The sequence below is a fragment of the Dipteris shenzhenensis genome, chromosome 33 (assembly GCF_047967505.1).
Source record: "Dipteris shenzhenensis isolate YYH24624 ecotype China chromosome 33, Dip_SZ_1.0, whole genome shotgun sequence".
NCBI classification, from domain to species: Eukaryota; Viridiplantae; Streptophyta; class Polypodiopsida; order Gleicheniales; family Dipteridaceae; genus Dipteris; species Dipteris shenzhenensis.
Window position 1 is genome coordinate 9715157 of NC_141628.1, and position 72089 is coordinate 9787245.

The 72089-nt window shown below is 42.1% G+C and overlaps 3 protein-coding genes across 3 annotated transcripts; all 3 read left to right on the forward strand.

The window, feature by feature from the left end:
• Window positions 1–8604: 8604 nt before the first annotated feature.
• On the forward strand, window positions 8605–9235 carry LOC147879656 (pentatricopeptide repeat-containing protein At5g04780, mitochondrial-like). Its single transcript, XM_087371424.1, has 2 exons — window positions 8605–8650; window positions 8898–9235. Exons 1-2 carry the CDS (start codon window positions 8605–8607, stop codon window positions 9233–9235), a joined length of 384 nt encoding a protein of 127 aa, XP_087227550.1.
• Window positions 9236–9315: 80 nt separating this feature from the next.
• On the forward strand, window positions 9316–40024 carry LOC147879657 (uncharacterized). The gene is made up of 5 exons (XM_087371425.1): window positions 9316–9524; window positions 33321–34332; window positions 34422–36015; window positions 36241–38614; window positions 38770–40024. Exons 1-5 carry the CDS (start codon window positions 9316–9318, stop codon window positions 39593–39595), a joined length of 6015 nt encoding a protein of 2004 aa, XP_087227551.1. The 3' UTR covers window positions 39596–40024.
• A 20505-nt stretch (window positions 40025–60529) lies between these two features.
• Window positions 60530–64174, forward strand: LOC147879658 (pentatricopeptide repeat-containing protein At5g27110-like). The gene is made up of 2 exons (XM_087372034.1): window positions 60530–61062; window positions 61215–64174. Exons 1-2 carry the CDS (start codon window positions 60876–60878, stop codon window positions 63791–63793), a joined length of 2766 nt encoding a protein of 921 aa, XP_087228160.1. The 5' UTR covers window positions 60530–60875; the 3' UTR covers window positions 63794–64174.
• The last annotated feature ends 7915 nt before the right edge of the window (window positions 64175–72089 follow it).

Here is a 72089-nt window from a genome sequence, read left to right on the forward strand (position 1 = left end):
AGTCCGTGTGGCTGTGGCAGATCCTGCGACTCCCTGCAGTGATCGAGATCGTGACAGATGCCGACAGCATCACCCAGAGCATGATAGTCACCGGACAGCCAGGTCAGTGCCTGAGGTGCCACGGCTTTGGGCACTTGGCGGTTGCTTGTCCACGTTTCGCCAGCTCGTCTCGACCCCCCCCGTCCCCTCCGCCCCCGCCCCCCCCGGACAGCCACGTCAGGAGGAGCCGAGGCAGCCGGAGTCCGGTCCAGAGTTAGTGGGCGGTTGGACCGAGGTTAGAAGGAAAAGAGGAAAGAACAAGAAGATTTCAGATAAAGGCAAGGAGGCAGAGGTTACCATTCCTGCAGCAGCACCCCAGAGACCTGACAGGCAGCCGCCCCAGGGACCTGGGAGAGCTTCTTCTTCGACGGCAGCCCGCCCTTCACAGCCTCAGATCCCCCTCTCTCCCGCTCCCCCGTCCCTTTCCACTCAATCCCAGCCCCTTCCCCAGTTTCCCCCCCCTTCGTTCGACCCGCAGCTTCAGCCCCCGTCTCTTCTTCCTCAGTCTCCTCCTCCTCCCTCTCAGCCCCAGTTCCAGTTGCATCCCCATCTCCCCCCCCGTCCCCCTCGACTCTCCTACAGAGTTAGCTGCACCGTCGGCTTCCCAACCGAGGCTTATGCATGAGCTTATGCGGAAATAGAGAATGAGAGAAGCTTATGCTTCTCTCATTCTCTATTTCCGCATAAGCTCCTTCTCTTTTTCCACATGAGCATAAGCATGAGCTTATGCTTAAGTTTCCGCATGAGCATAAGCATGAGCTTATGCTTATGCTTATGCTCATGCTCGTGCTTATGCTCATGCATGAGCAAGGAACAGGCCAACAAGACGAAGATGATTCGGATTCGGATGAGTAGTGGTAGTGGCATTTTGTATATCAGCTCGTTTGAGCAATTTTGTATCGCCCTTTCGACAGGGTAATTTTGTTACAAACACTGTTGTATATGTCCGACATGTATATGCATTTGTTACTCATCATTTCACAAGAACAATTTTGTATCACCCTACAAGCAAGGGAAATTTTGTTATAAAAAACTTTCTTTTGTAATTACAAAAAAAAAAAAGGATTAGTGGGGCTAAATAGGGCCAAAAGGAAGCCCTGTTTAGCCCCACTAACCCTTTTTTTTTACTTCTGTTAATCGTCGCTATATAGCGACGTTTACCAGTGTCGCTATATAGCGACGATTAATAGTGTCGCTATATAGCGACACTTGCATCGTCGCTATATAGTGACGATTGCCAGTGTCGCTATATAGCAACGGTTTATAGTGACGCTCCTTTTCCGATGCTTTTAGTGACTTTTATAGCGACGTTTGAGCCCGTGAAAAAAAAAATTTTAATGTAAAAAGCATCGGTATTTCCGTCAAAAAATGGCCTATGCCTTGTAGTGTGACCTTCTGCACACAATGACCTTCTATGAGGAGCTTGGTCATGGTCCAATAGCGCTTGCATGTAATGCCTCCACTTCATCTATAAGCAAACAATACATACAGGTTGCACTACAGCATCTAAAGCACTCTAGTGACCTCCAACGACAAGTTTGAGATAGGCAAGGGACTACATCAATGGACGGGAATCTTCACCCTATTACAAGTGTTACCACAAGGGTTACTACATCACCTTCACCCTATCATAAGGGTTACCACACAACAAGGTGTGGTGTGAGGGTTGACACATGTCAACACCTATCTACCACATGGCAGACCTTATCTGCCATGTCACTTAGGGTTACCTAACCATGGGTAGACCTAACTGCACCCCAACCACATCATTCCAGTGCCACATCAGCACTACCACATCATTAGTGCCCAGTCCACCTTAGTAGTGCCATGTGGGAGTCTCTTGCAAGCACACAATCACTCTACAAGCACACTGTTCATTGCATGTGAATCCTCTTGCCACCTCAAGTCTACTTCTCTACATGCACACCTCTCCACAGGCACTGTTCCTACATGTGACCCTGAGTGCCACATCATCACTGCACATTTCACTCTTGTTTTCCCCTCCACCTAGTTCAAGCCATATCTCTTGATCTAGAAAGAATTTGAGGGTGCTCCAAAAAGAAAAATCGTTCAGTTTTTTGTGCTCTACACACTCGTTACATCATGCACACATTTAGGTGCAAGTATCACTCACTTGTAATCCTCATCAACAAATGCTCTTCATGCATGCACATCAGTCTCTACATCGATAAATCTGACCCAGCACATAAAAAGAACCAAAGAAAAGAAATTATTTGCTATTCTTTCATTGATAAATGATTGGTATAGATCTAGATCAGAGTAGACTAGATCACCATAGAGGAGATGCTTTGAATTTCTCCAAGTTGGGCAGTCCCCGCTCCTCTTCCTCCACCCCCTCCGCTAGTCGCCTCCGTGGAGTCCGAGTCGCCTACCCCTCAGCCTCCTCCCCCTCCCCCCCCGCTGGCAGGACACCTGGAGTCTACACCACCACTGGAGCAGGCTTCCCTGTCCGCTAGCCCCTCAGTGGCAGACTCTGATGGGTCTCAGCTTCAGGAGAGAGCGCTTCCTCGAGACTTTTACAGATCTGGCCCCTGGGACTACTTGGATGTGGCCGACCTTGGGACCTTCCCGGCTTGTCTCGACATCAGTATCTTCCTGCTCCGCAAAGGGGCGGATGGGAAGATTGCCGCCTTGGCCCCTAGGGATGGCCCTAGCTTCGCTTTCACGTTCCTCAGCGATGGCACCGAGACCTGGACAGACGACTCGGTTTGGGAGGCTCTCAGAGAGCAGACACACGTCCAGGTTCGCTCCTGGATAGGCCCGTCCGGTGGGTAGCTTCTCGAGACTCAGTGGTCCGAGGGCGATGTGCGCCTGCGGTGGCGTTGCGCCGCCAAACGCTTCCGACTGATTGTGATCCTCAGACCTCCCCTGTCATGGCCCCTCCCCCAGGATGTCAGAGCTTGGTCCCCTCAGAAACTCCGAACCTTCTATGGGATGACCACTTTAGAGATCTCGAGCTGGCTCGAGAAAGCATTTGCTCATGGCACCAAAGGCCTCTCGCCTTTGCTGAAGGTGTTGAAGAACGGGCAGGACGACCCCGTCTCCCCCTCCAAACCTTCTCATAAGCGGCAGCGCCTCCATTCCGATATGTCTGCTTCTTCATCGACTTCGACCGCAAGCAGACAGTTGTTCGCAGCCTCCCATCCCTCTCCATGAGCCTACACCTCGTATCCTGGAATGTGAACGGGTTTCACTCTTCTGGCACCCGTGGTCCCAGGAAGCTCATTTTGCGACAGGAACTTCAGCCTGCAGTGATTGGTCGTTTGGATGTACTTCTGCTCCAGGAGCACAAGCTTTCTGCGGCTCATTCCCGTAGCTGCGGGAAGGTTCTCCCTGGACATTCCTACACTTATTGGGAGCCCTCGATCGGCGCACGGGGGAGGAGTGGGGGTGTCTGTACCTCCGTGTGCGAGCAGTTAGCCCAGGGAGTTTTCGGTCATGGCACGTTGATCCCAGGCCGGGCCCTTTGGGTAGGCCTGGATTTGGAGGGATCCAAAATAGGAATCCTCAACATTTATGCTCCCACAGACCTCCGATGCAGAGCCACCTTCTGGAGGACACTTACAGGGATTCTTCCAGACATGGATTCCTGGATTGTTGGAGGTGACTTCAACAATCTGGAGACCTTGGAGGACCAGCAGGACAGAGGTCCGGAGTTCACAGGTATGGCTCAGGCAGAGCAGTCAGCTTGGGACTCTTTCATCTTCGCGACAGGAGGGAGGGACAGTTGGAGAGACCCGTCCTTTCGGCGTTGGCACGGGAGCTTGGACTTCTCATGGGGCTTCCGCAGGGAAGGAGGCAGACTCTTGGAGAGGCTTGATAGATTTTATGTCAGTGATTGGGCCATCAGCAGAGGCGGTCAGGCGGGTATAGTTTCAGGGACGACACTTTTCGACCATGCGCCTGTGCTCCTATCATTAGATTCGGCAGCCCAGACCCTTCCCCCTCGGTCATGCAGGATTCCCGACTCCATTTTCTCGAGGGTGGACGTGCGCAGCAGCATTTGCAGTCTTTGGGACAGAGACTGGGGCGAGTGCGTGGATCTGGTTGACTCGGTTGCGCAGGCTTTGCAGGAGTCCAGCCAGATCTGCCAGCTCGCAGCCCTACAGGTTCGACAGGATTGGTGGGGCAGAGAGAGAGCTCTTCGGAGGGACCTCGCCTCCATTCAGCGACTCCAGCAGGCTTCCCCGGGCTCGGAGGAGCTTTGGATCCAGGTCCTTCGAGCCAGAGCCCTTCTGGAGGAGACACTCCAGCGTCGCTCAGAGTTTTCCTATCACGCCTCTCTCTCCTTCTGGGCCCGGAATGGTGACCGGATGTGCAGGGAGTTCTTCAGGACGCATGGCCAGAGAGCTGCAGGTGATCAGCTTCGGAGTCTCAGAACAGCGGATGGTCACATCGTTACGGATCCGGGGGAGGTCCTGGGGTTGGCCACTGACTTCTACAGGACCCTCTTCCAGCAGGAGCCGCTTGCCCCTCGTGCTAGTCGTGCCCGTGAGGAGGTGTGGAGGCACATTCCATCCCTGGTCCAGCCTAGCATGCAGGCGACGTTGGCATCGTTCACCATGGATGAGATGTTGGAGGCCTTGATGGCCATCGACGGACAGAAATGCCCAGGTGAGGATGGGCTATCCCGGGCATTCTTCACCTCCTTCTGGGACCAGATCCATCAGCCCCTCCTTGCAGCTCTGCAGGGGATTTTCAGCAGCGGTCAGATGCCAGAGAGCCTTTCCTCGGGACTGATTTGCCTCATCCCGAAGGGAGGAGATAGACAGGAGATTCGCCAGTGGCGTTCGATCACTCTCCTTACCACTGCCTACAAAATCCTCGCCAAGATGATCAGCGCCAGAGTTCGGCCTCTACTCCCAGACCTCATCCATGACACTCAGACAGGCTTTGTCCAGGATCGCAGTACCCTGGATAATGTCTTCACCTTTTCAGAGGCGGCGGAGTGGGCTCAGCACAGCAGATCACACCTTGCCATTCTACTTCTCGACTTCGAGAAGGCCTACGATCGAGTGGACTGGTCCTTTTTGGAGGGGACTCTGGAGCGGCTAGGTTTCCCGGCAGGTTGGATTCAGGGTATCTCAGCTTTGTACAGGACAGCGTCTAGCAGGGTCATCATTGGAGGCAGGATGGGTGAGCGCTTTAGCTTGGAGAGATCAGTGCGTCAGGGCTGCCCCCTTGCTTCTTACCTGTTTCTCTTCTTCGCCGAGGCCATGACTTACTACCTTCGGGCGAGGTCCACAGGGATCAGGGGTGTTCGCCTTCCACTCCGGGAGGCCACGGAGCTTTTGGACTCGGAGTACACAGATGATACAGCCCTTTATGTCCAGGACGATGAGAGGATGCTAGAGAGGGTGCGGATGGCCCTGGAGGTCTTCTGCTCGGCCGTTGGTGCAAAAATCAACTGGAACAAATCAGTTGGTTTTCTCACAGACCCTGGGGCGTGTTCTCAGTGGGGGCGATTTCTGGGTTTCAGATGGATTCCACGGGGACAGATAGCTAGATACCTTGGCTTTCAGGTTGGCCTAGACATCACGTCAGCTCAGCAGTTTCTCCCGGTGCTAGACTCCATCCGACGGAAGCTGGCTTTCTGGAGCACTGCTAAGCTCTCTCTTGCAGGTCGTGCCCTGGTAGTTAACCAGGTTCTCCTAGCCACGGCTTGGTATGTGGCTTCCTGCTGGTGCTTCTCGAGATCCAGCGTGGCACAGCTCAGGAGGTTGGTTCGGAACTTCCTTTGGTCCGGGGAGGATGGTCTTAGAGATACTAGAGCCAGGGTTGCTTGGCAGACAGTCATTCTTCCGCAGGCTGAGGGTGGCCTGGGGGTCATCGATCCAGAGCTTCAGAGTCAGGCCTTGTTAGGCAAGCTTGTCATCCGCGGTTTAACCCCGGGGGGGCAGACGTGGAAGATGTTACTTTAGCAGGGAGTCGGTTCTTGTGTCCCGCGCCGAGGTGGAGAGTGGCTACCGTCCCTCAGGTGGATCTTCACTTCCGCCCCGCTCACTCAGCCCCGTTCCCCACTCGTTCGTTGCCTCCTCATGGTTTGGAGGCGGCTCCGCCTCAGTCTCATTCAGTCCCCTCCCAGCTGTCAGGAGGAGATCGATCGCCAGCCGCTTATCTGGAACGGTCAGGTCAGAGATGCCGAGGGCCTTCAGTTGGGGGAGAGATCACATATCAGGTGGGACGGTTGGATGAGGGGGCCAGCCCGGTCCCTTCGAGTTTGGAGGGATACGTACAGACATCTGGAGACGGCTAATCTTGCAGATGCAGCTGGAGGTGCACGTGGAGCCCAGGCGAGACGCACGGAGATCGACGGCGCGACCCCAGCTGTTTGGTTGGTTCCACCTGAGCCTCAGGTCCTCATGCCTGGTGACGCCCGCTGGCTAGGACAGTTCACCCCCCGTGGCATCCCACTGGTGATCGCAGGACGTATGGATGACTCCTCTATCTCCTTCTTCGCGGTTTCTGGGGATGGACGACTCAGGAGAGAGGATGCGCTCATCGACCCCCTACTCCCATGGCAGAGGGTTCGGGTCGTAGGCCTTTTGGGGAAGGTCTGGCGTACCGACCCTAGCATCGAGTAGGACCAGATGCAGCTTTGGCGTCTTTGGCTCTGGGAGGGGCGGGCCTTGTCAGAGCTTGATTGGGACCCAGGAGAGTGGTGGTGGTCAGAGATTGTGACAGGACAGGGGCCGACTTCCTTCTTCGCCTACAGCACGACTCTGGGCAGGCGAGTTCTTGGGAGGATGCAGAGCCGCCCCCCCACCCAGCGACCCAGCTGGTACGCACAGGGTATTTTCAGGTTCTTTTTGCAGGCATTCTGGAAGGCCTTGTGGGAGATCTGGCGGCCGCGGAAGATCTCATACTTCCTGTGGCTTCTTGCCCACAAAGGTCTTCCAGTGGGGAGCTGGTTGAGGCAGATAGGCCAGGACGGATGCTGCCAGATTTGCCATGCGGATGAGGAGTCACCAAAACACTGCCTGTGGAGCTGCACTCGCGCCCAGGAAGTGTGGAGGTGGACTTTCGGGATTCTTACTCGCGCAGCACCAGAGCTAGGATTGATCACTTGGGGCGCGTTCTGTTGTGCAGCACCGCACCTGGTCTTCATCACTTATTCGACGCATGCCAGCAGGACCCCACTTTCCTTATCACACAGGGGACGTGGGGGCCGCTCGAGGGTATCCTGCAGCACCTAGCAGAGGCTGATACAGGAGTTCGGGAGAGGCAGCTAGTCTGGGAGATTATTAGCAGCATTACAGGGTGGCACATCTGGACCTCGCGCTGCGCGCAGATCCTCGGTGGCACCTCCTTATCGACTGCCCAGATCATGGCGGAGATTTGGAGTGAGATTATTCATACCCTCAGAGGCCAGTGGGACCAGATTCAGGGAGACTCCCGGGCCGGTCAGGAGAAGCGGAGACGCTTCCTCCGGGCTTGGGACACACAGGGCCTCTTCTTCGAGCAGACTACGCAGGGCCTTCGGTGGCACTACTCACCACCCCGATGGCTGTTCATTCACACTCGTCTTATCCCTCCGTGAGAGTATGATTTATTCTGCTACCTTTTAGGGCTGTGTCCGATTTGTGAACGCAGCCCATCAGCTATAAGCTGACCTCTTGTATCTTGTTCTCGAAGTAATATAATTAGCACTGTTTTTTCGGCAAAAAAAAAAAGAGAAGGTGGAAGGCCTTGTGGGAGAGCTGGCGGCCACGGAAGATCTCCTACTTCCTTTGGCTTCTCGCCCACAAAGGTCTTCCAGTGGGGAGCTGGTTGCGGCAGATAGGTCAGGATGGACGTTGTCAGATCTGTCATGAGGACGAGGAGTCACCAAAACACTGCCTATGGAGCTGCACTCGCGCCCAGGAAGTGTGGAGGTGGACCTTCGGTATCCTTACTCGCGCAGCACCGGAGTTAGGTTTGATCACTTGGGGCGCGTTCTGCTGGTGCAGCACCGCACTTGGTTTTCATCACTTGTTCGAGGCATGTCCGCAGGACCCCACGTTCCTTATCACACAGGGGACGTGGGGGCCGCTCGAGAGCATTCCGCCGCACCTGGCAGAGGCTGGCACAGGATCTCAGGAGAGGCAGCCAGTCTGGGAGATTATTAGCAGCATCGCAGGATGGCACATTTGGACCTCGCGTTGCGCGCAGATCCTCGGTGGCACCTCCCTTTCGACTGCCCAGATCATGACTGACATCTGGAGTGAGATCATCAGCATGAACAGTGGGTGATATCAGCAATACAGGTCTTCATCAATAGTGCAGGTTGGCAGCCAATTCGAAGTTTCCATAGGGCCTGCACGATAGATGGCAGTTCATAGCAGACAGCCGACTGCCACGTGGCAAGTTGGGGCTGCTCCAGATCAGTTGAGGGAGCCTGACTATATAAAGGTCACTTACCTCCTGATTTCATCATCGATTTCAGCATTCTTTAGCTTAGCATTAGCCCCTTCAGCCATCAGCAGATCCACGTGGACCAACAGTGCTTTGATCATTAGTTAGGGAGAAGGAGAAAAGGAGAAGCATGTCTCTCTCCATCTCCTCATGGAGCTTCTTGAGGTACAGGCTGACATGATTACCTATTGGAATGGTCTGATTGCTTCTACAGTGAAGACCTAGCCATGCAGAGAGAAGGTTACACAAGGATTTCTACAAACACCATGATGTTGAATCTTTTCTCTCTCCCTTGTACATAGGACCCATTCAAGAAGGCAGGCTGCTACATGTCCAGATCACATAAATTGGATTTGAATCTGATGTTGTAGTGAACGAGTCAACACCAAGAAGGAGAGAGGAACATCCAGGCATTGAAGTGAATCCTGGCTTGTGTGCTTCAGTATTGTGCTCGTGTAAGGATGCAAAGGCCTTGTCAAAAGGTAAGCGTGTTCATAGACAAATTATTGAGAGTGGCCTCAAGCGAAATACTGTTTTGGAATCCCTGTTCATACGAATGTATGGCGAATGTGGGGCCCTAGAGGATGAACTGGTGGTGTTTATCACCCTGGATGAGCGTCGTGTTTCGTTGTGGAACTTCATCATTAGAGCACATGCCCGAAAAGAGAACAGTAAGGAGGCCCTTCGACTTCTCAAAAATATCCAAGTACAAGGAATGATGCCAGACACGTTTACATTCGCTTATACTCTTACTGCATTTGCCATTCAAGCAGCTTTATAAGATGGCGAATGGTGGCTGCATGCTCACATCCAGGAGGTTGGGTTCAAGGTTTATGTTTTTGTGGGTACTCCCTTCTCAGTATGTATGCCAAGTGTGGTAGCTCAGATCATGCACTGCAAATGTTGGAAAAAATGCCAGAGCGAAATGTAGTTTCATGGAATGTCATGGTGGCAGTACATGCTCGGAATGGCAAACCCAACCAGGCTCTTGAAGTTTTTGATGAGATGCAGCAAAATGGAGTAATGCCAAGCAGGCATTATCATAGCCATGCAACTCTAGCTGAAGGCAGGTAGGTCCATGAATGCATTCTAAAGAGCGAATTTGACCCAGATATTGTGGTGGGAAATGCTTTGATCCATATGAATGGGAAATGCGAAGTCCTTGAGGATGCACAGAGGAATTTTGAGAGAGAAAAAAACGGGATGTGGCGTCCTGGATTGCTATGATTTTAGTTTAAGCCTTCCATGAGAAGGGCCGGGAGGCTGTCCAACTGTATTTTCATATGCAAATTAAAGCGGTAAATTCATATAAGGTGACTCTTGTTGCAGTTCTAGAGGCATGTGCAAGCGAGGCTTTGTTACTTGAAGGCAAGTGGTTGCATTTGTAGATCTCAAAGAGTGGCATCCTGCGAGATATTCTCATGGGAAATGCTCTTGTCAGTATGTATGGGGAAAATGTGTCTGTTTAGACTATGCAAATGAGGTTTTTGACAAAATGCCCAAGCAAGATGTAGGTTTATGGACTGCTCTGATAGCAGCCTATGATCAGCATGGGCTAGGAGAGGAGGCTTTTTAACTATTGAGTAGAATGCATCAAGAAGGAATAAATCCAAACAAGGTGACCTTTGTTTGTGTTGTCAATGCATGCACGGGCTGTGGAGCATTAGCTGAAGGTCAATGAGTGCATGCCTAATATGTTGATTTGGCGGCTGCTCTTATGAATATGTATGGAAAGTGTGGCAGCCTCCAACAATGCTTCTGCTCCTACATCTCCTCCAGATTTGGCTAGAACTGTGCTGGAAATGACCAGATCTAATGCATGTAGATGACTCCTAGAGGAAGTGCTGCATTGTTGTTGGAGACTGAGGGAAGGGCAGTTCTGAGGGTGGAGGAGGAAGAGGAGAACTGCAGCAGCGGATCACAGAGTTGAATGTATCAAATGTAAGGATTGGAGCTGCTTTCGGTCACAGAAGATCATGCAAATGCAACAAATGAAGGGTGTCACGTAGATGTAATACCACTGGGTATCATGAATGTTCAACACTGCAGGGCATCATGTTGATGCAACAAATGGTCATTCTTGTCATAGTTCTTTAGTGGCATTGCTAAATCAATTTCATTCTTTGCAAGGAAGGATCTCTTCTTGTGGTGAACCAGTTGCTCCAGTTACATGGTAGTATAGGGTAGTTTCTTGCGTTATAGGATAGTGTCAGTTACCTTAGTGCCAACATTACAACCTTTAGGAGTGCTTAATAGCTTTTACAATGACCTAGCCATGCAGAGAGAAGCTTACATATCGGATTCCTGCAAGCTATGCTGGATAGTTAACTCACTGCCCCAACTATAAACAACTTTGCAACTATTTGGTCAGTTGAGGTAAAAGGCTTCAAGCAAAAAAATATGACCATCTCTGTTATCAGTATTTATAGTCATATAAGTCTGATTGTTTTTAGGAGACGATAATTTGCCTCAACCTTGGGTAGTTGTCGTGATGATGTAGTTCTACTTAAGGCTATTTGTGATGCTTTTATCTCATGTTTGTTCATGGCATTGCATCAATCTATGGTATCATTATTTAGTTGTAATTGCTTCTTTTTTTTGCAATATGCTAAATCTAACTTTTGGAAAACAAAACATGTGGTTATTTAAAAAATGCAAACTGCTATTTAATTATATAATACAAAAATCAGTTGTCTCATTTCTAGAATTCAAAATCAAGAATATTTTTTTTCAATTCCGATCTTTGTAAAATATCTTCAACTTTACGATATTAGTATTTATAAATACAGAGTGCTATCTAGTTATACAATACAATAATTAGTTGTCTTATTTCTAAAATTTAAATTAAAGATTACATTTTTGAATTCTTATCTTTGTAAAATGTCTTCAAATTATTTTACAGCTCTATTCAATTGGTAATTTGCAAGTCGTTCATTGGTCTACGATCTGGGACAATAAAAATACAATAGGTACTTCTACGTTAGCATTTAACTAAATTCACAAACATGAAAACATAAATTAGGAGAAAAGAAAAAGCAACTTCTTATATTAGCATTCAAATTTCAAAAATTCCTCATGGTAATTAATCAATAAAGTTCTTGAACAATAGAACATTTCTTACTTCATTATGAAGATGCTATTTTATGTATTTAATAATAAACTAGATTTTAACATTATGACCTAAATAAAAAGTGTTATGTACTAAATGCAAAGTGTTATATGCCGAATTTAAGTTGCTACATGCTATTTGCAGAATGCTACTTGCTAAATGTAAACTGATATAAACCCAAGGAAGGGCACGTTCCTTAGTCTTATTGTTTTTAGAGAGGAAGTGTACCAACTCTCCTCCCACACTATACATGTGGTTATGTGGTAAATACAAAGTACTATGTGCAAAAGGCAAAGTGCTATGTGTGAAATTTAAATTGCTAAGTGCTACTTTGTGTTAAGTGCAAGTTGGAAAATACTATGTACTAAATGAAAAGTGCTATATGCCAAATTCAAATTGCTACATGCTAGATGCAAAATGCTATATGCTAAATACAAACTGATATGAACCTAAGGAAAGGCACGTTCCTTGATCTTATAAATTTTGGAGAGGAAGTGTGTCGACTCTCCTCCCACACTACATGTGTGGTTATGTACTAAATGCAAAGTACTATGTGTAAAAATGCAAAGTGTTATGTGCAAATTTCAAATTACTAAGTGCTAAACTAAAGCTGCTTTATAAAGTGCAAGTATCCAAGAAAGGGCACGTTTCTTGGTCTTATAATTTTTGTAGAGGAAACGTGTCAATGCAAAGAGCTAATTACCATGTGCTATATTTGAATTGCTATATGCTACATTCAAATTGCTATATTCTATTTTCAAACATAAAGTAGAGGTGTTATAAATTCTATGCGTGAAATATATAGTGTTAAATTCATATTGCTATGATTTATATGAAAAATGCTATGTGCTAAATGCAAACTGATATGAATCCAAAGAACGGGACATTCCTTGGTCTTATAATTTAAGAGAGAAAGTGTGCTAGTTCCTCCCACACAAACGTATGCCTGTATGCAAAATGGAAAATTATATGTGCCACATCCAAAGTCTTATGCGCTAAATTTAAATTCCTATGTATTAAATTTAAATTTATATGTCTTAAATGCGATTCGAATGAACCTTAGAAAGTGCACCTTCCTTCATCTTATAACTTTTGGAAAGTGACTCTACTTCAAAAACACCAGCACATGCTAAAAGCCTAGAGAAAGCCTATGGAATTATTGCATAAGGTTTGGGAGATGATTATCTGCAACATCGTTCTGATTTGGAATCTCCTTATGAGGCTTGTTGGCATAAGTTAGATGTGCTATTTGGTGCTAGCTCTCATAACTCTAAATTGACTTTGAAGATTAAGTTCTTTGAACTTAAGATGAATGGAGACTTTGTTGCAGCTCATATCAACACTATGAGGAGTCTTATGACATAATTGGGCTTAGTCAACTCTACAGTCACACTGAAGATGATGCAATGGCTGCACTCTTGAAGAGTATGCCCCAAGATTTTAACCGTGTTGTACAAGAAGAAGAGAGAAAGAAGACTTCAAGAAAGGTAGAAGATCAAACTCAAGCACTTACAGTGAAGTTCTCATCAAAAGGCAAGCACAAAGCATGCAAGCATTGTATTTGAAGAATCTTCCCCAACCAACACTAGAGAGCATCATCAGTGCTCTATAAGAAGAAGAGAGAAAGAAAACTTTAAGAAAGGCAGAAGATCAAACTCAAGCACTTACAGTGAAGTTCTCATCAAAAGGCAAGCACAAAGCATGCAAGCATTGTGGAAAGACCAATCATCTTGAAAAAGATTGCTATAGGATCAATCCATGCACTTATTGTGGCAAAAACAATCACTTTGAAAAGTTTTGCAATGAGAAGAAGAAGGATAAAGCAAATATGGTTGAAGAAAGGAAGAAAGAACTCCATCAACAAATGAAGCGACAAATTTTGTGGTGGATAAAGATAAATGTTGGACCTTCTAAAGTCTAGCATCTTTGAACTTTTTTCATCACTTGGTCATGTAGTCAATTTTGAGGTTCTTTGCCTGGATTAGTACTCCAAAAAGAATGTTATGGTTATGTGTTTTAGTTCTTATAGTCTTTGTAAATCACCTCTAGTCACCATATGATGTAGGCCATGTGATATGTCTTTGCCTCCATGGCACCTCTTGCAGACATGAGAAATTGAGTCCACATAAAGGCATAAGATTAATCCTTGTACATGCAAGAAAGATAACCATTTGGGGGGGTTTATTCCATTTTCTAAACCTTGGCCCTTGGGCACCCTTGCTAGAATGAGATCCTAACCATAGATTTATCCTTGACCACCATGAGATGGCTTGTGAAACTATGTGACTAGATGTATCCTTGACATAGCATGAGGCAAACCATTGAGGGGGGGTATGTTGGGACATTTGTGATTGAGGGCTTGCTCTAAGGTGCATGTGTGCATCTAGTAGCAATCACATGTTTGTGTGTGTGTGTGTATTGAAGCACACATTTGGACGCTTTCCTTCCATGTCTTTGTTCGGCACCTCTGACACAACTATTAGTGTAGTCTTAATGCAAGAAAGGATGAAGAACTGGTTCCATCTAGTGTACTACACAAGTTGCCAACTATCAAAGCTGGAGAAGAACTACTCGATGATAGAGAAAGAAGCGCTCGGAAGGAATGACTCCATCAACAAGTTCTAGCACTACCTACTCAAAAACCCCTTCATCTTCCACGTGGACCATTTGGAATTGTTGTTTCTCATTGGCAAGCCTAAGTTTATAGGTAAGATTTCTTGATGGATGTTGCTATTGCAAGAAACTAACTTTATTGTTGTTCATAATCTAGGAAGTTTGCACGTGGTGGCTGATTACTTGTCTCGATTGGTGGAGTGTATTGAGATCCACAATCTCTTCATTAACACTTTTCTAGATGCGAACCTATTTGAGGCAACGATCAAGGGACGTGTGCTAGCCAATGTGTCAAATAGAGCATAATTGTTGGTGTAGGACTAGGGAGACCTGCAAGACAACATCCCATGTTCATACCAATGTGGTATGATGACATGTACCAGTTTCTGCATACCAATGTGCCAAGCCGTCACCTGTCCCAAGACAAGCGTAAGCGACTTGCTCTATGGAGCCAGAATTTGAAATCATCCACCTTGCACCAAATTGGCCGGGACAACATGCTTTATAGATGTGTTTCCCCGCATGAACAACAATCGGTCCTATGGTGGGAAGCACAACAAGGTCTAACCGGAGGCTATTTTGTTAGAGATACCACTGGTCACAAAATCCTCCAGGCCGACCTGTGGTGGCCCATAATTATAGGTGACGCCTTCGCCTATGCAAAGTAGTGTGGTGCCTACCACAGATTGGGACATCCCACTATCAAGGACCGCATGCCACACAACCTAGTCCCTTTGGAGCCATTCTAGAAGTGAGGCCTTGTCTTTGTTGGCATGTTCAAGCCCACTCCCCACCCATTTGATAATCTCTACATCTTTATGGAGACAAACTACTGCACCAAGTGGGTTGAGGTGAGGCCTTTGAAAGAAAATTCAGCTACATCGACCGCCAAATTTCTCTATGAGTAGATTATCACACGATTTGGCTATCCGATTGAGATCATCAACGAGCAAGGAGTGAACGTGGCACATGATTATCCACAAGCTTTCCACCATTTACTATGCCCATTAAATGGCCATACAAAATTTTCAAACAAGATCATGACAACAATCATGAAGAAAATCATAAATGAGAATCGCACAGATTGGGACCAAAAGATACATTTGGTCCTATGGGACAGCCTATAAGGTAGCAACAAGACTTATCCCTTTCAATATGGTCTTTGGAATTCATGCAATGGTGCCCATGGAGCACTTGGTTCCAAGCCTTCCGATCACAGCCATGAAATGACTAAGCTTGGATGAGTCGCTCACATACCGCATGGAACAGTTGCGACAACTCGATGAGACTAGATTCATTGCTACCCATACTGTCGATACAATGCAATGTCACTAGAAGAAATGGGTCGACCACCATGCGAAGTGGTGGGAAGTGATGGGAGAGAAGAGATGCATCATGACAAGACTTGAGAACACAAGAAGAATCCAAAAGTGTGTTCTATTGATTGTGAGAGAGAAGCCTCTCATTTATAGAGTGGGAGAGAGGGTGGCCTAGATCATAGGCACCTCTCCTACATCAAAGGTAATCAGCCCTACATCATAGGGACTTACTAAATCATTGGCATCTCCTGAAGAGGGCACCTTCTACTGCATCATCACCTATGTCATGGTCCTAGATAGCACTAGCTGAATGATCGAGACTTTGGCCAGCATCAACTTGAGGAATCAAAAAGCCTGGTTGCAATTCTGTGTTTATATGGGCGGTTTGGTGTTGAGGATTGCATTGAGAGGAGTAGCCACACCTGCAAGGTATCGAAGCATGTAGCTATGCCACTGCACTTGGCCAAGGAATTGGGCTAACTGCTTGCTCATCGCGAGTCGTTCTGCCTAGCAGATGCACTCAATCTTATTCGGATCCAAGGGGATGTCATCCTTCAATATGATGTGGCCAAGCAGATGTCCATGATTAATCATGAAGGCACACTTTGCTGGATTGAGGGATAGCTGTGCAGCATGGCATTTGGTAAGGAACATTTGGAGGTGGCTGATATGTAGGCTCTAGTCCCCGAAGACACTGGAATTGTCCAAGAATATCTCATGAAAGAATTGAGTTACCAAACACTTCTTAGACCAAGCATTGGAATGCCACTGGTGCATTCTTGAGGTCAAATGTCATGATGTTGGACACAAAGACGCCCCATTCGGTGATAAATGCCATCTTTTCCTAGTCTTCTTTGACCATCTAGACCTAATTGTATTTGTTCAACTCGTCGAGGAATGAATACATCTCGTGGTCAGCAACAACAGCATCCAACATGGAATCCACAGAAGGGAGAGGGAAAGAATCGGTTGCGATTGTGGCATTGAGCTTGCAGTAATCTATAAACAGCCACGACTTGCTATTCTTTTTTAGGACGATTATGATTGGGGAGATCCAGGTTGCACGATCAATTGGCTAGATGAATCCCACTTGCAAGAGTTTATCAATCTCCTCTTTCACCCGCTTCCTAGAGCTATGTGGTAGGGCACATGGTGATTCATTTCCATCCATTAGACTATGCTAATGTGAACCCCAACCTTGATTACTAATCTCGAATGGCTACCTTCATGCATGATTTGAGGGTAGTGTAGGAACATGTTGTGGTGACCCTTTTGCTATCCTTCCAATGTTTCATTAAGTTTTTCATTTGCTTCTCTTTTTCTTTCCACCACTTTGGTTGTCACAAATCTTTCTGAGCTATGTGGTGGACACATAGTGATTGATTTCCCTCCATTAGATTATGCCAGTGTGAACCTTGACCCTAATTACTCATCTTTGATGGTTACCTTCATGCATGATGGGGGGGTAGTGTAGGAACATGTTGCCGTGAACCCTTTGCTACCCTTCCAGTGGTTCATTAAGTTTTGCATTTGCTTCTCTTTTTTTTTCTACCACTTTGGTTGGCGCAAGATTTGTGCTAATGTTAAGGTCTAAAATAGTCTTACAAGCTCTTAATTTTCTTCCAATTCTCGCTTTGCTTCGTCTATTGGATGCAATGCCCTTTTGTGCAAGCATGCATACGTTGGTTTATCTTTCATGTATAATATTTTTCTTTGTAACTTTGAAATCTTCTCATATAAAGCTACATTTTGCATCTAAGCATTTGACATTGAGTATTTCTATAATACTCTCACCCATGTGAGCATTTAGTGCTCCATTATTTCCTTTCAATTCTTTATTCTCTTTCTAAAGACTATCATTCTCTCTTTCATTGTTGTGATGTATGGATGATATGTAATGTTTATTCTAAGCCTTCAACATCCTTGCATATCTTTCAAAAAAAAAAGAATTGATATCAGGAACCTTATCTCATGAGCTTGTAACCTTCAATATCTTAACTATCCCTTTGTCACCCTCACACTAAACTTTACAAAATTGGTTTAAACCATGGAATTGTGGAGCTTCTAAAGAGATTGGGTCTAAGGATATATATTCCCATCAGAGAATAGTTCCATATGGTTTCTCCCTTCATTTTGAAGACTTTTGAAATCACTTTCAAATGCTATTCTTCCCTCTTTGAAAAATTGCTAGTCTCACCCTCACTAATTCTTCATAAGAGTGGTCAAACCATGGAATTATGGAGCTTGTGAAGAGATTCGATCTAAAGGATACAGGGGTGTTCTGTCCCTTTACTTGGGATATCCTTCTCTTGTTCTAAATAGTGACTTGGGCTATGACTTTGGGAGCGCTCTCTACAGTTGTAGTAGTAGGAAGCTCTTGTTCTAATTCCCCAGGCTCAGAATTGCTCATGTTAGTGCCTTTCTGATTTACCTTCTTGACTCGTGGCACACAGCCCCCTACCATGCACACATAGTGCCAATTAGGCACACATAGTGCTAGCCAAGCACACATAGTGCCAGCTAGGCACACTTACCTCTCCACAGGCACTACATGTGACCACTCCTACCACCTAAGCATAGGGCTCCATAGGCATAGTCCCTGCTAGACACAGTCACTGCATGTGACCCCCTGACTGCCACATCATCATTGAGCACATTTACACTCCTTCTCCCCTCCATCTAGCCTCTTGATCCAGGAAGAATTTGAGGGCGCTCCAAAAAGAAAAATCGATTGATTTTTTATGCTCTACGCACTCGTCACATCATGCGCACATTTTGGTGCAATTATGACTCACTTTTGGGCCTCGTCGACAAATCCACTTCCTACATGCACATCAGCTGCTGTCCTTTCATCGATCGACGATTAGTATAAATCTAGATCAGAGTAGACTAGATCGCCATAGAGCGGACGCTTTGAATTTCCCCAAGTTGCCAATCTAAGCCCCGCCCAAATTTCCCAACTAGTTCCTACTCGAAGTCAGTCCCTATGCTCACATACGGTTTCACATCATCACATTACCTGAAACTTGACGTTCATCAGTTCAATGAGTAGACTTCAGAGTTTCCAGAGGCATTGCCGATTGATTAGGGGCAAATAGCACATGATTTGATTTCACACACACGTGCCATCATTGTAAAGCCTATTGGCTATTTCACGGCATTGTGCACATCATTTCAGCCTTGTAAAGCCTCTTGGCTATTCCCGACAACATTTGCTGCAAGCCTTGTAACAGATCAGATTATATATATTGCAGTTCTACCTTCACCGATAGTTCAAATTTCACTTGCCACAGTCAGTGTTTTGCAGTTGATTCAGACAGTGATTTTCACAACACTTTGAGTACATTTCTTGCACCATGTCTACGACTAGCAACCTCAATCTAGAGGCACTTGCTAAGCTAGACAACTCAAATTACGGCACATGGAAATACCGAATGGAGACCATTCTTGTACTTTAGGGTCTACACCTAAACCATTATACAATCCAACCAGCAGTAGCTCTACTCCACCTATTCTCAATAGCACCAGCAGCAGCGGGATCTACACCAGGATCTCCAGCTACACAAACAGTTTCTGCACCTGTAGCAAATCCTGCCATTGCTTGAGGACAGGCAGAATGGGATAAGAAAGATAAGTACGCATATCATCTGATCAAGTAGAATGTCCAAGATGTCAAGCTCAACATCAACAAGACATCAAAAAAAGCATGGGATATGTTCGTAGCTCTCTACAAGTCCAAGAACACTTCCAAGATTCTCACATTGAGAAACCAAATCAACTAGAGTTTCCACAACAGCAACGAAACCGGTCATGCTTACGTACTTAGAATCAAAGACTACATTAATCAACTTGCAGCACAGCAGGAGAGACTATGAATCTAGCAGATATGGTTCAAGGCATCCTAAATGGACTAGGAGAGGAATACGAGAATCTAGTCCAGAGTATTGCCATTCAACGACAAATTCTAACACTGGAAGAACTTCAGTCATTCTTACTTGGAAGAACTCAGGACTAAGGCCATTCATGCATGCAAAGGTCATTCTAATGATCAGTCATTCACAGCTTCAGATAGAAGGAGAGGCAGAGGCAGATGATTCTAGAAAAGTGGTCATCATCAAGCAACAAAATCATCATCAAAGTCAGAATTAGTGTTAGCATCATCCTCAGCAACATCAGAATCAGCAAAGAGGAAATCATTCCAACCAAGGAAGATTCCAAGGACAAGGGAATGCATCCACCAACATGTCAAACATCTAGTGCAACTATTGTCATAAGTTTGGACACTATGAAAGAGATTGCCACAAGAAGCAGTATGACCAAGGCGATCAATCCAATAGCAATCAAGGGAATTTTCGTAGCAGAGGAAATCATCGTGGTGGACATTCTAGTCACAGTCATTTTGCAAATGAACATGGGAATATGTTTCTTGCAAATGAGGAAATGCATAATACTGATACAGTGTACCTAGACAATGATTGCAATCCAAAAGAGGATTTCAGCTATCAAGTCGACCAAGCAGATCAAGATCCTTGGTACATTGACAGTGGTGCATCATCTCACATGACAAATCATTAGGAATGGTTCACAAAGATGAAACCATTAGAAGGTCAGAAAAACGTCATCTACATAGCAGATAATACATTGAATCTAGTTCAAGGGTTAGGCATTATCCCTATGAACAATTTTACTAGTACGAAAGGATTGGTGAAAGATAAACTATATGTTCCGAAGAACCTCTTGTCAGTAGGTCAAATGACAGAACACAACTACAGTACTAGATATGCATGCTATGTCAGCTCAACCTCAACAGATGCCACTATCTGCACAATGGCACAAGAGATATGGTCATGTCAATTTCAAAAGCTTGTTAGATCTCAGGAATCAAAATATGGCACGGTTCTTGATATAACTAGCAACACTCAGTAGATGGAATGTGTACTAGCTCGATGTCAAGAATGCATTTCTCAATGGTTATCGAGATGAGGAAGTCTACATGCAACAACCAGCAGGTTATGTTGAACCTGGAAAGGAGAATAAGGTTTGCCATATAAAGAAGAGTCTCTAATAATGGCTTAAAGCAAGTACCCAGAAGTTGGTACAGAAGAATTAACAAGGATTTTGATGATCTGGGATACATGAAATCCAATGCAGATCATACTCTCTACTACAAAGTTCAAGGGGAAGACATTACTCTTGCTTGGATTATGATTTTTTGTCTGGCCAGAAATGCTTCTTATTTGGTTTACACCTAGATAAAGTGTATGATAGGATTTGGTGGGATTTTATTCTGGGGCTTTCCTGGATAGGTTTGGATTTGGTGAGCAGCTCTGTAGAATGGTGGCTTCTTTGTTTGGGAATGGATTAGCAACCCTTTGTTGAATGGGGGGATGGTAGGGTGCTTTGAGCTAAGACGATCTGTTCGACATGGGTGCTCCTTAGCTCCACTCTTATTTGCAATTGGGTTGGTTCCTCTACAACATACACTTAAGCAAACACTAGCTGAGGGTAAGTTGGAAGGGGTAGCACTACCGTCTGGTAAGCAACTCAATTCACAAAATGTTTGTTGATGATCTTATGATGTTTAGCAAGGAGAATCGAGAATGTGTTTGAAACTCTGAGAAAGATAATGTCTATTTTTTGTATTGCATTAGGATCAGTATGCAATTGGTAAAAGTCTTTTGCATTGAGGTTCTTGCTAGATTCGCTGTCAGATTGGGGAGGTATGATGCCCTGCAATGGGTGCCTTGTGGGGAGGTAATTCAGTATTTGGGAGTGCCTTTGGGGATGGGTCTTGCTCTGCAATAAAGATTTAATTGGTTCAAGGATCGGATAAGGTCGAGGCACAGGGGCTAGTATGGGCTAACTTTAGGTTGGAATGCCAAGGCTCTACTGTTTTTGATCAAGCATATCCTATCGGCGGCTACAACAACATAATACAACATAGTGTACAGGTAGCTATATCATGTGCAATCCTCTCTCTCTCTCTCCCTCTCTCACTTCCGCTATGGCACTTTTGTCATTCTTAGTGGATGGAGGTGCATAGATGCTTTAGGGAATTCCTTTGCTTTGAAAAAGTGGGTAGGAGCTGAATGCATTACGTTTCATCAAATGCCTTGAAGTCTCGAAAGAAATAGGGTGGATTGGGCATGCTAGATATTGCTATGAAGAATATATCCCTTATTATGAAGTGGATTCCTAAATTGTTTGATAGTGAATCACCATGGGTGGAGTTGGCACATTGGTTTATTGAGCAGTCTAGATGTGGGAAAGTGGGAGTATGGGGGGGGGCTGATGTGGTATGAAAGGTTGTTTTTAGATTTCCCTTTGCAAGTGAGAGGGTCAGATCTAGTGGGGGCTTGGCATTTTGTGAGTTTTTATTAAAAAATTTCTATAGCTCGTGGCATGCCATTAAAGATCGTATGGTGTAGAACTCTTACAACCACCTTGATCTCTAGCTACAAGGATTGATTTGACTCAACGATAATGCTTTTTTGAAATGGGAAAATGTAAGCAGAACTATGCATTTAGCATTAAGAGAAATTTAAAATAATGTTATATGCAAACTTGTATTCTTACATGTAGAGGACCCAATACAAACAGACACATCTTCCAAAAAACTAGAAATTACTGATGTTCAAATATTTGACCTATGGATGACCATCGTTACTCTACTCCATTGTTACAAATTCCTTGGAACAAAACAAAACTTGAAGTATGTTTCCAAAGGGGTATAAATTCCTTGGAACAAAACAAAACTTTTGATACATGCACAATTTGACCTCTTTGACACCGAAAATGGGCTCAGAAGGCCCAAAAACCTTTAAAACGAGTGCAAACATGGGTACCTTTAGATGAGACCCCAAAATGCCATTTGGGAAAAACGTTTTTGGCACCCGGTCTTTATAGCTCACTGGCGAGCTATTGTTTCAAGATATTTATGCTTGGCTCAATGAATGCACAAATGCAATGATGCTTGGCTAATGCTTGCTTGCTTGTCTTTGTAGCTTAATAGTGAGCTATTGATTCAAGGTATTTATGATGAGATCTTGTCCTCTAATCGAACTAGCTCCATGGTTTCCACTGAGTGTTTCCTATGTTTAACAAATATATTGCCTAGTTTATTATGATTTATACTTGCATGGTGAGATGTGAGAATTATAACTAGCCACTAGCTATAAATTTCACACATAAAAATACTTGGAAAACTCACAAACTCGCAAGAAAATTCTCACAAAATGTCAAAACCCGATCTAGTGTTAGGACTATGGAAGGTGGTTATTTCAGGGTTATTTCCAATTGCTAGTGGAAATCTTTGGGAGTTCTTCATGGGGATGCTAGCGTCAATGAGTGTATCTGGTGGATTAGGGCTCTACGTATGGAAGGAAAATCAAGTGCTTTTTTGATTTGGCTTGTGCTCATAGTACTTGCAAAAAAGGGTTGGTGTATTGAGCTTAGATATGGAATCCACTGAAGGGGAATTGGTTACCAATGGGAGATATAAGCTACCTATTTTTTTTTTTTGTGCGTGAGATGACTTTGATGCAACACGATTTTAAGGAATTTTCCAAAGATGTGGCAAATGAAAACATGATGCACAATATTTTAAGATGTGCAAATATTTATTTTATTTATTTATTTATACATACATACTTATATGTAGTATTTATACCTTTAAATGAAAACATGATGATTGATTACATTTGATGAATTTAATCCAATTAATTTTGGTCACATTATGAATAAAGGCACTGCTAGGGCTTATTGGGATTTGATTAGAAATTTATTAAAAAGCATACACACATTGAGGTTTAAATATAGTCAGTCCCTATCCCAAGGGGGGGGGAGAGAGAGAGAGAGAGAGAGAGAGAGAGAGAGAGAGAGAGAGAGAGAGAGAGGCGAGGGGTGTGTGTGTGTGTGTGTGTGTGAGAGAGAGAGAGAGAGAGAGAGAAGCGGGTTGCAATGCTACAAAAAATATTTTCCCCAACTAAACGCTTTTAATTGAGATTTACTTCAAAAATTTATTAAAACTTCACAAGATTTGGGTTTTATTTTGAAAATTTCTCAAAACTTCTCAAGGTTTGAGATCTGTGAAGAAAACCTTAAATTTTATTCCTATAATTTTTATTTTATTTTTAAAAGAGGCTGAATATCAAAAGGGGTTGGTCAGACCCATCAGAAAGAGATTAAGATTACAAAATTTGGCTATACCAGAAGAGGGGCCACACACCCACAACCTATGCTAGAAGCAACTAGACCCTCAAATGGATGCCACAAGTAAGAGGTTCCCAGTGACTATTGGGTCCTTGGAGGTTAAGATCCACCCCAAGTCCCTTAACATACCCTTCACTTGAAATAAGATAGTGACCTCGTGGTCGACAATTACATCACCTTTGAAAGCCACAGAGTTCCTCACATCTCACATTGCCATCATCACTGCAGCCCTTATGTACGGCCAAGACGTGATAACTAATGAGGGTAATCTTGCAGTTTCACCAAGAACAGCTAACCTTTGGAGGCTAGATAAAATTTGCTCATTAGACCTGATTCATGAATCTCGTGCTCAACTTTCCTCCACACTTCATGTGCCTTCTGGCATTGCCACAACAGGTGTCTTATGTTTTCCATAGCCCTATTGCACATTGAGTAGAAGGGGGAAACCAAGAGATGTTTTGCTAGTTTGGCCTGAACTGGAACCCATGATGTAGAACCTTCTAGAGCGAAAATTGGCCCTTCCCAAATATATAGCTCTCCAGATGGTTCCTAGGCATTTACGCCACCATGCCTCACCTCTTCTCAGTATCCATTTGCTATTCAGGTCCTGGAAGAGAGGGGTTTCCTACAAAAATCGGCAATAGACACATCTCAACATGATTTTTGTGAGGCGGGTTTTCCCATGAGCCATTGATCCTCCCTCTAGGAATTGGAAGTTACTATATTTGAGGGCGACTCCTTAAGATTCCTTTCTAGCATTGGCTGTATCATATCTCTCTCCCCTATGCTTAGTTTCACCCGCTTCTCAATTTGGTCAACAGATAGCCACCAACAGGCTGACTTTGCATCCCAGATGTCTTCCCACACTCTGAAGCCTTTCCTAAACAAATTCTACACCCTTTCCACTCAAGGCATGCTATTCCTTCTTCCCAAGCCGCTGCTAGGCCTACAGCCAAATCTAATCCATACATTGAAACAGGGAAGGAAGAAAAGAGGCGATAAAAACCAAGACATCCCATCCCACCTCCCTACTCTTCTACCTTTAGCTTTCTCCAGAAAGACCTTGATGATCTCATGGGGATAAGCCATGAAAAAATCGAGGAAGCCACTTGTAGATCAAGGCGCAATTGCGGATTCTTATATCCGGTAGTCCTGGTCCCCCCTGTTCTTTAGGAAACATCAGCGGATTCCAAGGGATATAGTGCATCTTCCTTAGGCTCTCTATTTCCTCCAAGAGAAAGATTCTAAACAACATTTCAATGTTCAACCAGTTATATTTAGAGTTCCATACTGTTGCCACATACATCATTGATGCTAAAAGGATGTGCTGAATTAGTAGAGCCCTTGCATTCCAGCCCAACTCACTCGATGCTCTAAGCTTATCATTGATTCTATTTGCAAACTAGTGACGGTGATATCAAGTCCTAGTGGGGCCCCGAGGTATCTTACGATTTTGCCTGTTGGAACCACCTGTACCTATATCTCTTTGAACCAATCCAAGGGAGGACCATAGTCACTTTTGAGGGCAAAGGTCTTTGCCCAGCTACATTTCGACCCTGACACTTGGTAAAAGCTCTTGAGAATAGACATCAGACTCACCACACTGTCCTTTTACTTGACTAAAAATGAGACTATGTCCTCTGCAAAAATTTGTGTGCTTACCTGACCGTCCAATGGGAGTTGACCCCTCGGATCTTCCCTTCAACAATTGTCATTTTGAGAGTGAAAATAAGAGGAATAGTACATAGTGAGAATAGCCAGAGGACAGCCTTGCTTTACCGACCTCTTGAGGTCAAATTTTATTCCTAAAAATTAAAGGCAACATATGATCCCAACTTTGAGACCGAGTGGAGCGGGTTTCTAACCCATCCGTCATGGATGGGTCATGCTACTAGTCATTACAATATTTTTTTTTTGGCACATGTTTCATTACAATAACCTTTTGGCCTAATGAATTATTATTGACCTTGTTTTTGCTTTATGGTGAAGTTTACGCTCGAAAAAAGCTAGCTTGCATTTCCAAAAGGTTTCAGATCAAAACTGAGAAATCAGTAGATATAGTAGGTGATCAAAAGTGAGTGAGGTTTGAGTTTTAATTTGAGAATTTCTAAAGGTTTGAGATCTATGAAGAAAACCTTAAATTTGATCTCGAGAAAGTAAAGGCAACCTATGATCCCAACTTTGACACCTAACGGAGTGGGTTTCTAACCTGTCGTGTACGGGTCATTCTACTAGTCATTACAATAACCTTTTTTGGGCACATGTTTCATTACAATAACCTTTTGGCCTAATGAATTATTATTGACCTTGTTTTTGGCCCTCCAAGGGTCCTAAGGATGTGACTGCCTCATACTGAGGACTTACCTGATGAATAACTGCATGATCACTGGTGAACTCCTATTGAGTATCTGCATTTGATGTGACGGTAGATGGAGTCGAATCCATGCATGAAGATTATCATAAGAATAAGTCTGTGCTGATGTTGATGGGACTGCCTCGTGCCATCAAATGTGCCTCATGCTGAGGGCTTAGCGAAAAATGTTCATGATAAAAAACTGTGGGCTGATCCATGCTAACATGTGGTACATTTGTGTCCGATCTCTCAAGACCAACGAGGCTCGAGTCTACAAACTTGCATGCAGCCCTGTGGCAATGAATGGTCGAAGAAGGTTCTCTTTCCACTCACGGATCTCATCCAGAGTCATGACTGGTATATCATCAACTGTGTGATGTGGATAACTCCATGCTTGAGGCTATCTGGTGCTCTGTGCTAGAGGCTTACCCGTGTACCGAGATGAGAGTGTCTACCCATGAGAACATTGTAAAATCACCTCCAAATTCTACCTGGATCAAAAGTTATGGCTCCTGGAAGAATGGCCAAACTTTGATCACAAGAGGGTGGTCAAAATGATGATGTGGATGGATGGTGATGTGGCAATTGTCTGGCCTTGCCACCGGGAGATGAAATATTCTAAGCTAGAAGAATGCTATGTACACAAGTGTCTATACAATTCAATATGGGATAGACAATTTGGATTTAAGCTCGTGTTTCCTACTCTCGGTGCCAAGGAAGCAACCTAGATCAGAAATTGATCACTAGATCTGCTTGTTTTCATTCGTGAACACACAACAGCAACACTCTTGACATCAGTTCACATGAAAAAGATGATTAAGCTGAGTGGATATAACATGGTGTTAATGCTTCTTCTCATCGGGACTTTATAGCCATTGAGAATCCAGGTTAAGGTTGGTACGTTTTGCTCCACGGACCATGGTCCATAGCTACCAGTGTTTTTGTTCAGAATCGTTTCGTAACTTTGTCATTGCAGCATGTACTTTAAATAAGAGGAAAATTTTACTTTCATTATGGCATCTTAGTCGTTCAAGCAATTCAAAGCGCAACCTGAAGCACATAGGATATTGCTTGCTAATAGTAGGTTGATAGGCAATTTCTTGTATACTTGAAATGGCTGGGAAGCTGTTAAGCATGAGGCAACGAGGTAGAAAGAAGAGAGGCTAGAGAGACTGCCCAACAAAAGCTAAACGGAGAGTAGGAGCACGAAGAAGAGAGGCGGGAGAGATTGCACAGCAAAAGCTAAACAGAGTCGGATTCTAATTGGGTCTAGAATCTGTAGTTCCACTTGAAATTTGCAAATTTTTGATACCAAAAAGACTCGCAACGATGAGGTGATGAGCAACTTGTTGGGAGATGGCAATCAAAAATCATGCAGAGGCAGGATGCCTATTTCGACAGCTTCAAAATTTGCCACAGATGAAGCAAAAGAGTTGAGGTACTCCGCCGAGGTGGTGTTTACGATCACCTGCTACATATTTTTTGAGAATCGGAACTAGCATGATCGGGGAAACAATGACAGATTTCTACCTACAATACCAAAAAAACACGAGCGAGAAATGAGTCAGACCTTATTGGATGGCGAGTGATTGATGCACCTGCTACCCCACACAAGCAATCTGGAGCGAACCTTCAAAGCTGTATTGCCTCCAGCCCATGAACCTTCAAAGTTGAGTAAAGCCCACTAAGAGTTACCCCATGAGCGGAGAGTTCGAATTAATTTATACCCATGTTGGAGGGGCCTAAAAATCACATCTTATCTTACTATATATTAAGGAGAGTGGGAGGCAAGAAGTTGCCACATGTCGTGTGGAGAGGGAATGGAGGGGAAGCTCTAAGAGTGCCATGTGTCACTTAGTTAGAGCGAGTTGAGAGTGTGAGAGAGGCAGGGGCAGGGTCTTGCCATGTGGCAAAAGGAATGGATGGAGTAGAGGCTTGAAGGAGATGGATCTCCTTCAATGCCACGCATGTGATACAGTTGCCTCTCCATGCTTAGAGCCCTCTCCCTGGGGGGGTTCACCTCACAAAATTTTAGTATACCACGTGCATTCAAAAGGAGAGGTATTTTAATGGAACTTTTGGAAAAAATTTAACAAATTTACAATAACAGGAGGGGTTCTTTTAATTCCACTTTAGACAAAAATCCATAAGTTCATAAGTAAAGAGTGGTATCTTTATTGGAGGAAAAAAATTAGTTAAGGGGGTTTTAAAATACCCTTTGAATGCACGTGATACCTAAGGAAGGAGTAGCCTAGAGGTGTTAATGAACACCACATGAGGGATGTGAGGGAGTAGCCTAGATTGCACACAGAGGTGGGAAGGGGGAAGTTTGGCTCAACCGAAGTATCTAGAAGAGGGAAAGGAAGCTGTTCGGGCTATAGATGGTGCTGCTGCTTTTGTTGAAGCTGAGAAGGAAGTGGAGGAGATGATGTTGGGAGCATCAGGAGAGCCAGTACTGAGGGAAGAGGGGTTGAGGAAAGGAAATTGAGAAGCATTTGGAGGGGGAGCACCAGGAGCGGGCTCAGGACGGAAGAGGGTGCTGCTACTTGCCTTCTCATCGTTGGATTCACCACCTCCTCTGAGCTACCACTATTAGGAGTTGAGCATCAGATAGGCAAGGCAAGAAGGAAGCATGGGAGCTCCCAAGGACTCTGTGAAAGCGAGCGTGGCGAGATCTACTGACCTTCTTGGAACATGATCGTATTGGCAGCCATCATCATAAGGTGTTTGGCATTGGAGTTCAGTGAGCATGGTCCAATCCTGATCGACGACTGTCTTTTCCCATGCACCAGATTTCGTGCTTTAGCGATCCCTGCAACACTTAGATTCATGTTTTATGTGTTATCCTATAGGAGATATTTGGGGTTGGAATCAAAACTGCAGCAGTGACAAGTGAATGGGATCTTATGGAGCTGCTGAGGCAACCAACTATGATGAACAAAGTGGAACAAGAGTTAGACGTTGTGGTGGGTCGAGAACACATTCTCAAGGAGGTTGATTTGGGCAATCTGCCATATCTATGAGCGGTGATCTAGGAGATGTTGAGGCTCCATTCACTGATGCCATTGCTACACCACAACTCAATGGAAGCAACCACAGTGGTAGGTTATAAGATCCCAACGAAGACGAGAGTTTTGGTGAATGTGTGGCCAATAGGGAGGGAAGAGGGGGCGTGGGAGAGGGCGGAGGAGTTTTGGCCAAAATGAAGCACAACATGGTAAGACTTACATGCTACCTGAAAGGCAATTACACAAACATGGAGGGGAGTTGGGAATAAAAGGCAGGGTGCTGAAGCAGCATACGAAGCAACAAATGAGAGAAGATGAAATATTTGATAAGTGCAAGAAGGCTGGAAGGGTGAAGTTTGGCATTTATTGTGGGTAGGGGAGAACAAGGATTTGGAGAGAAAAGTAGGGAGCAAGTTGGGCAAGGGGCATGGTAAAAAATCCGATTGGGAATTCATTGTTGATTGTGCATTTTGTGAAAAAGGAGTTAGGAGCAACTACCCAACCTACAAGGCCTACAGAAAAGGGGTCTTGGGAGGGGAGAGCTTTCTAGCAATGGGGATCATGTGGAGAAGCAGGCAGGTAGATGGATGATAATGAGGCCACAAATACACTTAGGCAATAGCTTTTACTGCTCTAGCTACTTCTCCTTTTCACATATCATCCATGCCTGCCTTGCTTTGCTAAATTGGACCTCACTCCCTGGAACAACTTCAACTTCAAAAAAGCACCCTAGGTACACAAGCCACTAAGTCTCGGATTGAAAAGCATGGCAAAATGATTAGAGATCGTCATCGCCTCCATCATCTAACATGAGAACTTTGAAGCAATCAAGAGGATATTCAAAGCCCAAAGCACCAAGGATAGTCGCTTGGTTTACTTGAGTGGGTTGGTAGTCGAAGGGGGAGTCTTTTATGTCAAGAAAAGATAATCCACGATAGCTATTAACTTCAGTTGACATCAAGATGATATGGATAATGGAAAAGCACAAGAAGCTAGAGGAGGTGATCAATACAAAGTTGTTGTAGCTTGCATCAAAGACCTTAGAGATCAGTGCTTTATTTGGCTCTAGATTAATCATATGAGAATAGGGTGAGTTGTCTGTCCATGAAGAAGGTTGTCGAGAAGCTGGAGGATATCATCACATTGGAAGCTATAGGAGAGGACTCCTATGTCTCAAAGAATAGCCACATGCATATGTTGGTAGGCCTTTGAAGGTTAGACTAAAGTAGTTGGTTGATGGCCATGGCGCAAGGTAAATCTTGCATGTTACCTGCTCCGTTGGCCAATGAAGCTTGAGTTGCATGAAGATTTTGAGATGCCTTGCTGGCACTCAAGACATACATTGTGCCTCTTAAGTGCGACTATGTTTAGGCACTAATTGTTCCTCTTAGACAATTCTTTCGAATGATTCTATTGTGTAACAACCTAATTATATTTACACTTTGATTTTGTTTATGGTGAAAGGAATCTACCCTTGCTGTGTGAAAGGAGTTGACCCTTGACTTGACTTGCATTACAATAGTTTCATATAATAATTGTTCAAAATCATGCCCTTACTTTCTCCCTCAGGGGGTGCACTACTAATAAATTGTAGGTATCACATGCGTTCAAGGGGTATTTAAAAAACCCCTCAACTAAATTTCTTTCCTCAATAAAACCACCCCTCTTTACTTATGAACTAACGGATTTTTGTCTTAAATTTAATTTAAAAACCTCTCCTGTTATTGTAATCTTGTTAATTTTTTTCCAAATGTGGCAGTAAAATACCCCTCCTTTTGAATGCACATGGTACACTAAAATTTTTGGAGGTGAATGCCCTGAGCTTTCTCCATGGATGAGCACGTGCAATGTCCTAAGCAAGATTTGCTAGGGTTTTGTGTCACTGGTGGACATCATATAGAACACAATAACAAATTTGTGATGGGCAACAAGGGAGAGATCTGGAATATGGTAGATTTTGCCAAGTACAGGATGAAGAGCCAATGGAGATGGGATTGACAATCTTTATAGGCCTCCTCTATTTTTCAATAGGTCTTACATGTGTCATATCTCCTATTTAAGAAACTAAAATCTTTCTCTCTTGGTATTACACGTTTTTTAGGTAAGTATACTAGAGCCTACAGCAATGTCTTATTGATCAGCAAGGTATGGCATTATTTCTCCAACACGAATGGATGGAAGAGACAATACCTAGATGAATGGCTTCTCTAAGAGTGTATCAGCAAGGTTTGACCCTCAACCTCGACCCCTTTCCTATTATCTTCTACAAGATCCTTGAGGTGATGTTAAGCACCACGAATTGCCAAAGAAGTATCCAATCAGAGAATTGCCAACCAAAAGGATTGGAGACGATAAGTTTGTACCAGATGAAAGAGCATATGTAAGTACGGAAATGAGGATCATGCGCTACATCAAGGAAAAATACAATCATCAACTCAACCACACCCACACCCTATGAAAAGAGATGTTGACAATGTCAAATTGTTTTGTTTTATATTTTTCCGATTGCCTTGCAGCATGATTTGCAAACACAAATTACCAATAAAGTCCATTGTTCCCCAGTTCCATGTAATGAAGAAGGAGGGACAATGAACTTTGCCAAGTACAACTTGAAGAGACAATGGAGATGGGATTGACAAGATTTTTATAGGCCTCCTCTATCTTTTAACAAATCTCACGTGTCATGACACCTATTGAAGAATCCATAATCTTTATTTCTTCGTCTTGCAAGTTTTCCATAGACTCTTATGGCTTTGTCCTTACAACAATGTCATGTTGATCAACAAGATATGGGTCTACACCCATAGGACCTATCCAATGACATTATTTAAGTGTGTGTTAGTCTTATGTGTTGAAGTCTTTGATAAAAATGGATGGAAGAGACACTACCTGCATGAATGGCTCCTCCACAAGTGTTCTCTCGTCCCCCCCCCTCTCTCTCTTTCTCTCTCTATTAACTTTTGTTGGACTTTCCCTTTGTGATTGTCTTTGGCCTCATTGTGGCTTTCTTTACAACTGGTAATTTAATTTTAATCATCCCCTCGATGAGTTAAAAATTTTCCTTGCAAGTTGTCCTTTAATTTCAAGGAATAATATTTTAGGTTTTATGGATCTCAATGTTTGAATTCTTTTTAGAAATTGTTGAATTAGATATCCTTTAAGCTCAAGCATTGCTTTTAGTTGGAAAAAAGATTTTATGTATGTTTGAAAGGAAAAGCTAAAAAGAAAATATACACGCGTGTTGCACAATCAAGGCCATGTACACACATAAGAAGACACCATCTTACAGTGAGGTGTTCAGCATGCAATGAGGAGTGGAGGAAGAAGAGAGCATAGGGACACAACATAGGGAAAAAGAGCAAAGAGCGCAATGGAATCGAGAGAGGAGGAAAGATAGAGATGCAAGCCCAAAGGAAGAAGAGATGACAAGAGAGTGCACAGGGAGAAAGAGTGAAGAGAAGAGAAAGAGAGCCCAAGGAGATATTTTCGCAGCGAGCGGGCAGGGGTGGAAGCATCTAGAAGCAAGGTTTTGATTTGGGGGTTTTCCCTTACGTTAATTGAGTTCATCAAACCGTACCTGACTTAAAAACAATGGACTGAAGCGTGCCAAACTAATTAATTTTTTCGGGGTGGGGGCCCTATTTTACAACTAAAACAAAGAACCCATTCCATTGCATACATACATTTGCAAAGAATGCACACTAATACTTGAGAACCCATTCCATTGCATACCTTTGCACATAATGCACACTAATACTTACTAGTACAATGACATTCCAAAAAGGGAAGATCCTCAAAACCTTTTTTCTAGGGTAGTGAAGTTTATGCTGGGAAAAAGCCATGTGGCACATTCTAAGCTGGATGTAAGAGGTCTAATATTAGCTACTTACAATATAATGAGGAGTTGGGCAAGCATTCTAGTGTACAACTACAATAAAGTTCAAGAAAGAACCCATTCCATTGCATACATTTGCAAATAATGCACCCATTGCTCACCTTCGTTTTTTCTTTTGATCGTGAAGTTTACGCTCGGAAAAAGCTTTCGAATTCCTCACCTTCGTTTTTTCCTTGGATCGTGAAGTTTACGCTCGCAAAAAGCTTTCGAATCAAAACTGGGCGATCATCATCATCAAGAGAGACAATTCTGCAATTGCGCGATCATCCTCATCTTCGAAGATGGAAAAGAGCTAGCAAATGCAGCAAATTCGTCACAGTAGAAGCGGGTGATTTGCACCACGAATTCCTTGCTCTAGTCCTGCATTCATCGCCATGGCAGCTCGCTTGAAGCTCTACTACCTCGATCGTGTTAAGCTCTTCAGCCTTCCACCCGCCTTTGGCTTCCCTCAGCTCCTCACCCTCGTCGCCTCGGCTTTCCCCGAATCTTCCTCCTCTGTTTCTGTTTCCACCAGATTGGAATTGACATACTTGGACAAGGAAGGGGACAAGATTAGCATCGATGATGATGAGTCCCTGCACTTGGCGCTCTCCGATTCCCAACAAGAGTCCGTCCTCAAGATCCAGATACGCCTTAAAGCTGAAGAAGAAGATCGCACCAATGATCGTCTTGAGCTAGGGGTCAGAGGACAACGTTCTCCGCGAGGTGGGCGTTCTGGAAATGCAAATCCAGCTCTTTGCCGGAGGTTCGCCGCCGGTGTCTGTAATTTTGGTTCGTCTTGCCGGTTTTCTCACGCTAATCCCAATGCTGCAAACAATCGAGGCACTCCGCTGCAGCGCAATGCTAATCAATTCAAACGAGAGATCGACATCGAAAATTGGTTGACTCGTCAGTTGACAGCATCCGAATCTCAGAACATTTCTTCTCTAAGCTCTGCGCATGGATTTGAGCAGCTGCTGCAAATACTCAGCCGCACGAATCCCTCTGCCAAGGTCATACATTTGCTTGTCCTTCTACTCACAAGAGAGGAAATTCGAAGCAGTCTACTCAGGCATGCTACCAACAAGATCTATGGTGCTGTCGTTGGGTCTCCCTTTCTCAGCCAATTGCACACGCATATTCGAGGCACTTTGAAGCCACTTGCGGACGAGATTGGTCCATATATGTCTTTGAGTGAAGAGCTGATGGCACGCACAAAAGATGGATGGAAAGAGGTTCCCTTGGATGAACTAAAATCTGTGGTAGACGAGTTGCCAACGGACGATGTTCTGGCCAATGAAGTACGGTATGCCATGGCTCGTCAGTTGGAGCAAAGGCAAAAGCGGAAGAGACTGAATGCAGTGAACGATCAACCTGATACTTGTTCGCCGGTATGAGCTCAAATCCAAATATTTGCTGCATAGAGAGCCTCGACAAGGATTTGCCATGTGCTGACAGGGCTCTTTTGTCGTGTCCGCAGACTACAGATTTCAGAAGTTTTCCTGTGATTCCGTCAAAAGAACAGTTGCTTTCCGGAGAGGGCTGCGGCGAGCTTCCAGTGATCCAAGTAGGCGTCAGATATTTAAGCGTCGCTGCATATCTGGATGCCCAATTTCGATTGCTGCATGAAGATTGCATGGCAACCTTAAGAGATGGTGTCCATTCTCTTCGCCGTAATTCCAGTGATCCTAATCTCAGTGTTTACACAAACGTCCGTCTGGCTGGCATTCAATGTGGGGAGGAAGCAATTGTGTACCGTGTGTCTTTTAAAGTCCCGAATGCAAGAAGAGAGAAAGATTGGGAATCATCAAAACGTCTGATGTTTGGGTCTCTTTTATGCATTTCACATGACAAATTTCAAACTTTCTTATGGGCAGTCATTGCCAAACGCTCTTCTAAGCTTCTGTCCAACGGGTTAGTTGACATTCGGATTTTGGAAGGGAGCTCCGATCAAAGGCTCAAGACAAACGGATCATACACAATGGCCGAATCATCTGCTGCTTACTTCGAGGCTTACTACCATGTCCTAAAAAATTTACAGAGGCCCGATATGGACGAACTTCCTTTCCAGGAGCATTTGGTATCTCTGGAACCTCGCATACAAGAGCCAACTTATCTGAAAGGCAAGGATATTTACGATTTCAGTTGTGTTTTTCCAGATATGCAGGAGGAGCTGCCCTCTAGTAAATTCCACGTTCTGCAGGATTGGCCTGAATGGTCTAGTTCATTGGACAGAAGCCAGATTGAGGCTTTGAAGCATGGTCTAACAAAGAGGCTTGCACTTATTCAAGGTCCTCCAGGCACTGGTAAAACATTTATTGGCCTTTTGATTGTGAGAATTATGTTGGAGAACTTAAAGAGGCCGGCTCTTCAGCCCACATTTTTGCAAGAGAAGCCTATCAAAGGGCCTATTCTAATTGTTTGTTACACTAACCATGCTTTAGATCAGTTTCTGAAGGGACTATCTGCTGTAGAGACAAACTTGGTCAGGATTGGCGGACGGTCTAAGGTTGCTGAGATGACAGAATACTGTTTGACAACACTTCTCAGAAGGCAGCAAAATGATCGAACCATGGAGAAATGTTTGTATGAAACAAGCAAGCAAGCTTGGGTAAACAAAAAAGAGCTTGAAGTACAAATTCTTAAGCATGTAGACCGATTGAATGTGGAACTTGCAACCATAGAATGGTTACATGGTGTTGCTACAGAGGAGCAGATTCAGCATCTCTTTTACGAAGGTTGTAATCCCAGTAATGTTGTCCGAAAGTGGCTGAACGAAGGAGAGAGAGGAGTACAGGGGGACGGAATTGAGGAAACTCGATCACCGAATGAGGGGGAAGCTGCATTGCAGAACTGCTACGATGTTCTTTTCGATGCGGACATGAATGAAAACAACCTTTCAGTGGATTTGAAGGTTGGATCTTCAAAGAAAGACATATCTCAGCATAATAGTGCAGATGAGGACAATGATGATTCTGAGAGCTCAGATGATCTCGGATCTACAAACTTGGTGGAGGGCTTCGCAGACAGCCCATGTCACATGAGCCCCACAAAAGACGGTGAGAATTCTGCGAGTCTAAATGTGGGCGACGTTCCAGAGAGCTCAGTTACGGTGAAGAGCGGTCACATGAAGAACCCCACAAAAGACATTGAGAATTCTGCGAGTCTAGATGTGAATTCCATTCCAGAGAGCTCGTTTAAGATGAGGCAGCCTAAAGATGTCATAGATACAGATTCAGAAGATTATGAAGATGCTGGAGCAGTAGGTACCATGAGGTTGATATCCAATAAGGCTCCAGATACTCACAAACAGGCAGAAGGTGAATGGGTGGAAGGGAGACCAAGGAGGTCTGGTAATAAGGATACCATGAAGTTGAGATCTCCAAGCAATAAGGAACAAGATGCTCAGAAAAATGCAGATGGCGAATGGATGGAAGTGAGATCAAGGAGAAGGTCAGGTAACAAGGAACCAATAGAAAGGAGTGTACTTCCGGTAAAATACGAGTGGCCATTGGAAATGCTGGTGAATCATGTGGATGTATGGTCTTTGGATAGGGATGCCCGCAGGAAATTGCACCAGTATTGGATTGATGAGATCCGGAATGATGCACAACTCATCATTGGTCCGCTTGCTTCGGAATACGAGAATGCCTGCAAACGGAGGTTGGAGATCGATAATGAAATGCGGCTTGCCCTGCTCAGAAAGGCCAATGTTGTTGGATTGACAACAACAGCTGCTGCCCGCTGCCATAGCCTGCTTGCATCTCTCCAACCTGAAATCATCATCGTGGAGGAGGCTGCCGAAGTGTTGGAGAGCCACATCCTGGCCTGCTTGAATCCTTCAACAAAGCACTTGATCCTGATCGGAGACCACTTGCAACTCCGCCCGTCTGTTGCTGTCTATGACCTGGCTATCCGTCACCACCTGGATGTCTCTTTGTTTGAACGATTGGTCAGAAGTGGAATTGACTATGTATCCCTCGAGGTGCAAAGGCGAATGAGACCTTCCATCTCGAAGTTGATATCTAGTCTGTACCCACAGTTGAAAGATCATGCTTCTGTTTTAGCACATGAAAGCATCAAAGGTGTCAAGTCCAATGTATTCTTCCTGGATCATAAATCGCTGGAGGGACAGAAGGGTGAAGATGAAAGTGGCAGAGTGAATGTGGAGGAAGCAAAAATGGTGGTGGAGCTGTGCTCCTATCTTCTGAAACAAGGGTACACTGACACAGATATCACCATACTGTCAATGTACAAGGGCCAGGTTCGAGAAATTCATCATCGCCTCGCCGCAAGGTTGAAAATTGGTCCTGAATCTGTCAACAAAATGCCCCGAATCAGCAGCGTTGATGATTATCAAGGTGAGGAGTGCACCATCATTATCCTCTCTCTTGTCAGGAGCAATCGGATTCCTTCAAAGGATGGTCCTGGAAGAATCGGTTTCCTCAAGGTTTCCAACCGAGTTTGTGTTGCATTATCGAGAGCCCGAAATGGGCTTTTCATTTTCGGGAATGGGGGTCTTCTCGCTGAAAAAAGTGATCTGTGGAGAACGGTGATCCACGAATTGAGCAGCTCTGCATCGTATGGAAACGAGTTGATTCTCTGCTGTCAGAACCATCCTGGCACAGAGACGAGGATCTCCAAGCCAGATGATTTCAAAGAAACGGCAGATGGAGGGTGCAACAGACCTTGTGATTATCAGCTAGATTGCGGGCATGTATGTCCACAACGATGCCATCCAGATGATCATGATCGAATAGTGTGCCCCAAGAGATGCCCACGAAGGCTTGCATCCTGCAATCATCAGTGTCAAAGCTTATGCCATGGTGCTGCAGAGTGTCCAGCTTGCAAAGAACCAGTATACAAGGAGCATCCAAACTGCGGGCATGCTCAGCGTGTTGCATGCTCTAAATCTATGGAAGATGTGATTTGCATGGAGCCATGTCCCAAAATCCTGTTGTGCGGTCACAAATGTCAGAGCAGGTGTGGGAAGCTATGCACATCAATCTGCAGGCGATTGGTGAAGAAGGATCTGCCTTGCGGTCATTCAGCCAAGATTGAGTGCCACAAACATCCCCAGGACTACGCATGCAAAAAGCCCTGCTCGAAGATCCTCAGTCCAGGCTGTGAGCACATTTGCAAAGGCACTTGTGCATCTTGCTACGGAGGAACAGCCCACATCCCCTGCCTCCAGAAATGTGGCAGAACCCTTGTTTGTGGTCACAGCTGCCAATCCGCTTGTTGTAAAGTCTGTCCTCCTTGCTCCATGCCTTGCCACAAACGTTGCGTACACAGCCGATGCTACCGCAAATGTGGTGAGCTTTGTGTTCCGTGCGTGGAGCCATGCCAGTGGAAATGTGAGCATCATCGTTGCAAACTGCTATGCCATGAACTTTGTGACCGGCCACGCTGTGATTTGCCATGTCAAGAGGTTCTTGCTTGTGGACATCCTTGCCTTGGATTGTGTGGCGAGGTTTGTCCCTCAGTTTGCAGAATCTGCACTCCTAAATTCAAGGACACTATTTCACAGATGACACTGTGGGAGTTTGATACTTCAGATCGTTTTCAGCAGCTTCAAGACTGTGGCCATGTCTTTGAAGTCAGTGGACTTGATACTTGGATGGATATGGAACAATCCCAATCTGGTGTTCAGGATATTAAACCCAAGCAGTGGTGTGCACCATTTGCCCCATCTTCTATTTGCCAGTCTTTTCAATCGTGGTTGATATTTCTCCGTGAAACACATTTTTTCTTGTAGGTGATTTCTAATAAGGTTTGAAGCAAGCCCGTATCACTCATATTTCTTGTTATGGCGCTTTATTTTGCAGCCCTGAATGTCGAACCCCTGTTTTACAATCCCTCCGTTATGGTAATGTTGTAAAGGCTAAACTTAGCCAAATTGAAGATGTGAAGATGAGGATTAATGGTTTTGAGATGACCAACGAAGGCAACAGGTTACTCCAAGCCAAAAACTACGCAGAGGCTGCTGAGAAATTTACTTCTGCAATCAAGCGAAATCCAGCACTTTTAGAGGCATACTTTGGCTTGGGATGTGCACTGTGTGGTCAATTGAAATTCAAACAGGCAATTTGCTTCTTCCAGCTAATTGTGAAGCAGAGTTCGATTGCAAGTGCTGCTGCTGAGAATCTGGGAGCCCAATGGGAGGCCGACCCCCTGAGCTCTCTACAAGAATACTCATGGCTTCAGAATGTAGTGGCAGGTATAAGAAATTCCAGGGCAGGGCAACCATTGGCTGTTAGGGTTCTTTTGCAATGGGCATCTGCCTTATCAAACCTGGAAGATTTCCTCAGTGCTATGAAGTTATGTGATATTGTTCTCCAAGACGATCCTGATCACATAGATGCCTTGGAAATGCGAATGCATGCCAGACATGGGGAGAAAAATCAGGTGGTTAATGCAATGATTGGCGAAGTGGGAGGCAAAGGTCATTGGTACCAGTGCCCAAATGGGCATGTCTATGTCGTGGGAGAGTGTGGGGGACCAATGGAAACTTCTACTTGTCCTGACTGCAAAGCAGTTGTGGGTGGGCAATCCCACACGCCTGCACGTGGAAATACCCACTCCAACATTGATGGCAGAAGCTATTCTGCATGGAGCAATGCCACTGGGCTTGGGCATAACATCCCTGCATGAATAAAAATTTGAAGCCCTTAACATATGTCAATTGGTTAGCTAAAAACGAAAATCTGCCGGACAAGTTTCTCTTCATGTTAAGATTCCACAGAAGTTTTATGGTTGTAAAAATTTTGCCGAGAACCATGTGAATGGCTTTCTTTCATGAGCTTGTTCAAGAACAGGATGCTTGCTGTTGTAGAATGCTCAAACTCTCAAAATGTCAGATTTGATAACATCGACCTGCATTGCAGCCGTGAAGAAATGGATTTCCAGACTTGTTTGATGACGGTAGCTCTGGTTAGTTGTCAGACAGAGCACATTCGATCGGTCATGCCCCTTTTTTTCTCCCAGCACAGCTTTTTTCCAGTTCGTTCAAATCAGTATCTGAGCTTTGGCGAGCCAGCCTTAAATATGCATTCAGACATGGTAAACACGAGGACAGGACTAGAACAGATGGAAGTGGGACTCTATCTGCCTTGCACAAAGTGGGCAGAGAGGAGTTATGTTGTCCCATTTTGCAAGCCGTTCACGAACAGGGAAGCATAGTGGATAATCTCCGAAGTGTAAAGTTCAGATTGTTAGCGGGAGTAGCATTCTGTGGCATCTATATTCCAACGTCAAGGTGGGAAAATTTTCTCCATTCTGCCTTAGCATATATTTCCCTGTTCTTGTGGTAGCTGGAATTTCATTCTCTAGTTCTACATTGGTGGAGTGGTTGGCCTTCGCAATTCATCCAATCCTCTAAAGCCCGCTAGATTTCACTTTTCCGGCGGTCCTCTCTTATCCGTCAACGGCTCGGGTCGGCTGAGTTTTAATCCCAGCCGTTAGATTTTAAAACATCCGTAATGGTAATGTTTAAAAAAACGATAACAGGCTAAATTACAGACATAATTTTAAAACTCAAAATATACTTAACACAATTCAATAAACAAATAAAGCAATTACCAGCCGAAATATATACATTTACTTCATATAATAAGTTTTTAACAATAAAACCGGACGGAACCGGTAACCTCCACCCAAAACTTTGCCAACGGACAAATCAGTCGTCCCCCAAAACTCCGTCAACGGACAATCAAAATTCCGTCCACGGACATGAAAAAAATTGTAGCTAAACAAGACTCCATGGCTAGACATCTACGCACATCAACAAGCAGCACCTAATCTTTTTTTATGAATTGAACACAACAGTTATTAAAATTGCACCATGCAAGTCAGCAACAGGACCGCCGCGATAACTAAGCCCCAAAGTGCGAGTAGCCACATGAGAAACATGAGACAACTCATCCAACAATTCTGACTCATCACACCCACCATACAAAGCTCCATAATCGAAATCGCCTCCACTGATTCCAGGAGAAGCCTGTTCACCGATTCCAGGAGAAGCCTGTGCACCCACTCCAGGAGAAGTTTGTCCACCCATTCCAGGAGAACCGTGTCCACCATCACCCACTTCCGGAAATCCACCAACAGGTTCAGTTCTAGCACCACATTTTGCAGGTTCAGCATCAAGAGTAGCTCCATTTACAGCAGGAAAATTCGCACAACCAACCGCACCATCAACAATCTTCAGTCCTGTAACAGGAATATTGCCAGAAATCCCTCCCAACGAAACATCAATGCCACCACCAGAAAGAACAGCACCACAATCCGAAGGATTAACCACACGCACACCAACATCAGCACCATAACTCCCACCAGAAAAACCATCCCCCAACAAATCTATAACAATAGCTTCACAACCAACCTTTCCTACAAAAGCAATAAAATAAACATAAAAATTACGTCTATAAACAAATGAATAAAACCTACCTGTAACAAAAAAGAACACATATACCTTGATCATGATGAATACCACTGGAAGAAATATCTACATCAGCACAACGAACAACTCCGTCAACCTTTTCGGAATAAATCTTCATATTCTCCTCCAAAACCTTCGGATAAGTTCTCAGACAATCATCATAAGGCTTCGCTATGATACTTTGAGCAGTAGCAAGTTTCAGGGAATTGCTTTTATAGTATTTCCTGTAGCTAGACACCCTCTTATGCCCCGTAACAAGCTACCCTACATCTTCAGGAACTTGACAAAGACTAAGCCTCGTAACAGTAGATGACCTCACGCTCTTATTAGTCCTCTTAACACCACCAACCCCAACAGTTACCAACATAGAATGCACCAACTTATTCAGGGACTTTTCAGAAACACAATTCAAATTAAACCACACCTGCAAAAAGACACAAATTACAACACATACAAATACAACAAAAGACAATTAAATGTATCGCGAAAAACCTCAGTTCGAAAATTTTCGATCACTTGCAAGAACAGAAACTTCGAGTTCACACAACAGTCCTCCACAGCAGTTAGATGACGCACGAGCTGAGCAAATGTACGAACCACATCAACTTTATGCACACGAACTCCAAGGCAAAAATCGGTTTTCTAATAACGCGTCAAAGTCACCACGTAATTCTTGCTCAACCGTTCGTTGTACCTACACACAAAACTAAAACAGTCAAACAACAACACATGCAAGACATTAACCAAAAAAACAAACACAAAAGCAAATCACTTACTCCACATATTCACCAAGTTCATCCCTGTCATGAGAAAAATCCGTCCGAAGAATGGAATGAAGTTCTTTACCACCACGTATACAGAATCGAGACAAGCAATAGTAGGCAAACCTCCTCTGAACACCACGTGGGTGAAACATAGAAAAATTGATATCATCAAGAACCTTACGTTCCTCGACTACACCAACAATACAGTCCTTCTCTGTGTCATTCGAAGCTGACTTTTGCACAGACCGATTCATTGAAACAACCACAGCGTTCTGAGAAGCCTTAAATATAGGATTCTTGACAATATCGAACGGAACCTCAATCACACCAGTAGAAGCCACACGAACATCCTGCACCCTCCGTAGGATACGGACGAAACATCGAAACATACCCGTAATCGATTCAGGTGGATAAAGACTACCATCACGCTTCACAACTTGCAGAAAGAAGCTCCTTAGCATCTCGTTCAACTCTCGTAAATCCAAGTCTTCAATCTTCACAGCATCATCCATTCCACTCACATGCCTCCAGATATCAAACCTACGTCTCGCCCATTCATCTTTTGCTAAGGACTGATTCGGACCTCCCTCACTCAGAAGCCTTTCCTCCTCTTCATCTAAAGCGAGAAAAGGAACCTTAGAAACAACTCGACAATCAGTATCTGCAACACCCAACCCACCAGCCGACGCAACACCCTCCCGCGCAGCATGTACACCAATAGAAGCAGCACCAACTTCAGACTCATCGCTCCCAAATCCCAAACAGAGAGGACGATCAACCCCCTCCATCGCAATAGAAATCTCGCAAAACACCCGTTCCACACATCCTGAAATCAAATACATAAAATAACACGAAATGAACAACCGCGTGAAGTACAAATTCGTAAAGCAAACCAGCGAAACATAGCAAACGATCAACAACAGAGATCATCCCCACAAGAATCGAAGAGCACTGATCATCCCTTGGATCAGCCCATCACCTACATCCCCAACTGTCAGAAACACAAATGAAACACCACAAAAATTAGTTCAAATAATAACAACCACCATCACACGATCAACCACAATCGAACGGTCCATAATAAAAATCCAATACCTAACAACCGGCTAATAAGAAAACAACACATGGACCATACAAACATAGACACGTCCCCAACCACCCACTACCGCATGCAGCCAACCAAAACACTACACGTGGCCACCGCCCACGACACGTCGCCGGTGCCACTCGCATCCACATCCGCAAAATATCTCCCAATAGCCACCAAATGGACCAAACACCACTCAACACTCGTCAAACGAAAGGCCAAACAGCCAATCCAAACCGAACACGTGTCCACCCCCTCCCCCAACCGTTGATGGCCGAAAATCGGTGTCGATCGCCGATGTCTGGTCGAAAATCGGGCCACCGGCTCATGGCCTACGATCGATCGCCGGGTGGCACCGGTTTCCTCCCAAGCGCTCTTCCACCCTTCTTTTTCTAGCCATAATTCTATCAGTCTGCTAAAAAGTTCAGAACTTGGAACCTTAATCTTGCAACCTGTATGGGGTGGTCCTGGTTGCCACCCCCTGGGATGTAATCCAATGTCTTGCTATCACTTCCCAAGGTTGAGATGAATTGAACGTGAGTATCCATTTCAAGTTCAAATTGGCCACTGTTTCGTTTAAGGGCTTGAGGCCAAGACCACCACCGGATTTGGGAGACGTAATTAAAACCCAACTGCAAGCATGCCATTGGTTATCTCATATGAAGTCTCTGAAAATCTTCTCAATTCTATGAAGGGATTGGTTTGAAAATGGTAGAATGTAAAAACCAGATATGATATCCTGATGTACTTAGTGAAATTAATCCTGCTCTTGAATCTGTCCTCGATTAAGCATAAGCACCAATGAAAACTCTGCTTCGAAAGCATCTTTACCTCTTGATTGATGGTTTTGACAAGTTTTAGTCCAAAATTTGCACAGGAATCAATAGAGTAAAATGGATACATTCTATGTCTTTGGGGGTGATGCCCCTGAAAACCCCTCCCAACCACCCTTGGATCCCCTTGGTGACAGTACTAGGGGGGCCCTATCCTTCATAGAGTGGGTTCAAACATGCTTGTTTCCATATGACTGAAAAGTAATTCTTTGAAGTCAATTTTAAATAGATGAAAGTTAAGCCTACGATTCTCAAGATTTTGGAGAGGAGTTTGGTTGAGGACTAAAGGTGTATAGGGAGTTTGGGACTAGAGTGAAGACTAACTCTACTAACTAGTACAAGCAAGAGTTCTAATCAATAAAGGTAGCACGTTGGATTCTACAAGATTAATATAAATTTGGTGAGTGTTCTTCAAATCATTAAGTGAAAAGGTGGCTAGTAGCTAGTTCTTAAATCTATGTAATGAGTTGAGTGGTTGGCTCTTACATCATGGTGCTTAATTCATTTACACAGCCACCATGTACTGATTTTTCTTTTCCCTCTATTATACTCCATCCCCTCTTTGTAGCCACCTTCTACTCTCTTCCATTCTATCATCTCCTTCCTGTGGCCACCTTGCGGAATGCTTGGTTGCTGGGTTCACTTCTTTGTCTCCTACTTTATCAATTACTACCCCTGGTTTTCTACTCTATCAACTCCTTCCCAGGGCTGTCTTCCCCTCTCCCTGAGTTTCCTTTCACCTCTAGGTTCGACACAGGATCTATAGGGATGCCTATTGCGTAGTTGCAAGATCACTTTGGGTTGAAAGGCATGGAAATTACTATGCATCAAGAGATATAGCCATGTAGGTTCCAATGGTCTTGTTGGAAGATGGGCAACAAGGTTCCCATATTTTTGGGGAAGAACATGAAAAAAACAAAGTTGATGCTATTACAAGGAGAAATGTTACTCTACTGAGGAGTCAATCAAAGAGGTTAGTGTACTTTCCTTCATTCAACAATTATCTTTGAATGGTTCACTACATGTAGCATTCAATTCTTCTACTAGCATACAAAGGGTGTCATAATTACCTCCATCATTATGCACTTTTGAGTTGTCACCTCAAGCAATTTGTAGTCCAATGTTTGGAAGGGACAAACCTAAAATGGCCATCCTTGTGTAAAAAATTCAACTTGTTCCATGGATTTTTCCCCTGTTGTTGTTAGGATGAGCAGATTTGCATGATATTTGAGAATGATGATAGTGATGTCTAGCATATTCAATGCTATTGGCTATGTGTTTTTCTTGCAGCCCACATTGTGAAGAACAAACTCTGCCTCCCCAAAAATTTTGAACCTCTTAGCAACTTTAAGGCAGTCCGAGCGCCTATTGCTCCAAAAAGTGAGCTGCAAATTTAAAAGAGGAGGTGAGCACACTCTATATGAATATGTTAGGTAGTAGCAAAGCAATGGAAAGCATGGAGAAGAAAATATGAAGCTAGGAGGCTCACTGTGATGAGATCTTCTGGATATTCGCCATCCCAAACAATGATCTCGTCGCATTACTTGTAAGAAGTGCCAAGCTTGATAACAGTGACAGGTAATGTGGCTAGAGGTAGTTGGTTACCTTCTCCCTAGTTAATCAAGTTCTTACATTTCTCTTTGAACATCACAATAGTACCTTCTGTGTATATCTCAAACACAAGTATAAGGAGGGATGCGCTCAATGTGGGTTTAAGGATGAATGGCAATATGATAGTCTGTCATACCTCCATCATTCCTAGGATTCTTTTTGCATACTGAGAAATTTTTCACTCGAATGCAATCACCCACATTCAAAAATCGAATAAAATCGCTATAATACAACTCATCTATGTGCAAAGTTATACACCCTATGCCTTTCCTATCTGCAAGGTCGACTTTCAAGCACTTGGGATAGTTGACATTTGCAAGCATGTATGTTCCATCTTTGTTTAGAACTTTCCCATCAAAGACAATTCTTTATAGTAAGATCAATGTCAGGTACTAGGATAGCTTTCACTAGAGGTCCATTGTTTTCTTCTTTAACTCAATTCTCTACTTCATACAAGGCGGGGAAAGGCAAAGTGTCAACAGAGGGGAAGCAAGACGTGCTCTCTTCTTTCACAGTCACAAACTTGGGTTTCTTCTCATCTGAATTAGGTGACTGAAACAAAGTCCTTTTCACATGAGTCTTGTTATTGGAAATGGGAGGAGGGGGAGAAGGTAGAAGAGATGCAACACCACTTATCAATGAAGGACTTGCAACATTACCATTGAAAGGAGAGGTTTCTTGAGGGAGGACATTCTTCCTCTTGGAATCACCAACAACACAAACCTCTGTCCACAAAAAAATAATGATATTCAAAACTATGAAAACTCTTTACAAATGTAGCGAGAAGTTGCTACTGCTGCCAGATAGACAAAAAGTTAGCATCAGAAATCAACAATTGCTTATGTTTCTCATCAAGTAATGATTGCATATGCAATTGCAGACATATATGCATTTAACTTCATATTTCTTCCATACATGTGTCAATCAAACACAATAGAAACACAATTTTGAAACCTCTACACACATCTCCCTGAGATTTTTCTTTAAATTTTATGCATTTAAAATTGTAAAAACATTAAATACCTATCCTATTTGCTGCCTTCTTTCATTTGGAATTGCAAGTATTGATAAAGCAAATTTTAGTATTATCCATACTCTATTTACTAACTTCTTCCACTTAAAAATACCCAATTTTTAAAATCAAACATCCCAATGCTGATTTCTAAAACCAGTATGCCTCTGCACGGTTCTAAATTAGATAGAGATTGTAGAGAACAATGTTGTGAGTCTAGTTTCTATTCAAATTAAATAATATAGAAATATATTGACAATCTTTTGAAGTTCTGTTAATAGATAATTCAAAACTCAATTCATTTAGAAGCAAATGCAATGTATGTTATACAATAACACATAGTTAGAGATTGCTTTGGACATTAATAAAGAGCACTTAACTTTGTTACATTTTAAAGCAAGTAAAAGTTGAAATACAGATATAAATGGGGTTTTGTCATGTCGATCACCCTATAGCTATGCTGATACGATTTTAGGTCGTGAGTGGTTCTTGTGTGATCATGGAAACCTCATTTCGTTTATGTTCGCGTGTCTATATAAGTTGATTTTCTTATGATATGTTCACAATCCTCTCTCATGTAGCATGACCTATATATTCAAGCTTGTATCATTTGCAAATTCATGTAGATAAGAACCTTTTCAAAAAGTGCATAGCCTAAGAACTGAAGATTAAGCTCAACTCTCTAGTCTGCAAACTAGAATTTCAAGTCTAGGAACCAATGAACAAACAATGACTTGACATTCACAAAGTTTTATTTCAAAGCAAAAGCATTATACAAACCTAGAGAGACATATAAGTTTATAGGTATACCTGTTGATCCTAAACCACGTTAGCAAGTCTACGATTGTTTACAATCTCACAATTGCAAACTGAATTTTTTGCAAGTTGTGGCTAGTTCAAATTGTGTTGTTCCTAGATTTGCAAGCTATCGATGGCTAGCAAATTTCAGTTCCATTTTTTGTCATGAGATTTCTATGAGCATGTAAAAATGGAAAATTTCAAGGTTTTGATAGCACTAATTATTGCATCTATGTAAGAAATCATCCACTGCTTCAATCACCAAAAGAGAGATTTAATACACAAGCTTTTCATTACCAAAGCTTAACTGAAGCCTAGAAGCCCAAACGATCGCCCTAACAATGAAAAGACATTATGTAGCACCCTTGCATATGCTTTCCTTCCTTGATCCAATACATCATGGCCATTAACAAAGCTTAAGCAAAGATTAGAAACCCAAAAATTTGCCGAATAGTTAGAAGACTCCCAAAAACAAGCTATAGACATCATAGAAATACTCGAGCAAAGTAATCCCCAAAGAGTTTGAAAGTTGACAAAAGAAGATAGATGTGTTACAAGATCGGCTGTAACTTCTAGCTTTATAATTTTAATAATAACATGTGGCAACGGATAAGATTATTATATCTCGTGAGTCTTTGTCCACAAGATCCACTCGATTCTTCTTATTAACTATCCACCCACTAGGGAAAATCTGTAAATGTTTCCCCAACCAACTAGCGATTAGCAATTCCAATTTGATAGAATCATGTGTGAGAGATCCAAGTTCCAATTAGCTAATCACCAAATCATGGAACTTTACGATAGAGTCTGAAGAAAACACACGATTGTGCATCCCAATCTCCTTTGAAAGTGCCTATTTATCTCATTTTGCTAGTATAAGATGGATTACCAAAACTAGCAACATTCCATATCATACAATCTCAAGGATTTCACTAAGGACATTTAATCACAATTGGATTTCTCATCTATTGTCCCAATGTAAAGGCCCTAGACTCAGGCAACAATATGCTTCTCTTAAAAATAGAAATGATGTGTGCTTGATACTATGAGAATTTGAAGCAATATTAGGCTTTCTCATCTCTCTCATTCTCTTAGCTAACTACTCATCCTACATCTAATCACGGCTCTACCATTATAAAAAGATTTATGTGTATATAGACTAACATATGCTCAGTCATTACAACAAATTACTGGGATATATTTCAATTGAAGAAAACACATGATTTACACAACTATAGAAGATCTATTTTAAAGCCTTCACTAAAGCCATTTTTGTTAAACTTTACATAAGCAAAGATTACATCTTTGCTTTTTGATATGAAAGGTATTCACATTAAATATTATAATTCTTTATGCTCCATACATATGACTATGTTTTAATATTGGTAGAAATTGATTACCTGTCCAGCTTGTCTTAATTTAGAGATGCCTTCATCACTAAACACTCAGGAACCAACCAATAACAAAAAGAAGGAGATGCCTTCATGAGTGAAAAATTAGGGATCAACCAATAACAAAAACAAGGACAAGGGATGCAATAACTAAAAGAAGGAGAAGAGATGCAATAACAAAAAGAAGGAGAAGAGATTCAATAGCAAAGTGATCAAATATGGAGAACAAGCAAAGACTATTAATAAAATCCCTAAACCAAAGACATTCATTCCATCCCCATATCTTGAAGTATTCAAACTTTTATCATGTAGGGAATTTTGATTTTCCTTGCTTGTAACTCAATGTGTATCTAAAATGGAGGTCATTCAATTTTGAGAGATCAACTTTTTGCTGTGTGAGTACCTATAAGAGGAGTGTACAAGCAATATAACAAAGATAATCTTTTTGCATTATTAAATAGCTAAGTAAAAAACAAAGCTAATTAAAGAGTAGAAATAAGAACTAAAACAAAAAACTAATGAGACACGAGCATGCTCTCTCATTTTTTAAATGATTGGAGAGGAAGTGTGACACCTCCCCATACGTAACATAGGGATTTTATTTATTTGTTTTACAATGTTCTAAATTTGGTAATTTCTTTAATTTTTCACTTTAATATGTTACAAATATTCTTTCAAGAGATTGAGAGATTTCATTTACTTGAAAATACTATCTACTTTGTTATTGAATTTCAAAATAATACGCTTTCTAATATACTTTCTCTCATTTTTGTAGCCATCCTATCAACTACGACTACCGATATAAAAAATAACAAGGAGACATAAAAAAATTAAGCAAAAGGAACCGACCATGTAAGTATAAAAAGACCTATAATACATCAATATTTTCACTATTGCATGAGAAAACTTACAATTTATTTCATAAGAATACTGCATTAGTTTATAATCTTTGCTTTACAAGAATTACAATATATATTCATTTGTTGAACTAATACTCGATGAGTTTTTGGGTGTACAGCTAATAACTCCAGCTCTCCTAGACATATAATAATATACATAAATGTCTATACAATGATTAGATTCCCTTTTATCAATAATTAGGAGTATTAGCAAGGTTTGTATACCTTATCCATGATGAGAAGTTAGAAAGAACAACTCTATCACCAAGTTGATGTTTCTTTCTATCAAAGCTCAATTCAAATTTGTGACAATGGTTTTTATATCCATAACGATGTCTTTGCACAATGTTTAGTCCATTTTTTATTGAGAATTCTATATTTTGTTAGTGCCATGTAGGTATTTATATTTTTGTGTCCAAGCAATAGATAACTAGTGCCAATAAGAGAAGTGTACTGGAAACACAACAAAGATAATATTTTTGCATCTAGAATGAGTAAAGCAAATTAAATAACCAAGAAAAAAACAAAGCTTATCGAAGAGAAAAAAGAAGTACTGAAACTAAAAATTGACGAGAGAGGGTCACACTCTCTCATTTTATAAATAATCAGAGAGGAAGTGTCCCACCTCTCCCCATAAGTAACATATGGATTTTCTTCATTTTTAAACAACATTCTTATTTGACAAATTATTTAATTTTCCACTTTTAAAATTTACAAATACTCTTTCAACAGATAGAGAAATTTCATTTACTTTAAAATATTATTTAATTTGTTAGTGATGTTTAGAATAATACCCTTTTTGGTATACTTTCTCTCACTTTTGTAACCATCCTATCAATTGCAATTGCCGACATAAAAAGCGAAAGGAGACATAAACAAATTAAGTAGAAAAGAAATGTCATGTAAATATAAAAAGGCATATAATACATCATTATTTCCCTTACATAGAAATAAAGCATCAAATATGGAACACGTAAGGAATTTGTTTAACTAAAACTTTCTAGCTCAAACGGCACCACTAATCTACTTAATACCTATGGCTCTAAACTTTTGACACACAAACATTGTATGAAACTATTTAATTTATTCATCATAGTCATTTGAAATAACAAAACATATCTTCTATCCTTAATCCTCAACATAACTTATCTAATAATGGACTCCAAAAAAGAGAAAAGAAAGAGAAACAAAGTAGTGGATTGGGCTCAAGCAAAGAAAAGAGCCCGTCTTGAATGTTGCAACTATAGCATCATGGATCAACATCGATCTGCTCCATAAAAGAGGGTCTGATGGCCATTTCGAGAGCCCATTGTCTGTTAATGAACTAGGAGGCTTCCAATAACTTCAAATTGTAAGATTCCACACAGTTTCTCTCTCAATTTGATTGTCATACTGGTAGCTAAGCCTCGCCATGCCATTTCCCCCCTTGTTAAAGAGAGTTTTTGGTTAAAAAGCATGAATCCCTCGATCTCTTGAGTCTCTAGTATTGTTAGAATGCCTAATAAAAAAGAAGAAGTTCATGACTAGTCATCACCCTTCATCGACATGCTAAGCCAAACCCCGTGCCTTTAACACATTTCCCATGTTGCTATAAGCATCAACCTGTAAAGATGGGAAAAACTTGTAGCAACAAAGGTGGCTTCACCAAACAGATTAACAAATAGTTGAAAGAAGAAAAACGGTCTATGAAAACAATTGAAATTGCAGCAATGCTCAAGTTTGTAAACGCTTCATTGAAGCCCAGTGACAAGACTACTAACTTCAGTCTTTCTCTTCTTGCATGTGCAATATTTATACCAATCTGGGGTTAATAGAGAGAGTTGGGCGACAACATTCCTTGCTTCACGTAGGATTGCCTTGTGCATGTAGGCACTAGCAAGATTCGACCATGCATCACAAAACCTAGGGCATAGCTATAAAGAGAAGCAGGTAAAGCATATATCATCCATTTTTTCCTCTAAAGCATAATTGTAAACAGAATAAGGATTTCGTTGCCCTGTTCTACGCTTATGTTCAACATCACTTGTTGAATCTCTCAAAGCATTCTGAAGAGCTTCAAAAAATTTTCTAATTACAAGGGGAAAAGTTTCACTTACCTCGATAGCAGTTGGTAAACGACTAAATCAATATTCACTTTTTTCGAGTGATGGAATATGATTGCTAATGATTAAAAATTCAAAAGCGAGTGTAAGTTTTTCTTCTTAGATGCAGTTGGCTGCCACAAGATAGTCTATAAATTATAATAATGATTCATGACGAATTGAACTTGAAAAGCGTTCATACCTTCCAAGTTCCAAAAGTAAGATGTCACTACATCTTGAAAAGTGTTCATAATAAGTAATATGTTGCCACAGCTTGAAAATCTTTCATAATAATTGGACTCGTGAGTCGTAACTCCATTGTGGAAACTTGAAAGCAAGATATCTCTATGGGCCATTGAATCACACGCCGGAAAAGCCTAAAATACAAGATAGAATCACATGCTAGAAAAGCCTGGAAGACAACTTACAAGATAGCATGCAATTGTCTTGAAAATATGAATGTAGGAAGCTGGAATAGTAGATTGTAGGAGCCGTCCATAGTTGGAGGAGTTGAAGAATTGATAAGCAATCCGTTCATTCATAAGCCATCCACAATTGATGATGCAATCCTACTACAACGCTAGGTCACGACTCACAAGTGGTTGATGAGCAACAAAGACAAGCGATTGAAGCAAATATATGGATAGTAGGAGATGAGCAACTTTGTTCTAGGCTACAATAAGCTAGAGAGGGAGTCGATGAGTTGGTTAGAGAGGGAGCCAGCCTCCAGGGGTGGAAAGAAGAGTCTTGAGTGTATTGTGTAAACTCTACATAGTAGAGAATTGAGATGTCTCATCTCTAGATTCTAGGTCAAGGGTGGAAAGAAGAGTCATGAGTGTATTGTGTAAAATTTACATAGTAGAGAATTGAGATATCTCATCTCTAGATTCTAGGTCAAGGGTGGAAAGAAGAGTCATGAGTGTATTGTGTAAAATCTACATAGTAGAGAATTGAGATATCTCATCTCTAGATTCTAGGTCATGAGATTGCCACCAGAGGGATGACTCAAGAGTCTAGCCACTACTAACTAGTGGGTGGAGTCATGGAATCTAGAGTTTGGACTATGGACTCATCACTCAGGTATGCTACCTAGATGCTAGTACCTACGTTGGTGGTGGCTGCAAAATATTTGATAAAGCTGGCCTTCATGTCAGCCTTCATACTAGAAGGCTAATTTTTTTGGTTTCAGTTTCATTTGCAACCCAATTTTTAGGCACGTAGCATTGTGACATAAAAGGGAAATCTGGCCTCTCATGAAGCCACGTGTTATTATTTTACATTTATTTTTAAGATTTTCTCTTTGTTTTCTAAAGGACAAGAAAATCTTCCAAACGGTGTCTTCAACGTAACTATTCGCTTGCCCTTTACAATTCTCATCGGCATCGGCTTCCTCTCTTTCACAATTTGTCATCGTATCTCTTTCACAATTTGCGTGGTTCCTTCTTTTCCTCATTGTGATCATCGGGACCTACTTTTCCTCATCTGCTTCTGGTTTTCAAGATCTTCCTAATCAAGTTTTTCAAGAAGAGTATCGATGGTTATTCCACACATCTGAAGACTTGCTTTTCCTCATTTGCTTCCGCTTTTCAAGATCTTCCTGCTTTTCAATTGATCGATCGACAAAGAAGGTGGTGGTTCTGACGTAGCGAGGGAGGGACGATACCGGCAAGGACCCCTTGAACGAAGACAGTGGACTGACGCCGTCATCGGCCGTGACTCTGGACGTGGAGAATGTGTTGATCACGGCCACAGTGGAGCGCTTGTTGCATCCCGTGCGCGATCGCATCATCGTAGAACTGCACCGGGAGATCGAGATCCACTACCTCCGCCCCAAGTCCCGAATCAATCCGCTCCGCTATGATCCTCTCCTCTACAATCGCAACCGCTCCGCCACCTTCTTGTTCGCACCGGCTTACGTCGAAGGCAAAGGATTCTGCTCCGCCTCCTTGACGTTCTTGCTCTAAGCTGCTCTCCATCGATCCTCCTTTGCAAATTTCCTTGATTCGTTGCATATATTATTTCTGTTTATTGGATTTCCTCACGCTCTTGTAAACTGTTGAACTTGCTACAGATACTACTCATTTGTGTCGTTCCTTCTGTCGAAACACCCACGAACTTGCAAACCTGCGTCGCATCGTGGCTCTACGTCATATTCAGCCTACTCCAGCCATAGCCACTCATCCACGCTATGTCTTCAGCCTTGTGATTATTATGTCGTGCACCATCACACTCCGCCAGCCACTACCGCTCATGACCATGGGTGGAATGTGTGCACCTGCAGGTACGTGCTATTCTTCAATCGCAACACAGTGACAATCACCGAGAAGCTGATTGCAGGAGGGGATCCAGAAGAGCGAGAGACAGGGGAGCGATGGGATGGTGGATCAGATAGCGCTACCCAAGGGGTACGAGGGGCTAACATTTGTGGAGCTATTCAGGAGGATGCTGCGAGAAGATAATAAATTGGCACTTGGGCTGTACAGGCCCATGGGTACGTGCAATTCCATCGTCTCCTACGTCTACACTAATCCCCCTCCTTCAAAAGTCCTCGAGACAGGAGACTTGGTTTACGTTTTGCATTAAGCTTTTGCATGTGCACCTCTACCATCGCACCTAACTCACACGGTAGACTTGGTATTATACGTTTTGTTGCATCCTAGAGTTGCTAGTGCACCTCTACCATTGTACCTGCCTCTCACATGATAGGCTTGCTCAGTTTAATGTAAGTCTAGACCCCTCAATATAGGACCATGGGTGGGTGCCTCTTGAAGCTAAAGAGCTTTTGTATTATCTCTCCTACCTCCAAGGTTTTTGCCCTTGCTTGGATTTTCTACAGAGTGGTCTCCATTAAATTTTCAAAAATGCAAAATACTATGTACAAAATACAAAATCATATGTTTCTAAAACAAAGTACCATGTGCAAAATGCAAAGTGCTATGTTCTATATCCTAAACTCAAATTGCTACATACTATATGCAAAATGCTATGTGCGAAATGCAAAATCATATGAACCCAAGGAAGGGCACGTTCCTTGGTCTTATAATTTTTGGAGAGAAAATGCACCGCCACACGAATGTGTGGTTAAGTTTATTTGTTTATGTGTTGGATACAAAGTGCTATTTGCTAAATGCAAAAATGCTAGTTGATCAATGCTAAGTGCTAATTCTAAATGCAAAATGATATGTACAAAATTTAGAGTGATATATCTCAAATTCAAATTGCTACCAAATATATACAAAGTGATAAATGAAAACTGCTATATCCCAAATTCAAATAGCTACAAATATATGCTAAACACAAACTCCTATGTGCAAAAAGAAAGATCTATTTACCATGTTCTATATTCGAAATGCTATATGCTCGTGATTCAATAAGAATTATTGAGCATCAGCTCATAACATCTATGGAAGGTCTATCACAATGTGACGAATTAACACTAGAGTATGCATTATTCCCATTCCTCTATCCTTTCGAATATGGTGCTCATGACGGCAAGATGTTCTTCAACGTATATTTAAAAATGAAAATATCAACATTGTTCTCCGTGTTCACTCTTTACAAACCATACTTGTTATTGATGTACCAAATACGTCAATCTATTTTAATAGCAAACTCTACTCAAACTACAGTATTACAAAGAGATATTGACCAACAAAGATGACAAGATCCAAGAATATCTGAACAAGAGATAATTAGACATATTCTTAAGTTTCAGATACCAAGTTCTATTCCTGGATCTCCTTCATGGCACTGTAGAAACTTAAAAGATCTAATGGCAATGGTTGACACATGGGGCCTTCCCAATATATTCCTTACACTTACTGCAGATGAGGTATCAACCACAAGATGGTGTGAAATCGATCAAATAGAAACCATTGCTAAACAATTCAATAAAAACTTCACATGGAGAGATTGTCCAGTTGAATGCGCAGTGCTCTTCCATGTTAGACTGCAACAATTCTTAGCAAGATATATTCTGTGCGATAAAGGACTACTAGGTAGAGTCAACCATCACATCATAAGATATGAGGTACAAAATAGAGGATCTATGCATGCACACATGATGCTATGGATAGATGAACAAGACATAGATATTGTATCAAACCAGATAGATGCATATATCCCTTACATGAATGATTTTAATAACTGGCCAGAGAATTCAATTCAAAGAAAGCTTAACTATATGGTAAAGAGAAAACAAATCCATAGATGTAGGCCAACATGCAATCTATTTGACTCAAGCACAAACCACAAATGCAAATACAGATTTCCATATCCAATACATTTAGATACTAAACCTACTATAGATCCTCTCACACAAAGATGGATCTACTTCCTTCCATCACTAGAACATCGTAATGTCGTTCCATACCATGCAGGAATATTACTCTTGTGGCAAGCACATATGAATATTCAGAAAATAACAAACACAAGCCTATCATATTACCTTCTAAAATATGCTATGAAAACCGAACCCATGGGACACATGAACTTGAATCTTGGTGATGCGAAACTTCTAGGACTAGATAATCTAGATCCAATTAAATTAAAAATGATATCTGCATACATTCTTTCAAAGCCAACATCTCCAATAGAGGCAGCATTGTCATGCTTACAAATATCTACCATTCAAAGAAGCGAATCTGTGCATTTCATTGACTCCTCTCCCCATCTATGCGCCAAAAATACCTTCGTGAACATTGTGTTTCTGTAATGCATCCTATAGATACATATTGCGGTCATCCAAGTGTCATGGAGAACTTGACCTTCTATGAATTCTGGAAAAAATACAATGTCCAAAAGTCAAAGAAAAAAAACAAAGATAACATAACTATCGTAGATTCTTTCGAAAATTATGTGTATCCATCAACATGGATCGTACGTTTCACAGATTACCACCCTGCTCATCATTTTGAAGGATTTTTTTACAACCTTCTACTAAAGAACATAAATTTTAGAAATGAGAATGAGCTCATTTCTGAAAACAATCATACAAAATCTTACTTCTTCGAATGCCATATCAGAGACCTCATAAAAACAGAAGAAGACATCGAATCTCTCTTATCGATCAATATTGCAAAGTGCACTTGCTAATAGATCAAAATCGCCACCAACTAACAAACATGATACTTCAAAAAAGCCCATTACGTGTTATTCAGAACTCCTTCATGGCTTCAACCGACCTTCATGAAGATACCAATATACATAACACAACACTCACAAAATTACTTCAAATGATGAACGAGTTCAAGGATTTCGAAAATGCAACTCTTTCTTCTGAACAACAAGAAATTTACGAAAAGATAAATGGATCACCCACAGGACTTCATGTCATTTGTGGTACTCCTGGTTCAGGAAAGACATTTATGATCAAGTACATTACTTATAATTATGTAAAACAAGGAACATCGATTGTTCTAGCAACAACAGTAGGAGCTGCTGCAATGAGACTAAGTCGATTAGCAACTACTGTCCATCATCAGTTTGCTCTACCAAAGAGACACGATATGTTTCGTGCCTCCTTACCAGTGTCAGACAAACGATACATAGAATTGCAAAATGCAGAAATCATAATAATTGATGAGATCTCAATGATGACATGCCAAACATTAAACACAATAATCAGACAACTGTGCGAAACTTGCAAGCAAACAATCTTGCAGCCTTTTGAAAATAAAAAGATGCTCTTTTTCAGAGATATGTCCCAGTTGCCTCCAGTATGCAAATGCAAGGTGCAAGAAAATGAATTCTGTAGAAAATGCTATATTCGAAACTCAAGTTTCTGGACAACTGCAACCTTTTCATTCCTTCACACATCAATACGTCACCTAGAAGATCCAACATACATAGAATTCTTAAACATAATTAGAATAAGACAACCAATGGTAGAAGAGATTCAGTATTACCTAGGTAATTTAATCATAAGTGATAGTGAAGCAAACGATTTCATTGACAAGGACACAACTATACTGTGCACCCATCAAAAAGACACACGATACTATAATGAGCTCATACTACATAAGAAATTCAAAGAGCATCAAATTAAAAGCGTCACTGTGACATCTAATGTAGATCAAATCTTAGAATTAAAAGAATGGATAATGGATCCAAATTTCCACTCCATACAACAAATAGCAATAGGAGCGAAAGTAATGATCACTGAAAATATAGATCTCACAATCGGAGCTACAAATGGCGCTATTGCAAGTGTCATATCACTAGAAATAGATAATAACACAAACAACATTTAAAAAATTCATGCCAAGATCTTATCAACAAATGAAAAAATCACACTAAGACGATCAAAACATAAACGGAAGGTATTAAACTCAATATGGTATCACAAAACAACTTTTCCAATCACACTAGCATATGCAATTACGGGACACAAGTCACAAGGATGCACACTCAAAGGAAAGGCTCTTGTAGTAATACAAAAATCATTTGCACCAGGACTAACATATGTCATGCTTTCACGAGTCACCACTCGAAACAACTTAAGAATCTTAAATAAAATCAATCCATCTGACTTCATTCCAATGCTTACATGAACTTTAAAAAAATAGTAATCAATAGAAAATCCTTTTATTAAATATTCATCAATATAAGAGAAAAGAAACTTTTGATATACAAACTAATATGCAGGATCTATCAAAAAACTTATTTGAACAACAACCAACAATAAAATATGGCAACATCAGACGAGGTACGTTTTTAATATTAAGCATTGTAGTATTTCTTCACATTAGTTTATATTCTAATTTATAATAGATTACTATTTCGCAGATCTTTAATCAATTCAAAAGTAAAGCCCGATTGGCTCAACAAAATCAAGAGAAATCAACAAAAAGAACAAAGGAACAAAATTATTTCTTGTATACAGCTCAAATGCGTGTCTTGCAAACATGGCTGGAAAGAAACCAAATGAATACATTTATGGATGGAGCACACTGCAAGACCTTAGGAATTTCATGGATAACAATCAACATGAAGTACAACAATGGAAGGCAGAACATGGGGACAAAGAAATGAGAGCAAACGGTCATTAACCCAATTTTATTTATAAAAAATGATTAAATTTTAAATTTTAAAAATACAATAAATAACATATACATAATATTTATTCAAACATAATGCAGATCTAACTAAGTACATAATTTGAAAAATCACAAAAGAGGACGATATCATTACTCCAATGATGTTAAGAACAGAAGCACAAGCTATAATAGATAAGCACTCAGAAGGAATTTCTTATTGCCTTGAACTTCTACACTTTGGCAACAATGTTAGCTTAGCCGAACTCCTCAAAATAGATCGTAAGACTGGAAATGTCATACTAGCGGAGTTCAACATGTTCCAAATAGATGATTAAAAAAAAGCAAAAGAGTTGCCATTTACCATAGAAGGTATAACTTCTATTATTGATTTAAATTTTGCAAAAGAAGCATATGGCGAACATTTTGAGTTTTTCCCGACTTCACCAAAGAACAATATATTTCAGCCCCCTACAGGTACATTCTTGACTCCATATCTTAAAATACATACAAACTTCATCTTTTAACACACAAGAAAAACTCATCGTACTTCATTTTGCTATTTCAAATAGGAAATTGCGAAGAAGACAAAGAAAAAGGCACAAAAGGCCCATATTACATATATTCTATTCTATGTATTGCTACTGAAAAAACATATATTGGACAAACTAGAAATCTTGAAAAACAAATAACACAGCACCAAACCAATCCTCCATTAAAATTGAAACATGATGTTAACAGGTACAAACCGTTCCACTCGAACTTCAAAACAGAAATCCTAGCCACCACAAACTTTAAAAGCAAAGCGGATACACTCGAAGAGAAATACATAAGAGAACTCAACACAACCGACTCGAAATATGGCTACAATAACCTCAGTGGAAATCTAGCATCTACAAAAAAAATTTACTTTCTCAAAAATAGAGACATAATCTAGTATATTAAGTAGAAGCCCATTTTCAATACATGTAAAGGACTTCCCATTTCAAACTATAGTTAAATCATACTCTTGAAAGACTCTTAATTCATAACATATATTACTCAATTTTTTTCGTTTTCAAAGCATTACTACTTTTTTTCAATACACATAAAATAATTCATGTATGAACTGTTATTAAAAAATGCTTATAAAAACGTCATGTTTTTAGTGATATATAACTCCATTTATAACAATTCCAATAATAACCACTTTTAGGTATACTAGATAAATTTTCATGTATTGTTACTCTTATAATAATATTATAGTGTATTTCAAAAAATTCTACTATTATAGTGCTCTTCTTCATATCATAATTAATTCTTCTCAAATTGCAAGTTTACATAAATCTAAGTTCTAAATTCACTTTAAGAATCAAGTCAAGATGGAAAATATTGCAAGTTTACATAAATCTAAGTTCTAAATTCACTTTAACAATCAAGTCAAGATGGAAAATATTATTTAACAATTTTTACGAAATAGCACTAAATTCATTTATATATATTCTAACTCAATACAGCTACCTGCCCGGATCTAGTTAGATTAACCTTTGGAAGGTTATGAAGGCCATTGAAGGCTTGGAGTCTTGATCTAGAAACCGCGGCTCGTTGTGTGGGGAAAGTGCTCCCAGAGCACATTTCCTCAAGAGTACGTTTCCACGCTTTAAGACACACTACATGTGCATCTCTTCTGGGCCATTTTCAGTTTTGGCTATGGCGAGCTTGGGTCTGCTTGAATCACAAGGCCGATAGTCTTGCTTGGTGATGGGCAGATATTTTCCTTCCACCAGTCACACCTGTTAGCTCTCTGGCTCAATCAACGGGCTTTTGGAAATCCTGGCCGTTTTCTACGTCTGGTTTTTCGTCTTGCGCAGCGATGTATACATGGAGGAAGCTCGTCCCCTCAAATCAAATAAAACCCAAAAGAGAAAAAGTTCTAAATTCTTTGTGGATGACTTGTCCTAAGAAATGTAACTCACCTCAAAGACTTCCTTAATTTCTTCTCGAGATGATCAACATATGTACAGGAGGAGACACTCATCCCTCTGATAAGCCTGACGCAACCGCAAGGAAACTATGCAGCCCGGTGCCTGGCCCAGTGTTGTTTGGAGATCCACACTCCAACTGGTTGACATTATCAAGGCCCAACTGTCGGATGGCTTCTAGAGTGGCGGTGGAGGAATGTTCGCATTCAGGTCCTGCCTTCTTTTGCAACAGTCAAAATTGTGAAAATGCGGCTTGTTTTTTACACGCGCAATTTATTTGTATAATCGGGGCTTTCCTTATTTTTACAGATTGGAAAAAGTAATCCTCGGAATTGTCTTTTCGTTGTGCCCATGCTTCACAGGTAGGTCAGGGACCGAGCGTTTATGGAAAGAGTGCTCCATGGATTCTTTCCAGTACAATTTAAGCGGGATTGTCGATAAAAAAGCCAAAACATCCACTGGTCAGGCCCAAGACCGTGGCTTGGTGGACAAGTGTGGCAGGGTCGACTGCACATCCGGGGTAAATGTGAGTGCATCTAGAGTGCAAGAGCTGCACAAAGAGAGTGGCTGGGAAACGCTCAACTTGGAGGAGGCTTTCACATTTCTGGAACAGATGCCCGAACTGGCTTCAATTCAGAAGCTTACTTGGATCTTGCATAAGTGCAGAACATTAAAAAATCCAGCGTATACCAAGCGCTTGTATGCTTGTATATGCAAAATTGGGTTGGAAGATCATAGATCTCTTGGGAACTACCTCATCCCAATGTTAGTCCAAGCTGGAAGCATGTGCGATGCTCAGCAGGTTTTCAACAAGTTGGTTGATCGGAATGTGCACTCCTGGACTTCGCTCATCTTGGGTTTTGTTGAATGTGGGGAATCACAGCATGCCCTCAAACTCTACCAGGAAATGCAAGAGGATTCTGTACTTCCTAGTAAGCATACCTACGTGGCTGTACTAAGGGCTTGTGCAAAACTGAAAGATGTAGAAAGAGGGCAAGAAATACATGCTGAAATTGCTGTAAAGGGGCTGGAAAGAGATCCTTTTGTTGGCAGCACCTTGGTAGATATGTATGCCAAATGTGGCTCCCTTGCAGAAGCACGAAAAGTGTTTGACAAGCTGCCAGTTCGAAATGAGGTCTCATGGAATGCACTAATGGCAGGATATGCTGAGCATGGGCTTGGTGAGGAAGCTCTTAATTGTCTCGAACAGATGCAACTTGCGGACCTCTCTCCAGATGCTTTCACATTTGTTTGCAGCTTGAAAGCTTGTGGCAGCATAGGAGCCATACACAAGAGCCAAGAAATACATGCCCAGATTGCCAGAAAGGGGCTGGAAAGAAACCTTTTTGTTGGCAACACATTGGTGGATGTGTACGCCAAATGTGGCTGGCTTGCAGAAGCACGGGAAGCATTTGGCAAACTGCCAGTTCGAGATAAGATCTCCTGGAATGCACTAATGTCAGGATATGCTGAGCATGGGCTTGGTGAAGAAGTGCTGAACTGTCTCACACAGATGCAATCAGAGGGCCTCTCTCCAGATGCTGTCTCATTTAGCTGCAGCTTGAAAGCTTGTGGGAGCATAGGAGCCATATACAAGGGCAGAGAAATACACATGGAGGCCATCAGAAAGGGGTTGGAAATAAATCTTTTTATTGGCAACACCTTGGTGGATATGTATGCCAGATGTGGCTCGCTTGCAGAAGCACGGGAAGTGTTTGATAAGATGCCAGTTCGAGTCAACGTCTCATGGAATGCATTAATGGCAGGATATGCTGAGCATGGGCTTGGTAAGGATGCATTGAACTGCCTTGAACAGATGCAACTGGAGGGTCTCTGGCCAGATGCTGTCACTTTTGTTAGCAGCTTGAAAGCTTGTGGCAGCATAGGAGCCATAGACAAGGGCCGAGAAATACACACGGAGATTGGCAGAAAGGGGCTCGAAAGAGATCTTTTTGTTGGCAGTACCTTGGTGGACATGTATGCCAGATGTTGCTCCTTTACAGAAGCATGGGAAGCATTTGATAAGCTGCCAGTTCGTGATAATGTTTCGTGGAATGCTCTAATGTCAGGCTATGCCGAGCATGGGCTTGGTGATGATGCACTGAACTGTCTTGAACAGATGCAAGTCGAGGGTCTCTCTCCAGATGCAGTTACATTTGTTTGCAGCTTGAAAGCTTGTGGCAGCATTGGAGCCATAGACAAGGGCCGAGAAATACATGCCGAGATTTTCAGACAGGGGCTAGAAAGAAATCTTTTAGTTGGCAGCACTTTGGTGGATATGTATGCCCAATGTGCTGGGCTTGTAGAAGCGCAGGAAGCATTTGACAAGCTGCCAGTTCGAGACGAAGTGTCGTGGAATACATTAATGGCAGGATATGCCCAGCTAGGAGAAAGTGAAATTGTGTTCCATATGTTTGAGAGAATGAGAGGAAAAGGGGTTAAGCCAGATGGAGTCACATTCTCTATTGTGCTTACTGTTTGCAGTCACTCAGGTCTAGTGGTCAAGGGCCAGAAATACTTTGAGGCCATGAGCAAAGACTATAGCATCACTCCAACTATTGAGCATCACAATGGCATTGTTGATCTCCTTGGCCGTGCGGGACAATTAGACAAGGCTGTAGCGATGATTAAAACGATGCCTTTACATCCTGATATTATGGTGTGGCGTACGGTGTTGGGCGCTTGTCGAAAGTGGGGTAATGTGGAGCTTGGAAGATTGGCCTTTGAACATGCAGTGCAATGGGATGAAAAGGATTCTGCAGCTTATGTTTTGATGTCCAACATCTATGCAGATGCTCACATGCAGGAGGAAGAGAAAGAAGTTGAGGCAATGAGATTTAAAGAACAAGCAGGGTGCTGTTGGTGGACTGACCTTGGCGTTATTCTGCAATCGTTTTGTGGAGGGGACGAGATATCCCCAGACCAGAAATATGTAATCTAAAATATCTTTCCCTGATTGGGTGCCATGAGACATCTGTCGATGCGAAGAAAGATGGGTTATGTAGAAGTTGGCTGTTGTGTATGCTCTAACCAGTACACCCAAGGGGGAGACCCATACTTCTTGTCAAGAATCTCTGGGTTAAAAGGATTGTCATGCGGCCACCTCACTGGTATCAAAGATAGAGCAGTGAACTATTCTTGTCCGATGCAATGCCTTCAAGGGATGGAAGTGTGCATGGGGGAACTATTGGTGATGCTATTTATCTGCAGCAGATATTGTTACTCTTGTTTGAAATGTTCCTGCGAGAATGATAGGAAGATAGATGAGGTGAGGATGAAATTTAGCCGCGGATCATGATTTGTGTTATAGATGCTTGCCTTTACAAACTGCCAAAAAAGTGTACAAATTTGCAGTACCGTATGATCACTGAATTGAACCATGTAGAATATATAATGGATGATGAGAATAATATAAACATATGAGAAATAAGTGAATTATTTTAAACTCCAACTATTAAGGATGAACAAGATATGTTTCCGTAATCAATCATATTGGCAATTAGACATAGATATGCAATTTATTATATGCTAGCAGAACATAACTGCATAAACAATACCATAACTGAAAGTTTGAAAGTTACTATGTCACATATATGGCCTTTAAAGCACCTCCTCAAGAATCTTTGCAAAAAACATGGGGCTTGTTTCTTGCATGAAGTGCAAAAAAGAGTCCTCACATGTCCCCGTCATAGGTCTACATCATGATTTTGGTTCATCAGCAAAAGTTTATTTTATCCTTTAGAAAAGGTCAATTAAGAAGATTTTAGCAATTCCACATGCATACAACATGAATCTACGAAGACAAATATCTAAGAAGAAAAGGAATGAGTGACCCATTGGGTTGTATAATGCTAAAATCACCTACAAAAGCAACCCACATGCAAAAAATGATCTCCACCCTTATTTTTAGCTGAGATGCATCCATGCAACCCTTTCTTTTTTCAGTTTTACAAAAGATATCTCCTAATAATCCATTGGAATACATGTAGTTCAATGACCCTTCATTGTTGTTTTCTCATGCAACCTCCTAGATGCCATGCGACCCTATCTTTTTCATAAAGACTCCAGACATCTTCCAATGCTTCTCTCAGTCTCATCACATGCAATTAGCTGCAAGTTGTGGTGTTGCAATGCATTGAAGATGGCCATAGCCTAATGCCGTCCTTGGAGTAATGTACGTGGCATTATACCAATAGATATTTCTTTGTTTCAAAGCAGAGGACTTCTCTCCAGCATGCATTTGCCTTCCTAAATCCTCATGAATGGCAGTAAACTTACCTAAGAAGCACTCGACTGGTTCCCACTCCTCAAAGTCTGAAGGAAATACATTTGCTATGCACAAGTGCTATTTCAAAATACGATTTCAAACTGACTCATTACATTGGTTCTATTTCAAAATACAATTTCAGGCTAACTCATTACACTTCAAAATCTTACACAAAATGCAGACTTACAATGCGATGGTCTTGTCGATTGATTGCTTGAGGAGGACGGCGCATGTCCTTCCCCATGTAGATGTGTTGCACCTTTGCAAGCAATCCTTTCTTCCCAAGCTTGAACTTCATGATGCGGCCCTTCCATTCATGCAAAAGATCACCTCTTTTGCTCTTGGGAAGCTTATGTGGACCCTTGGTAGATCCTCTCATGACTATCCAATCATTCAAGCTGTAGGCGCAAGGCACCCATTCACCCAGTGCATTTTTGCTCCTGTGGGACACAGAGTACATGTATGGTCTCCTCACCATGCTTGTACAGAGATCACAACAGCAATAGTGGACTAGAAAGTGCAGCTTGGAGGGAGAGAGCAGCTCCGATAGAGGGAGAGAGAGGGAGAAGGTATAGAGGGTGCAACTGAAGCTTGAGAGAAGCTCCAAGAAGTGATGTAGCTAGGAATGGAGGGAGAAAGAGTAGAGGGGGAGCGCTATACTACATAAACACAAAAGCCTTCCCCGACAAAAGTAAAGATTTGGGGATGCCAAATATTCCCTATTTAGCATTATATTGTACTATAAACACTCACTTGCATATGTACATAGACACTATAGTGTTGGAATTTTGATTGCTTTCACCTCATAAAATGAGACTTATGCTCACATAAAATGTAGAGACCCAAGACTATATGTCACACCAAAAAGACTATATACAAAGAGACATGCTCACATATATAAAGAGACACCAAAAAGACTATATATAAAGAGACATGCTCACATGAAATCACACAAAATATAGAGACCCAAGACTATATGTCACACCAAAAAGACCCGAGACTATATGTCACACCAAAAAGACTTTATATGAAGTCATTGTTTTTAAATAAAAGGTTGTCTATGCAAAATGCAAATTGCCTATCCACATTTGTTAGTTCCCAAGAGGCAATATCTTGGTAGGAGAACCGATCAGGAAGATTGTAGTTTCATGGGTTGCCACATGAACAACCTTGGGTAAGCGAGCTCTTCGCAGTGTTTGTCTTCGAATATGCTTAGGGGAGAGAAACCCTCCGAAGGAGCAATTGCAATAGTTTGTCCTTCGAAGTCAACCACTTATTAGCTTGTATATATCCCATGTAGCAAAGTGTCCATGTTGAGCTCATCGTCATCCACATTTGCTGAAGTGGTTGTTGGGTTCGTCAACATCTTCTCTCTCTTGTGCTTGAATTAGCTTTATATGATTTTTCCAATTTCGGTTGAATAGCCTTTGAAGACAACATGTGCCATGGAGTATTTTTTGCCGTAGGCGGGCACATGATGTGGTAAAAAACAATGCCTAGCAATTGGTCGTAACCAAAATTTGGAAAAAATTCTAGAAAGCATTTCAACACGTCTTTGTTTTTTGGATTATCAAGGAAAAAATTGCCTATGTTTGTATGACTATGGAAAAGGAAAAACGCAGAGTGATTGTCTAATTTTGATATGTCAAAGAAGACACAATTGATTGTACTTGCAAATTGACAGAAGGAAAGAATGCCTTATGAATTTAAAAAAATACATCAAGCGTTTGACTCAAATGCAATAACAAACCTAGAACTATTAATAGTGAAGCTGCCACTAGGTTTGGTTGTTTTGAGTTTTCTACGCACTGCCATAAGGTCTTCCTCATACAATTGTAGAAATGGAGATCCCAAAGAAAGTACTATGTCAACGTGAGGCCCCCTAATATGCACAAGCACTTGTTCGCCCCCATGTTTGACAATATTTGCAGACAAGCAAGGAACTTGAACAATAGTTTGGTCACTCTTTGCAAGAGAAGCAATATGGGCGCATAGGATCGTGGCTTACATGAGTGCCACTACAGCTCTTGCATTCATGCTCAATCAAATCGGCATTGACATTGGTGAAGTGTAGAATACCGAAAACGTGCACAGGAATGCCCGTCCACTTGTCAACATATTCCTAGCCATGAGAAGGCATTTAAAAAAAATGAAATGTAAGATACTCACTTTGGTCCCATAGCCTAAACGTGAAACCTAACTCACAAATGCGGTCTGCAAGTCATCTTTCACTGGACTGTTTGGAATCTCTGCTAGATTGTGAAATTGAACACACAGATTATGTCTTTTGCTTTTAAGAATGACATCTTTTCCAACATGTACATAAGCATGCCTTCTTCATTGAGCTCTTGAATCAATTGGGTGAGTGTGGGATTTCGTTCATTCATGAAAGAAAGCTACAATAATGATAAACGAAGGTGATGTTAGACTACAAGCTTCTTTGTTAGGCTTGGTAAAGTAAGAGGGAAAAGGTTCAGTGGGCTTATTGCAGCTCTATCCTCATCCCTTGGACCATCCGCAACAATGACTTGATCCACCATGCCCTCCTCGCTTCTTGCAACCTTTATGATGACAACGGCAATTGTGCCCATGACTTGGGATATGGTCCCAATGCTATAGTTCACGACTGTGCCAACCCAAGGTACATACGTGTTTAGGGAGTGGTCAGGAAGGAGGCAAAGGTTTCCTTCAAAACGTTCCCCTCTAATGATGCATGTAGTCTCATCAACTAACAAAGAAAATCTAGAAGTTCCACCTTCATTTGTTCCTTTGGGCACTACATGTGCTCCTTCTACCCCATAGAATTCTCCAACTTGCAAGAAGTCAACAAATTGGTGGATGTACATGGAAGGAATAAGTAATGTAATGGTGTGGGAGTAGAACTTGTCTGTTAGGTCGGCTTTCAAATATGTAGGGTATTTTGCATTTGGAACCTTGTATGTACCATACTAGGCAAGCAACTTTCCTTCGAACACAAAATGATGCAGTGCACACTCTGACAAGCTAAGTTATACTTAGAAGCACTAAGGAATTCCCCTCCCCCCCCCAAAGTTCTCCTTTGTTGGAATCAAGGCTTTAGTGGTAGATGGGAAATTAAGGGGTGCTACTTGCAAGTGATTGCCTTCATTAGGTCCATTGTGTGAATCGACCTCATCATTCTCTAGCTTGGAAACAATTTGCTTGCTTGCTGCGATTGCATATTTTAGAAGTGTAAGATTCTATGAAGCAAAGTGGAATGCTATTAGCAATACTTGTAAGGGAATAGTTAAATGGTAAACAAATAGCACTTTTAGATTTTCAAGCAAAGTAGAATGGTGTTTGCAATATGTTGCTAGGAGAATAGTTAAATGGTAAAGATATAGCACTTTTACATGTCAAACAAAAACAAAAACAAAAACAAGATATTGAAACATGACATAAAATAGTTATATATCAATTGTATTGCTCATTTCTCTTTAAAGAAATTGCAAATTGTTCTACAAATAAACTTCAAAGAAATGTACAAATGTTTGACAAGTAAAACCGCTTCTTGACATAATAATATCCCAATAGTGAACTCCAAATTGACATCAACAACAATGCAACATGCATACTATAAAATATTGTGTCTATCATTTAATCAGAGTCAATGTTGATGACTTCAATCACACCACTCTTCGAAGGCATTGACTTCTCCACAACTGATTGCATGCGCTTATGTTTACTTGTATGTTCAATCCGAGAACTTATTCTACAACTAAAGTTAAAGTAGTTCGGGTTTTGTTGCGCAAGCTTCTTCATTGAAGGCCAAACAAAAAATCATGTGGATTTAAAAAAACGAAAAAGAAACCGTGTATACCTTGTGCGTAAGCCTCAATAGCAACCTCTTGGAATGAGTTCTTGAGCGAGCGCCTTGGATTCTTCCTTATTTAAGAACTTTTCAATAAATTTTCGTTGACTTGCACAAGCAGCAACCAACGGATTTAAGCATGCACGAGGGGGAGATGGACTTTTCCTCATGAACGAACAAGCAGAATTGGCAGGGGCAACTGAACGATACAACCAACAGTCTGAAGAGAAGAATGGGACATTTGCACTATTACGGTTGAGATACGCAAAGACCAATGAATGAGTAGAGGCCGTGAATCAGGCTGAAAGAGTTTGTATGTGTCTGGGCAGAAAGTTGGTCGAGCTAGCCATGCTCTTTGTCGAGGCAATGAGAGGAGTGAAAGGATGGGGGAGCCATGGGGAGGGAGAGCAGAAGGAAGGGACACAAAGCAAGGGAGGAAATGAAGGAATGAAGAGGAAGTAGGAGGAGCTGAGTGCGGTAAGAAGATGGAGGGGAAGGGCACAATGGAGGTGGGGGGGCTCAGAGATTCAATGGACGTCAACGACAATTGACAAAGGTGCAGGAACGGATGCAGATTTTTGTGTGTGTGCGTGTGTGTGTGTGTGTGTGAGAGAGAGAGAGAGAGAGAGAGATCGGTTGTCATAGAGAACAGACAAACATCACAATCGTTCCAATCGATCGTCAAATAAAATGTTTCCCCAAAGTTCAAAGAACATGTCACAGATGCATATGTTTGGATACAGAAAACAAGGACAGTGGAAGAAAATAAATTCGCAGAGGACGTGTGTTGGAATAGTGTAAGCAACGAAACCACCGAAATCATAAAATATTCACCATCGTTGATAGAATGCAAGACGTTTTGTGAAACTGAACGTGTCGCACCAAATACGAACGGTCTTCTGCACCTTAGCAATTTTGGCGACGTCTTCTTCAGCAAGTACCTTAGCGGGATTCGGCGTCACAGGTTCTTGAAGCACTTAAGGGCAGATTTTCGTGAGACCTGCAAGAGAAGAACTTTAGAATCTGCAAATCTTCAACAACATCCACAAGTTTAAGGTTGAAGGAAGGAAGCCAGGATTATGTTCACGTTTTCATGTTTGCGTTAATGGGTTATTAGTGTTCGTTAGTTACTCTTCAAAGTAGCATGTAAACAACGTGAACATGTTGTTTACCAGAAAAAATCACTGGTACATAAGATACTACTGGCACTAGTACTAACATTACCGGCGGTAATGTTCATTATCCCGGCGGTAATATACATCGTCGGGATAATAAACATTACCGTCGGTAATGTTAATACTACTGCCTGTAGTATCATATGTACTGGCGATGCTGTGGGTTACAGATTCCCAGTTTTCCACGCATCCCGATGCTATATATTGGTGGAAATGGCGATAGAGACTCGTCGATCTGGTTGTGGTTCATATCCCGATAAACCCTTTGGTAAGTTGGGAAAGAAAGTGAACCACGATTCGGATCTGAATAATTGTAAGGCTAAGTGGGGGAGAGTGAGTCAGCATTCATTATACTTGTGGGTGTGGTTTGCTTATTTGATTCCTTGCATCTTGAGAAAATTGTAGACTACGAACACGAGGGCTAGTGGATGCAAGTGTTTGTTGTGTGTTCTTGAGGGTGGTCTATACTCCGACTCCTGGCATTTTGGGAAACTTGTGGACCACGATCATGAGTGCCAATGAGTGCGATTGTTAGTGAGGAGCCTTGACTCTTAAGCTAAGGGCCTTAGGTGTTTGGAGAGAAGGGGGAGACGAGATGGCAATGATTTGAGCAAAAATAGGACACATGTTGCAACTACGAATGCACAATCAGAAATGCCTGAAACTAGAAATGCTTGTCTACAATCTTCAAGACGAGTTGTGACTAGGCAAACTGTGGATGCATCGAGTCATGCCCATGCCAGTATAGTACATAGTATGAGCTATATAATATAGCTCATTAAAGAATGCTCGAAAGAATAGATTACATGCTATATATCAGAGATATTATACATAGCAAACTGTATGAGATATATAGCTCATGTAGAATGCCTGAGAGATTAGACTAAGTGCTATATAGCACAAATAAAAAATATTATAAAATCATTTGGGAGACTCACCTTGGCATCATCAACCCTTTTCTGTAATTCTTGTACATCGCCTTTGGTATGCAATCTTTGGAACATTTGTAACAACTGTTCTCGATCAGCATCCTCTCCAAGACTGGATAGTTCAGCTTCCATCCCATTCATTTCTGTGCGCTTGCCTTCTGCTCTATACAAGTCTCAGCTAGCAACCTCAAGAACTTGGCGTTCCTCATCAAGCGCCGAATTTAGACGTCCCAACCTAATCCGAGCTGCACTTGTCATTCTAGCAATGCCATCTTCCTATTTTTTTGTGGAATTCTGGGCTCATATAAAACAGGTTTTTCACTGGTGTTGTGGAAATGATAGGTTTTCCATTGGGTGAAGGGAACACACCATGTAAAGATCTCATATTCTCTTCCCACCTCTTGCACTTTGCACCTAGATGCCCTTGGACCTTAGCATGTTCCATTACACTCTCTGCAAATAGAGCCCATGCAATGGTGAAAGGCTGCATGTCCTCATCTTTTTGCATTGACTTGCAGTTCTCCAAGGCAAAGAACTTTGCAAACAATACCGCAATTTTGTATTTGGGCGGCCCTTCTTGATAGACTTCATAGTGACACCGCACAAGCTTCTCGGCAAACTCATCACGTACATGATATGACTTTATTTTCTTCTACCCGAAAACCGGTTTGGGACATGCAAATACAAACTCCCAGTCTCTGCAAGACTGATGTCTTTTGAACCTATTCGTATCTCCCTTGGATCTATTCCAACCATATTGAGCCCATACTCCTCATTAAACTCCCGTGCGTACCGGCAAAATTTCTTTTGTACTGAGACCTGCACTTGTGATATCTTCTTAGATGCCTCATGAGCTGTAATAGCTGCCATGATCTCTGCAAAGACAGAAAGACTAAAAGTCAATATGATTCATTATGATTCACTGCATGATCAATAGCCAATAATATATTTAGAATGACATCTTCTATGTTCCTTTCATATACAAAACCATATTGTCTGGCATGCACCACCCTACTCAAAATATGCTTGATTCTATT

What these genes read in the sequence shown, in the direction of transcription:
- LOC147879656 (XM_087371424.1), top strand. Translation starts at nt 8,605, where the DNA reads ATGGAGCTTCTTGAGGTACAGGCTGACATGATTACCTATTGGAATG. An exon ending in CATGATTACCTATTGGAATG is followed by an intron (nt 8,651 to 8,897) that starts GTCTGATTGCTT and finishes TGTGTGCTTCAG; the next exon opens with TATTGTGCTCGTGTAAGGAT.
- LOC147879657 (XM_087371425.1), top strand. Translation starts at nt 9,316, where the DNA reads ATGTATGCCAAGTGTGGTAGCTCAGATCATGCACTGCAAATGTTGGAA. An exon ending in GCAACTCTAGCTGAAGGCAG is followed by an intron (nt 9,525 to 33,320) that starts GTAGGTCCATGA and finishes TCCTTGCTCTAG; the next exon opens with TCCTGCATTCATCGCCATGG. An exon ending in GATATTAAACCCAAGCAGTG is followed by an intron (nt 38,615 to 38,769) that starts GTGTGCACCATT and finishes TTTATTTTGCAG; the next exon opens with CCCTGAATGTCGAACCCCTG.
- LOC147879658 (XM_087372034.1), top strand. Translation starts at nt 60,876, where the DNA reads ATGATCAACATATGTACAGGAGGAGACACTCATCCCTCTGATAAGCCT. An exon ending in GGAGGAATGTTCGCATTCAG is followed by an intron (nt 61,063 to 61,214) that starts GTCCTGCCTTCT and finishes CATGCTTCACAG; the next exon opens with GTAGGTCAGGGACCGAGCGT.